This window comes from Oncorhynchus tshawytscha, unplaced genomic scaffold (genome assembly GCF_018296145.1).
Source record: "Oncorhynchus tshawytscha isolate Ot180627B unplaced genomic scaffold, Otsh_v2.0 Un_scaffold_1341_pilon_pilon, whole genome shotgun sequence".
NCBI classification, from domain to species: Eukaryota; Metazoa; Chordata; class Actinopteri; order Salmoniformes; family Salmonidae; genus Oncorhynchus; species Oncorhynchus tshawytscha.
This window is the reverse complement of record NW_024609828.1, coordinates 872,912-933,859: the sequence shown is the minus strand read 5'-3', so window position 1 is coordinate 933,859 and position 60,948 is coordinate 872,912. Positions and strand designations below refer to the sequence as shown.

Genomic DNA, 60,948 nt, shown 5'->3' with positions numbered 1-60,948 from the left:
ACATTTTTGTATTTGATTTTTCTAAATGGCATTGGAAGATTTCAATTCAACATACATATTGTGCAGATCGAATGAACCTGGTATAGGATACATATTTAGTCAACAAAGGTATGGTTTGCTCGTGGATGTAAATTATACAGTAATGGATTATCATTTCCATAGCTGCCTGTCTCTTGCAGCCCAACTCTGCTCCACACACACGGAGCGGGTACAAACCTCTGCCTTTCACCTCCCCCTCTTCGCTCTGACGTCATGTGCCTGGCTATTGCATGAAGTGTTCTTGCAGCCCCACTAGTGTGGACTGTGGATATCTTTCTGCTTACTGCCTTCGAGCCAGGACCCAGCGAGAGTGTGTGTGTGTGAGAGAGAGAGGAGAGGGCAAGAGAGCGACAGAGAGAGCGAGAAGGAGCGAGAGAGAGGAGTGGTGGAGGGATTACAGTTTGGTTTCTTATAACTGGAAAATTACCAAAGGAGAGAACGCACCGAGTGAACGAAGGCATCAACGTATTTCAACGTTCGTTCGCTTCAAACGGATTCAAGCCAGAATGGAGCTACCTGCCGCGGGAGAGCACGTCTTTGCGGTGGAGGGTATCGAAAAGAAGCGCATTCGGAAGGTAAAACTTCTCTCCAATGCACATTTCAATAGCGTTGAGCTCAATTAGAATGTTATCGGTTTTCTCACCAAATCTCTCTCTTTCTCCCTTCTCCTACAGGGCAAAATAGAATACCTGGTAAAGTGGAGAGGGTGGTCTCCCAAGTAAGTGTGAAACATTGTATTGCTCATATGATTTTAAATGCTCGGACACACGATAGTACCCATATGTGGATTTTGCAGACAGCAACCGATTTTGTTTTTCAACAAAAAAAATACTCGCTCGAAAGGCAGCTACGGGGACGCGCGCGCGAGCTAAATAGAGATAGAGGGGAGCGAGAAAGCCAGCGAGAAAGAGAGGGAGAGCGATACGGATGCCTTCACTAATTTATGCGAGGGAAGGGGGTAGGCACAGCCATGTAATCCCGTTTTAATTATTTCTGCACTGCCAGCGAATTTACGAGACAGTGGTGTTAAAATGGCCGACTGTAACTCGGTGCACAGTGCAAAGAGTATTGGTCTTATACCGTTCGCGTTTGGATAGAGCAGGGACCCTACCCTGTCTTTTGAATGGTGTACTGCTCTCTCTCTCGCGCAGCCTACTTGAGACATACCCAGGGTTATTTGCTATGGCAGGCATGATCCGCATTGGTTTTGGAATTGGCTTCCCTTGCCAGACATAGTGAATCATCCAAGAGATGAACCCATTAGTAGCCTATAACACATTTTTGGAACATGCTGGTGTATAGGCTACTTTACGCATGAAGACTATTGTAACGACGTTGTGGGCTAGAGTCAAGGACAGTATGTAATTCATAACCTATAATATATTGAGACAACCTTATTGTAAAAGGGAATAGCCTATGTTGTTTTTCTCAACATGAATTACATATTGTTTTCTGTTCTTCATACAGATACAACACATGGGAACCCGAGGAAAACATCCTTGACCCGCGCCTTCTCGTGGCGTTCCAAAACAGGTGAGAGACCTTGGATATGGCCTAGCAGCCTCGAGTTGAGTCATGACCTTATATGGTCACGAGAGGAGGGGGGCGGTGGGTAGCAGCGCATGTTATTCATACACCACACCGCCTCCCATGGGGGGATGTGTTTGAATGTTGGGAGAACTCCAAAGACACGTTTATGGATTGATTAGATACCCGCACGTGTGCATAGTTTTAGGATTAAATTCTGCATTTTGCATTTTAATAGCCTAGACTATTCCATGGGTTGTTGTCAAGGTCTGGGTCTCAATGAGTCCATGCTCCACGGCATGGCAGTTAATGTAGGCTAGTCCTATGCAAAGAACCTACAAAATAAAATAAAATTGAGAAAAATAAACGGAGGAAGATGTTGTAATTAGACATTCGGTGTGAGGTTGTCCATCAATAAACTGTGTAAATATATATATGAAGTCAATATCCTTCATTAGCAATCTTCCTATTGGCCTAATTTACCCTCTTACGGCCCTATTGTGTAGCCTATTACAATCGAAGACTTGGGCTGCTGTCAAAAGTGAGCCGGTTTTGGAGGAAATAACGGCGCTGGGATGCTATTGTGAATCATCGACGAATTTGCGCATATAGGCCTAATAGTATTTTGATAGTCTGGTCCCTGTGAGTCAATTCATGAATATGTCATTGTGAAAGTCCTTATAATGACAAAACCACTCTTGTGTAGTCCGAAACATGGGCTGATTTCAACAATTAGCTTTAAGACTCAGGCGACGAATGATTAGGCCTATCGTTTGGCTACATTCAAACGCAATGGGATATTTTAAACCACATTTTATTTCATAACTATTGATCGGAATACTCTTTGTATTAGCTAAAACCTTTGGAGTATCTATAAGAGTTGATTATAAGCAAGGCTGCATAAAAGTATCATGTCTGTGCGAAAGCCTATAGGGCTTAAACAATTTTGCGCCGCAAATTCACAAATAGCCTACATCACATGCAATGTCATGCATACTCGATTGCGTTGATGACCACATATCTCGCAATCATTTCACTCCAACAACGTATCACAACAGCATTGCGTGGTGCAGGCGGCTGGTCTCTCTCTCACCCACGGGATAACCTAGGCTACCCGCCCCAAAGGCCACCACCACCACTCCGTGCTTCACGGTGTGGGGACAGGGAGATGCATAGACGGCTGAAAGCCTTAAAGTACGGGGGATGGGTATCACATTTATGGAAACCGTAATTGACATCCACTGCTCTCCGGCATTTCCAGTTGGCGACCTCATATTCTCCAGTCCCCCGGCGGCCTTGTCTGTGTCGGCTGGACGGTCGGTCTCAGAGCGCTGCCTCTGCGCTGTGTGGGGAGGGAAGGAGCAGGCCTGTGTGTTCGGCTCGCTCTGCTCTGGTCCCGGGGGATGGGGGAGGGGAATCGACATGGGAGGTTGTAATTGCCAAATCTTCTATAAAGGGAGGTTACCCCGCTGGACGTCTCCGGTGTAAAATCACACCACGTTATTGCTTTATGATGCCGAAAGTTCACGGGGACTGGCCGTGTCATCACGGGTTTGCTCAGTGTTTTGCTTAAACATTCATACCGTAGCATAGAATACCTACTACATTAATGCTGTGTGTTAGCCACATTCGCTAATGCACAGCGGTGCGGGTGCGTCGAGTCCAGCTGCCATTGGGCTAGTGGGTCATATTTACGAGAATGTTATGACTTCAGGCCTCAACCAGGGAGCAATTATTTCATATGGACATGACTGTGCATATGATCATAACAGAATAATAACGTCCTGCACAGCTCTCTCTCTTCTTTTTGTGGGAAGAGTTTTGTCAACCCAAAGAAATATAATGTTATTCTTGGTAGGCTATAGTTCTCTGGAATCTAGTTATAAATTCATTTATTCAGTGAGTGTAATTTACTCGGGAATACAACCCAATATATTCAAATGTGCATAGTTAATAATAGTACCTTCAACCTTGTGTTCACAGCTACAATCCTCTGTATGCAGGGTACATGCTCTTGTGCTGTAAGTTATTTCATTTGTCAGTCTTTCTTAGATTTTGTGGAAACCCTATAATGTTATTCTTGGTAGGCAACCTTGTTATAAATTCATTTATTCAGTGAGTGTAATTTACTCGGGAATACAACCCAATATATTCAAATGTGCATAGTTAATAATAGACCATTGTGTTCACCTAATCCTTATGCAGGGTAGATGCTGTTGTGCAGCAGTTATTTCATTTTCAGTAAACCCTACTTCAACCTTGTATTTATTCAATTTCATACACACCTTGTCACCTAATCTTTATGCAGTGTAGATGCTGTTGTGCTGCAGTTATTTCATTTTCAGTAAACCCTACTTCAACCTTGTATTTATTCAATTTCATACACGCCATGTGACCCTAATTAGGATTTGACTGTGACAGAACCATAGGGAGGTGTAAGGACTGGCGGTGGGAGAGGATGTGGAAGAGAGGGGGAGATTCTCCCCCTACTGTAGAACTAATTGAATTCCTTCATTATAATGAGAATATGGAATGATGGGCATATTACTATGGAGAGAGTTATGCAAATACAGACAGACCAGAATGCTTTGCAGCATGTCACACACGGGTCTTCATTAGCCTTCAAAATCAGAATTCCGCTTTCGACCTTGAAGAGATTATTTCAAAAATAAATTGGTCTAGAGATGCTACGGAATTATTAATAAGACCAATAGAGGGATATATTTGCAAACTTAGTTTTGTTTGTGCACATCTGTCAATATGTACAGTTAATTAATATGTTGTAAAGCTACCAGTATGTCAATACGTCAAACATCTTTTGATGACACAAGATGATGTTTCCTGCCAACCTCCACCCTCATGGTAAATATATGTTTTTTTCATCATCTTTTACAGAGAGAGACAGGAACAGTTGATGGGATATCGTAAACGTGGACCAAAACCAAAACATCTCTTAGTCCAGGTAACGATCATCATCCCCGCCTTATTGTTTTTATGTTTAATAGTTCCATTTGTTTAAAAATACCAGGATTTTCAGTCAGCCATTCTGTTGCCATGCCACTGAACAGCAGAGAGAGAGAGAGAGAGAGAGAGAGAGAGAGAGAGAGAGAGAGAGAGAGAGAGAGAGAGCAGAAGTTCCTGTAACACACCAGTGTCAGGTGTTTTGGAGATCCCTGTCATTATATCTGTGGTTATTTTGAGTAGATTTGCATTAGGAAAGAGAGAGAGAGGTATGGGGCCCTCCAGCTGGTCTGACCTACACACTCATCATGAAACCCAGTTTGTTGCCTCAGGCTCTGGAAGTATTGCTTGAGCGCATTCATTTTATTTTATGCTAATAGCCACATGTGCAAATGGCTGTTTCCCTTTTAAGATTTTACAAGTGTTATTTTCTCCTCCCCAAATGAATAACTATGTTGCCTATGGGAAATGTGGTATGCCATTCCATTTTCACGCGAGCAATTTGTTAGCTCTAAAATGTGCCTTTTCTAGAATTATTCAAAGCAGAAGTGAAAGAATAACAGAACATAGTTCACAGTTCCCTGAGGTTGAGTATTTTGTAAGAACACACTTGGAGCCAGATTTAATTACAAACGGCTAGTGATTTAGTGCCACTGTGTTTATTACTATGAGTAGTCAAGCCCTGAAAAACCCACTTCATTTGAAAAACAACAAAATGGCAGCCCTGCCACTTAGTTTGCTACAAAGCTGACGGATAAGGCTGGAGAAATGTAACCACTCTCAAGTTCATAGATATGGATGCAAGGATAGACAATCCTCAAAAATGTCTGTACAAAGTGGGCCTTTAAGAGACACCACATTGCTACAACCACACGTGGTTTGACATCAAGGATCAAGCGTGACATGTCTAGTGGCACCTCAGTGACCCTGAGGTCACAGACATAGCGTCTTCCTCCCCTTTCTGAAATAGCATTCTCATGGCCTGGGGGGTGGGTCATGCATGGGAAGTGGAGAGGGAAAGAGGGGGGAGGGATCTGAGAAGATGGAGGAAGGAATCCCAGGAGGAGAGCACTGACTGGATGCTCTCCTCACACAAAGTTATAGATCGGTTGTCTGTGTCCTTTATGCCAGGTTAGCCAAGAATTAGAATGTAATGTTCCGATAACATCTGAATCCCAATGTACAAATGTAGCCATTAGCCAAGGCCTGTGTGTTGCATTTAAGCTTACAGTATGTGGATAATTTATGCAATGATATTGTATTCTTGTGCTCCGACAATGTCTTGAATTACCCTTGAGGGGATTTATAATGTCCTTTTGAATTGGATTGGATTGCTGGCTACGGCTAAGGACTAGTTATGAGAAGCAACATAGCATAAATGTAGACTTAGGATAGATTTCTGTTGGTTATCTTTTGCCTTTTCTATCTCCCTCATCAGTTAAACCCGAACAATAAAAGATGAAAGGAGTGCCTTCATTTTTCAGAATAATAACCTTCCATTGTCTTCCGACTTTTTCAGCTTCCCTCGTTTGCACGGAGATCCAGCATCCCTGCTGGATTTGAGGAGACGTCTCCGGAGGCCGAGAACCACCTCAGGTCAGACCCGATCCAGATGCACCGCTCCCAGCCCCAACAGTACCAGCTGAACAGCAAGAAGCACCATCAGTACCAGCCCAGCAAACAGGAAGTCTCAGCGGACCAGCTAGGCAACGGGAAGAAGAAGTTATTCTATCAGCTCAACAGCAAGAAACACCACCACTACCAGCCTGACCCTAATATGTACAACACCCAGTCCACCAGGCCCAAAGACATGGTCAAAGGTCAGGAACCCAGTCCGCCCACCAATCCCAACCCTGGGTGGAACCTGCCTCCGGCACTGCAGCAGAAATGGGTTCGCGACAAAAACACGGGCTGCCTGAGCAAAGTCAAAGACGTGACGGTGGTGGAGATGAAGAAAGCAGCGGTGCGTGTCAACGAGGCTGAGAGCGAATGCGCCCTGAAGCCCAGCCCAAAGGAGGCAGCCCTTCCCAGTGCTGTCAGCAGCAAGATGAAGATCATCAAGAACAAGAACAAGAATGGACGCATTGTCATCGTCATGAGCAAGTACATGGACGGCAACAAGGCTGGGGCGGCCAAGGGTAAACACTCTTCAGACTTGACTGGAGAAGAGAAACCTCAACACGCTGAGCAGTCAGACATGTCCAAGGTACAGGGAACCACCAATGTCCCTAAAGAGATCTGTAATGCCAGTTCCATGCCGGCCGCTGAGCATCCCAAGAAACACTCTCCAGAAGACGGACATTTCTCCAAACCATCGCCCAGCACAGCTGAGGAATACAACACAGAGGTTGCGAGGGGCCAGGCGGACTTACCGGATGATCACCCCCTACAGCTAACCACCAACCCAACCCCTTCCCCCTGGGCGATGGATACTAGCCTCCCCACCCCTAGCCCTATGGACCAGATCCGGACACTCCCCACCACAAATAACGACCGCAAACGCAAGCTCTCCCACCCCGAGGAGGACAGGGGCGCGTGTAAAAAGTTTCTGAGCTCCAGGAGCATCAGTGTCCCCAGTGCTGTGCCCACTCCGCCCCAGGACAAACCCATGGACCTCCACCTCATTGTCCCCCGCCGGAGCAGCAGTAGCGGGTATGGGTATGAGATTACGGACACTAGCACCAGTCAGGAAGAACCTATGGATCTTAGCTGTTCTAGAACCAGAAAGCAACCTGAACCTGAGCCAGTGCCAGAGCCAGAACCGGAGCATAAGGATCCAACTGCAGTGGTACAGGAGTCAGAGACAACAACAACGACAACAACAACAGCAACAGCAACAACAGAGGAGGCTAAAGAAGAGTCTGTCTTAATGTTATCTCCTTTTATGGGCAACATTGTCATCACTGACATCACCACGAACTGTCTCACGGTCACTTTTAAGGAATACGTTTCTGTTTAACAGTCCCTGGACCAATCGAAACAGAGGACTACTGATTTGACGGCCTTATCAATATGTGTATATGTAAAAAGAAACGTGAAGATTTGTACATATGGAGATTTATAATTTATAATTCAAAATCAATACATTTCTTATGATGTTTTATACTTCAACTCTTCGGTAATGTGGTTGCCAAGAAAGTGCCCTCATGGATTTCAGTGACTGCATTCAGGTGGATGTTAATTACTAGTGAAATGTCCATTATGAAATATCGAGTCATATAGAAAAGCTTTTGCTGTTGTGGCTTGATGGTATAGACCAAACATATACAATCTTAGAAAAAAGGGTTTGAAAAGTTGTTTTTGTCTGTCCCCATATGAGAACCCTTTCTGGTTCCAAGTAGAACCCTTTTGTGTTCCATGTAGAACCTACATCGAACCCAAAAGGGTTCTACCTAGTACCGAAAAGAGTCCTACAAAGGGTTCTCCTATGTAGACAGCCGAATGACCCTTTTAGGTTCTAGATAGCACCTTTTTTTCCTAAGAGTTTAGCCTGAGATGTAAGCCGTTTTATACATACAGTATGTTCTACTTAATAATGGCGGTTATTTTGGTCCATAAGTAGATGATGTTGAGTAACTATGGTGATCAACGATCCGTTTAAAAGCACTTCATTGCATTCACCTATGTGTGTATATTCATTTGTACTATGTACTGTATATGTATTCTCCATATGATTTATAGGTATTTCCATTGCTTTACAATCCCCTCCAGCCAGGTGTGCTCAGTCTGAGGCTACTGTGTCATATTTCACGTTGGTGACTTTTGTTATTGTTTGTGAGTGCAGGAGAAATGAATGGAAGAAGAAATGCAAATATGAATGTTGGGTGTGCCGGGCACCCACAGCAACATCATACAGACCCAGTTTCACCGAGGGGTGTACTCTGACATGAGATTGAAGCGAACTTCCGACAAATCCTCCAATGCTCTCGTTTGAAAACTAGAGTTACACACATTTATTTCACCTAACTGAACACCAGTTTCAGTAAACCCTGTCAATCTTAGCCATGAGCTGCTACATTGCATGTTTTCCTTTTGAGGAAACAAAGTGTATCATATAACTTGCACTATTGAATTGCATGGTGGCAGGAAGGCAAACCATTTAAGAAATTAGCTCTCAGAGGTGAGTAATGATGACCAGAGTTTTCATTTATCAACTGAGTCATTTTTCCTTTAAGATAAATTCTGATTAATTGACTTGTGACCCTAATTAGTTTGATGCATTGCATTGGTGAAGACCCCACAGATGGTCTACTAAGCCCATACAGCAGGTCTATGTAGGACTATTTGTGGCAGGTCTATGCAGAACTATTTGTGGCAGGTCTATGTAGGACTATTTTTGCATTTAAGTTGACCTTATGACAGGGTGACATTTTTCTCCAGAGGAGGCTGGTAGGAAAGGCTTATCGTAATGGCTGGAGTGGAATAAATGGATTGGAGTCAAACATATCAAACATATGGAAACCACATGTTTGACTCCGTTCCATTAATTCCATCCCATCCATTATAATGACTGTCCTCCTATAGCTCCTCCCACCAGCCTCCTCTGCATTTCACACATACACATACAGTAGGGGCATTCATCTTAATTTGTGATTGACGCTTGCTTTACAAAGGCCTGATAGATTGACATGTATAACTTCTTTGTCTTTAGCTTATCGAAGCTACCTGGGTTACAAGTCATAGATGTGTATTTTCAGTGTTTCCTAACACCCATCTCTGTGCAAAATATAAAAGCTAATTGTGAGTCGCTTATGTTTAGAGGCTGATATTTTGATCCTAACACACATGATCCAATGAGCACAAGCTCTGTTGATATTGCTGCTAAAGTGTATGTTAGAGTTGTTTCTTCTGTCGTTGAAACCTTGTTGGATGTAACCTACATTACAGTCTAAATTGCCTTCGATGCACACTGAATGCAAACCAAGAAAGAAGATGACAGATTATGGATTTACATATGATTGTTATGATGATAATGATTAAATAGATATTATTTATTATCATTATTATTTTGCTGTCCAAAACTAAGCTCACTTAGATGCCCTCTGCATTAGAGGTGGAACATCTTATACCTGTCTGTACAACATTTAGCACAACTTTGTAACTTTTTGAATCCTTTTGGTTACCATTGATTTGTTGGAGCCAGGTTACATTTCCCTGCACTTGTTGGTTCAAAGGCAAAATAATTGTTTTAAGGTGTGTTCCAATGGGGAGGGGCTGGAATTAGTACTGTTGGCACAGCTATGGTATGTTTTACAATAAAGCAAGAGAACTGACCTTTTTCTGACATTGTCTGACTTTGGCCTGCTATGGGGACATGCTGTGCATGACATTCAGTTCTTAAGGCAAATGAATTGAAGTATTATTTCAGTCAGTATGGGAAAAAATATTTTATTTTTAGACTGGCACATTGTAACAGGCATTATAATTGCCTTCAACTACCCCCAAAAATATTATATATATATATATTTTTTTTAAATAATGATTCACCTTATTCTACTTATATGCCATGTGATGTTCTTTATTTGGACACTAAAGTTAATATTTAGGCCTTGGCTACCGACCACGTTTTTTGTTTTCAACTTGACAAAAATGGCTAACTTTCCTTTAAAAAACATTAATGTTGGTAATAATGTGACCTCTGAATGGAACCACATATGAAGTTGCATAAGCACATATACAATCCAGAACAAAGGGCCTTCTATCTTAAATAACTGTTAAATAACTGTCAAATAACTACTGGGCACTTGTGTTATTACTACTTTACTGATGGGTTATTTTTCTGTTGGAGCGAGACAGCTTGACCCTTGGCAGGAATGTAATCAGAACTACCACATAGAGGGGGGGTGAGGGTCTTATGCAATATCACATTGTGATTGATTCCTCTTGTATCAAAATGTGAAAGGCTTTGTAGAATGGGAAGGAAGACCTCTATTAGACTTTCACTTCTATCAACCAAGTCTCACGTCTTTTACATTAACTTTGAATAAGACGCACAGCTGCACATTTGTAGGCTGTTTGATGTAGGTTACAACTGACGTATTCCCACACTCACTCCATTTTGTAAGAACACAACTGAGGCTTTTACAAACTCACGTGCCGTTTCAGCAATGTGTCTTGGTCTGACTACATACAAGATTTGTCCTTCAGGTAAGTTCTGTCATGGGGTGGTAGGCCTCGTCTTCGGTTGTTCTTTTCCCCACACACGCATAACCTTGGCCTATCCAGTAGGCTCGTCTAATGCGCATGCAGTCGATCTATTCATAATTCGGCCTATTTGGGCCGTGAGATGCGTCAGGTTGCCTTGTCTTTTGGTGGGAGACGTGCTGTGAGAGTTATACATTTGTCAACTGTATCTAGGGTTTCCATAATGACCATTTGAGATGTATGCTTAACTCTATTTAGATGTGCATGGTAGCCTACAGTAACTCCCAAAGCCCAATTGATTGACAACCCAAATTATGGATTCGAATGCAGTTGTAAAAAAGCGCACATACCTGGAATTTTGGCTCAAAATGTGTCAATGTATTGCTTCCTGGAACTTTCGAGTTTACAGGCGGGCGCGCTTCTCAATGATTCGGGCCCAGACCAGTCAAGTGTAACAAGGAAAGTAGAACTATCTATATTGGGAGGGAGTATGCATATACATAAACGTTGCATGAACACCAGAACATGTTGAATGGCTTGTTTAGACTTCATAATATGGGCCATGACCTTGTCTATAGACCTAATCTAAAACCAGTGTAACCATTACATTGTGAAAGACCTTGGACTGGACTGGAAAACATGTCGAGGTCTTTCATTGGGAGTTGCTTATCAAATAATGTTTTTCGGCACTGGGAGTGAGCCATTCAATTTTGGAACAGATAGATATGTCAAGATTGATGGGCCAATTTAACACATTTTGAGAAAAGTTTTAATCGGCTGGTAGCCTAGCGGTTAAGAGTGTTGGGCCAGTAATTGAAAGGTTGTTGGTTCTAATCCTAGACCCAACTAGGTTAAACAATCTGTCGATGTGCCCTTGAGCAAGGCAGTAAATGTTGCTCCTGTATTAAATGTAAATTGTGCGATGCACGCACATGGGGAGTGTCCGGTGATGTCCTTATTTGAAAGCATTTTTCGGGAAATAGCTGGTTCTATTAATCCTAAAAGCAGGGACAAATAAAATAATTTCAGCAATTCTCTTTTGGAATGCGTTCGCTTCTAAATTGAATTTCCTTTATTTGATCCATGCACAAAAGTCAAATTACACATTCAACTTTTTTGTAGCTTATCAAATGTTGTTTGATCTTTTTGCAGATAGCTCTCATACACAAAACCAAGCGGAGTTTTTGACAAGTCCTGCACATTCCTAGAAGCGCAGCGCGGTACCTCTGAATTGCTCTCTGGGCTATATCATGCCAATAAATGTTGAAATTGTCCATAGAATGGAAAACCGTTTCGCCATAGATTTGAGTCTGATCAGGTAGACTATATCGGTGTCATATATAGGCTCACTGACATCCCTTTCCCTATGCATTTGTTGCAAGTTTGAAATCTCACTTTGGGCTTAATCACTTTGGGCTTAATCACAACTTTAAGAATTCAAAGCTCTCAAGTTTGCACTGTCCATGTTCATGGCCACATATTTTAGACATTTTATTTTGTAGGTTAAAGTGTATAACTGTATTATAATCGTGTTAATATAGCCTATATAATTTTACAATCGTCAATGGTTCTTAATCGGATATCATTAGGCTAAGAGCAATAGAGAATGGGTCTATTTTACCTAGAATGGCGGTTCTTTGTTTGGTGAACCATATAGAAAAGTTTCAATTAATTGGTTTGCGTGGTTTCATCATGCATTTCAGGAATGAGGACTTTATCGATGTGTGAATGAAGGTGAATGAAGGCTACATTTCGTTTGTTGAGGCATCTACTTTCCAACTGTCCCCCAAGTAGCCTATGTGTTTGTTTTCCGTTTTCAGCGTTAAATGTTTAGATGTTTACAGCTGAAGTAACTTAACAAATGTTTATCATTAAACAATTCGGCACATAGCCAGCTTGTATCAGTCTCTATTTGATTTGCTCTGGAATCCGTTGTAGACGCAAGGGTTAGAGGATAGCTATATTGCATCTACGTTAATAAGTCTTCCTTTTTTAGGATAATATCTTGGCCCTATAGTCAAAGGTTCCATTATTCATACACAGCGTGTGTGACTTGCTTAAAATGAGACAGCCATTTTCTCTCGTCTATACCCGCTTCAAGCAGCGGATCGAATGTTCGCAGGGGCTTTGCGGTGTATGAAATGGTCGCTCGGCATAACGCGCTGAGAGTTGGAGGTGTAGCATAATAAACTACAGATTTGAGTTGTGCAATGGGCGTTCCATGTCAGTTTCAATACATAATCACATTCTGAATTTGCTTACTGACCGAAGAAGCACGACATTTTAGTTTATTACACAGTGTAACATAGGCAAATGCAACGTTGACGTAGGCACATTTCGAGAAATTGTATTTGATCTTAACGAAAGACAGAATCACTAGTAAGGGGAACGTACAACCTTAGTTTTGGACATATGCACTTGGATAGTAAACAACAGAAATGCTTCATCGAAATTCATCAACAAGTCTATTTTCAATCAAGGTGTTAGGTGTGGATAGCAAATTGCCAAAGGTGCACATAATACATATCGGAAAATAGGTTTAAATATATCTGGAGTTGGACATACTCTTGTAAAAATGGGCCCATAAATTGTTCTTCTGCTGTCTAAAGGATAACCTAATGTAGTTCCAGGCAGAACACTTTTTGGTTCCAGGTAAACCCCGTTCACCCAACAAATGAACCCTCAATGAATACTTTAAGAACCCTTTTGGTGAAAATGTTCTGTAACTTAAAGGGCTTCTATATTTGGGAGAGCCGAATAACCCTTTATGATTCAAGGTAGCCCATTTTTGCCCCATACACACAGTCATATAAGGCGAGGCCACTTGGCGGTCAATTTGAAGAATATATAATTAGGCTACAAGACTGGAACAAGAAAACACACACAGGACTATCTTTACAAGTGAAGGACATTAAAGAAATAGCCAACCTCAAGATCGCATAAGAGATCGCATGACTCTGAGATGGCTCAGCTTTCTGTAGTCAAACAGAAACCTCGTTGTACACGTTGGAGCATATAAATAGAACAAGTGCGACGTTTCACATTCCCCCTTTATCACCACACCACAACCTTCCAGTGCAGCCAGCCATTGCTGTATCATCTTACATTTACAGACGTAGCCTACTGCAAGGCGTATTTGCCATGAAGCTTAGGGCAAACAACAACTAATAACACCAATCAATTCGAATGACTGTTTTGTGTACATTTTATGAGATTTTTTAAAACACTTCTGATGGGGGCCAGTAGCATACGCCTATATGCCAGTCTAATTATAAAGGATTCACAAATATGTCAATTAAATGTAATTTGTGAAGATTACATTTATTTTGTGTTAAATCATGGCCAAACACTAATATAATCCGCCAAGATTTATTTGCAGCATCGTTGTTGAATAAACACGAGAGAGAGAGAGGCACAGTAAATTCAGTTTGCTTCGAGGCTGTGGTTCTTCTTCTCGAGCTGAAAACATACATGTATTTTATGTGTGTCTGTGGTTTTCCTCTTACTCAGGCTACGCGTTTTGCACAACAGATAATGTCCTCCATGAAAGTAGGACAGCGATCAGCACTTGCGAGTAGTGAGCTGAGTAACCGCGGTTGCCCAGAAACGAGCGAGCCAATAATATTTAACCAACTCGTACTGTGTATCCATGTATGGCTGTCGCCATTGCTGCACTGCAGTAAAGCTGAGACCAATCATCGAGACCACAAAATATGGAGTCCTGCAGTTAGGTGTTACCTAGGCGTAACGCGTTCCCTTAAAATGTAGTAGTTTTAATACCCACATAGCGCTGAAATGTCGGTACCATGGTTTGAGCGTATCAAAATGGTGGTGGCATATGATTTCCAATGAATCCCATGCATCTTTTGTCCGCTGTCCTTTGTCTCCTCGTCCGTAATAAGGCTACAGTGGCCATATCTACGTGTTATGTTGAACATGTGTTGTTGGGTAACAGTGTAGGGCGAAATAATCTGGCATCTGAAGGTCAAATACGGAACAAATCCGATGTACATTCTGCTCTCCCCTTCGCATAGGCTCTAGAGCCATTCCACCAAACGAACGAGCGTTTTCTTTCCAAACCCGAGGCATATTGTCGGTTTGATGAACCGCTAAGGCGTTATAAACACTATATTATCACACATTGTGCACACTGGCCATGCTTTGTATGCTATTCAGTAATAGACTGTAATTGTGTAACAGCAGGCTTTCCCTGTTTCTTTTGATATTGTGGAAACGCCTGAGTAATTTAGTCATATATCAAATCACATTGTTGACAGAAACGCTCCATAATTTCGTTGTCATACAAAGTTGTAAAATAGCTATAATGTAATGTTTAGTATGATATGTAAGTCTCTCTCGCGTTCTCTCTCTCCTTCTCCCTCTCTCTCTCTCTCTCTCTCTCTATCTAAATCAAATTCATACATATCTCGTTGTCTCATTATATTTTCATAACTCGTATGATTCCTTTTGGTAACTATGCCCCTTTTCTATAGATTATTCTCTTACTTGTACAACGTAGTTGTGTACAAAAAAAGGCAGGCTACAGTTGATTACTTGATTTTTCCCAATTTCCTTTTCTGAAAAAGTTTAACCTTTGATTTGGACTTGTATAACACTGTACTCTAATGACTTAGGCCTACTCTTAAATACATTCAAAAGATAACAAACATGGGTTTTCGCAGTTTGATCTTTATGTAATTCATAGCTCTGCCTTCATTACCCTTTATTTTTCACTAAAGAAAGGTTGTAGTTTGCATGGATCAAGGGACAGAACTCAAGGGGTTTATATTTTTATTAATTTGTTTAATAAGTTACCTAACGACGACTGATAGAGACATTTTGTCAAATACTATAGGTTTGAAATGAATGTAGGTTTCTGTAGGATATGTTTCAGATCTCAGAGTTATCTCTTTATTATAGGAAGCGTAAATCATATGATTCTTTGCTCATGTATAAAAATTCCGTATAAAAACAAAATCGTTATGAAAAACACAAAGCCTAAAAACTTTCGTAAGTAAGCCTAATTATTCAAAAATGTATAAGTTCATGAGGCAATTAAAGCAACCATGTCGTCTTGATAATAATAATAATAAACAATAACATTCGTTATAGTAAATACAAAAACTGGTATACATTTTTAACAAACCAACATAATTTATTTGAAGTAATTTGGTTATTTAGCAATGTATTAATATTGTTATCATTATTATTAGTAAGTATACACATCATTATTGTTATTACCTTGTGCTAGATTATGTTATATGTCATTATCATGTCATTCTTTTTTCCAGAGACCTGTTTATTCGTGTTAAGGCTATGTTATCATATGTTCACATTTCTATGGCTAAGTTGTGTTTGAAATATTTGATCGTTTTCAGTTGTGTTTACCTATTCATCTTCAGACAGTAAAACTTAAAATTGAACTCTTCTTAATTTGACTTTTAATTGTTTTCATAAATTCATAAATCTTCAACCGAATTAGTTTTTAAAAAACTATCGGAAGACCAGAGAGACCGGAGATTCAGCACCCCACAATAGAGTAAATTACCTATGAAAAACAAACAATATCTTCATGAAAATGATACAACTTGAAAGGTCCATTTTAATTGACCTTTGTAGAGTTTAGCCTCACGTAGTTGGACATTAATGAACAATAGCGCAAGATTATAAAATAACATACTTTCCCATCTCTAGGCTACACATAGCTATCCTATGCATTTGTATTTAGGTTGGTGCATGGGATTCCTGGCAACTAGCTTATCAGTTAGATTCGGTGGAAATACAATCGAGCCTCAAGGTCATGTTCTTATTGATTCTCACGTTGATATTTTCATATCAAATAAATGAATGCTCTTTTTTATATTTCTAAATGCCGATGACTGGCTATTTAAAATCTGTTCAAGGAAATAGTCACAATGCAAGGTAAGAGGTTGGGTAGACTATACAATGAATTTAAATGAACAAATGATTTTCAAATGGATAATACTTTGGTGTGCCATAGTCAGACGGTTATTTATTCGCTTATGCCAAAGACATTCCTGCGCACAAACCAGACAACCACCAAATCAGCGTCATTTCCTTAGACTCAATGGGAATTAACTCCTCCCCTTCACTTAGCAACCCAGAGCACGTAGCAACAGCTGAGCCAATGCGCTCTACCAGATACAGTCCCACCGACTGCGGTACTTGGCAACCCATATAAAACGTGATGACGTCTTCCTCACTGAGCGTATTATGGGATGTGTGGAATTAAACAGCGAGGGCAGTAGATAGAAGAAAAAAAAAATAGCTTATAAACGAGGTTGAAGTAAACATGGAGCTATCGGCTGTTGGAGAGCGTGTCTTCGCTGCCGAGTCCATCATCAAACAACGCATAAGAAGAGTACGCAGTTTATTTTCGTTACACCTCCGCGTTTCTAACAATAATGTATGCTAATCGTGTGTTTGTGCACCATCGCAATGACATTCTATCGACAATAAGTAGGCCTAATTCTCTCCCTATTTGTTGTTATATTGCAGGGTCGAATGGAATACCTTGTGAAATGGAAGGGCTGGTCTAAAAAGTGAGTAGGCTACACTCTGGTTTGGAAGCTGACAGCAGAGCTTCCAGCCTGTCGTGTTATCTCTCGAATGCTTGTTTTTATGTGCACCAATGTGTGCTCATGACATGTTAAGGCCATGTAACCGAGGCTTGTTGATTGCGTACAGGGCATGGTTTTGGTAACATTCGCGTACTTTGCTTAGGCTATTTTAACGCACAAGCACACGACAAGAGTGTTGCTAACATTAGCAGATTGCTACCTCCACATACGTCGCTGTCCGCAAAGGCAATGCCATAATGAAAGCAACGAGATTCTCAGCCGACATTGTTTCATTTGGTGAACGCTTTCGCCACATATGTGATACTCTTCTTACGCTACCGTATCGTTCTTTTGGATAGATATAGCACCTGGGAACCGGAGGAAAACATTCTAGATGCGCGCCTCTTCGCTGCGTTCGAAGAAAGGTAAGGTTTTGACAGCACAGCAGGCCTCTTCTGGCAGAGTGCGAATATGTCATCTTGTGCTATCCCCAACAGACGACACGCATTTAACAACTCAAATGTGACTCAATTATTTCGAGCGAGTTACGTTTCATACGAAAATTGTATGTATTTATTTCACAGGGAGCGTGAAAGGGAGTTATTTGGGCCTAAGAAGAGGGGACCGAAGCCGGAGACATTTCTGCTGAAGGTGGGGGAATTTAACAGTGACTGTCATGAGTTAGTTAGTCCATGTTTCAGTCATATTTCTTTTCTTACTCATCACCTATGTTTTCCGACAATTGAATCATGAGTCTTGTGGTCTGATAGAATGTCAGACTAGAAAACGTCTGATATTCAGCTAATAAATAGATGAAAGTGCAACATTGTCTGTTATCTTGCTCTTTAATTTTTTACCTCTGCTTTAATTTCCGTTGTGATGTTATTGTTCAAGCTCCAAGTTGAATAAAGTAACACACGTTTCCAAGTTAAAGTGGGAAATAAATGTATCGCAAAAGAGTGAATGCATGGGGCTTACTTTTGGTTCAAACATTGTCTTTACCAACCAAATTGGCATCATTGTAATGAGGATTTTGGTGTAGGGAAATGGCATGTGGATGAACAATGTCAAATAGGCTATAGGCCTATTTCATTGTTGGAAAATATCTGCAATGATACAGCTTATTAATAACAGGATTTAGCCTTCCAAGTACATGTTTATGAACCCCCATACTTATCTAACTTGACCACCTTTATACAGGCAAAGGCGAAAGCCACAGCAAAGCCTTATGAATGCAGAAGAGAAATGCCAAGGGGGATTCGTGTTTCATACCCTGTTCCGATGCCTATGATTACACCGAGAGCTCGAGAGGGACTACGGGCTGTCGTGCCCACAATCTTTCCCCCTAGCACGGTCAACCGAGGAGAGAGCGTGAGGGTCAGACTGCCAGAGACAGAGAGAAGGCCGCGACCGGCGCCTCCGCACCCATTCATGGCTGAGGAATTTGTCAACATCCCTAAAAAAAGGGGACCTAAACCCAAGTTGCGTTTACGATTCAACATGGAGCCAGACAGCTGTCCAACAGAGGAGCCCACAAAGAGGAGTCGGTTAGAGGAGCAGCAGGTCCCATACGGTCTGTCTAAAATGTCCAGACATTGTCATCATGAAGGCGAAACATCTAAGAGAAGTGTCATCCAGTTGACACGCAGGTTTCAAGAGGGAACGAGCATTGTGCCAAAATCAAACAAAGCTCAAAGACGGGTGGGGACTGTGTCCTATCCTGGCACCCATAGCCATGACGGTAGACTCCTCCATAAGGCTAGACTCGATCAACAGAGCCGCAGTACTTTAGAATGCCCTGGGGGCATGTCTGTCCCACACCCCAAACTGAAGCATGTGTCCAAAAACCATTTCTACAGAGCCAGTGACTCTTCTTCATCTATGCAACAGTCTAGGCCCATTGTTGTCGCCAAATCACCTGCATCGAGGAGTTCTATAGAGCAGTCAGCAGTGTCTTGGAGGCCTTGTCTGGATAATGTTGAGAAGGTGGTGGTAACCGATGTGACAACAAACTTTTTGACAGTCACCATCAAAGAGAGCAGCACCGACAAAGGTTTTTTCAAAGATAATAGATGAAATGAAGTCAGTATCTGCTTCACATAACATGACTAACAATGCAACAGCTATTTGTAAGAAGTTAGTACATTTTCTATAGGCCTAACTATATCCAGAGTTGTATGTTTAATATGTATTATGTCAAAGTATTTAATGTAATAATGACCAAATTAAACATGTCTATATAGTTTATTTGAATATAATTTTTTGGATAACTATTTCATATTTTCATTTAAACTTTTAAATACATTAAGAGTCTTAAATTTCCTCACCTTCTAATGGGGCTTTCAATTCAGCCTGGTTTAAATGTGGTAGGCTATAGAGGTATGTAATAGCTGTTATTTAATATAGCAATAAGGACTTTCCCTAATGTTTCATACCATTTTCTGTACACATTTAAAAATATATATTTAAAAAATATTTTCACATTTTGTATTAACATAATTGCATCCATGTAGACCTACCTAGTGTAAAGTAGGCCTAATGTTTAAAAATATTTGGAAAATACCTTCCATTATCCATAGCATATTATATGCAATAAATCGAGAATATTCGTGTGAAAATGTATGTCAGGTAAGGTTCAATGGACGACCTTGACCTGTAGTTAACAATTACCCTAATACACAACTCTGTGCTCCGGTGCAGCAGCCAGTGCAGTTGGAGCTCGGCGGTTGAAATGTTCCCTGGACTCCCTGATGTGTGTCAAATCAGTTCAGCACAGCTGGGACTGGGACTGGCGATATTTTAGTTATGACTTCCACTGAACTGCTTTAGAAAAATGCACGAGCAAAACACATCAGTTTCCGATGCTGAGTTAATTTGTTTTGGGATTTGAGGTAATCATTTGTAAAAATGTATTTTGTTGGCTTATTCAAATAGCCATTTGGGAATTGTTTTGCGCAATATTCAAAATAACCCGTCAGTGGATTTTCATGACACGACTAATTGTTTGCTTGAAGGAACCTTCGAACAAGATAATCATTGTCCCATTTAATTAACTGAGGTTTGGGGTTTCTTCAGGCAAACAATTAGTTGTGTCAAGAAAATTCGGTGTTTAAGGACCGGACTGGTCAGAGTGTAACTTTTTGACAGTGTCTAAATGGTAGGTTTACTTCAGTTAGGGTAGATAACAATTAATTACCGTTTAGCTCTGAAGCATTGGTCATGGTGCGAGCTAATGAGTTTTGATGATCTATTGCTCGTTAGACCAATTTTGTCTTTTCTAATTATTTGTTCACAATCTAGATGGATATTTGCATGGGGTCTTGTTTAGCAGACAAGGACGTGCATGTATGTAGTCAATATTTGATCACTTGACTTATTATTCTTAGGTCTATTGACAGACTGCCGAAAGAAATGGCACACATGGGGCCACAGACGGCTTCATCTTTTGGATCTTGAATTGGACCACAACCTTTTAATTAAATTAGTCGAACGCTCATTAAAAACAATTGAAAATATCGTGTCCAACTGCATCTTAAGTATTCCTACCTTTGATAATGCCAATATCTAATGGCTTCTGCGTTGTAGATTTTCTTAGTTATCTATAGCCTAATATAATACAGGTTTTTACATTCATGTCAACCTAACAATTGACGTTTCTATCTTTTGGAAAGTACGAAATATGACTCATCATCACACACCCTGATGACCCAAGCCTCCTTTTATAAACTGAGCTATATGACTCGCCTAGTTAAATAAGGGTTCAATATTAATACAGTAGGCCACACACCATTTATCTACTGCAATCAATTTCTCTCGCACGCTCGGGACTATAGGCCAACCCATGTGTATGTGCGTTATGTCTCCTAATTGTTTTAGGCCTAAGCCTTGTCTTTTGCGACAAGCAATGTATAGACGGTGCCAGACGCACGGCAGTGGGGTAAGCTATATTACAATGCAGGGACCAGAGGGCACGGGAGTCTCATTGCAGGTGGTTGCCGTCGGGGACCGTTTTAGCCAGCCATGGGTTGGTCCTGGGCAGGAGGGCCATGATCGTTCAAAAGGTGCAGATGAAACGCGGATGCTGCTGGATGTGTGTGATGATGGGACGTCTGTGTGGCATATTTGACTATTTTCATATGTGGTCGTGCCTCGATATGGGATGGGGTGCTTGCCCTTGCAGGTACGGCAGTAACCCTCAAGACCCGGGTGGAGTGTCACAGACTCAACTCTATGTTGCCATAAGCCTTTTATTTTATTATTCACGATTTTAATATATATTATTCAATAGGAGTTATAATACCACATTAAAGAAAATTTTTACTTTGGCCAATTAGCATAATGCGTCTTATGGACAGATGATGTAACAAAATGTAAATGACATGCCTGCAGGGAGACAGAAATATTACAGTGCTGGAGCTGAGCTAGAGGCTGACTGTGACCTTAAATCATCTCTGGCATTTCTAACACTCTGGCCCATTATTTTAATTGAGGACCCCCAAACGAGCCCATTTTATTGCTTGAGGCCCCCATTATTAGCCAGATAATTCTACTTTTGCGAAGAAAAAAACAAGTTATGCAGGCAAAAAATGGACCAGCCCTTCTGGCATTTGCCCGAAATGCCAGATGGCTAGTCTGCCCCTATGGGACACTGAACCACTAGCCTAGAATTCAGTCAGTCTGGGGGCTGAATGCCACTCGGACTAGAGGGTTATTCTCTCTCTTTTTGTAGAATAACAAAGTGTCCATTCATGTTGCTCTCCCCAGGGAACTGGGCTCTGGCCTCCGAACACGTGACTCAAACAGACCAACCTGAGAGCGCGTGTGAAAATGAACCTGGCTGTGACAACAGCGCGAGCCACTCAACTGCCATTGACATTTACAAGGTCTTCCCTTACAGCTGAATTCTGATAGACGATTGAAAATAATATCTATTCCTGGGTATATTTCGGAATACTTTTTATAGACTAAATTAAAATAGTGTAGGTTAAAAAATACATACATTATTAATGTTTAAAATGAATGAAAGGTGCCCTATTTTAGCTCTTTGCAATTTAAAAAATCTAGCCTATAAACTATGTTATTACTACACAGTAGGCCTATGTCTGTTAAATTTCCACCTGGTTGAGGAAAGGACATATCCCTTTCGTAAGCCTATACCCTAGCAGAGGACTTTCCCCGCAGCTGAGAAAACATCTGCCTAAATTCTCCATATGAGTGCAATTTACCAAACCACATTCCCATCAAAACGTATAAGCCTTTGATCTCGCACCACCGGAGGGGGCCAACCAAGTCGTGTGAACAACCAACAGTATTATACACATGTGGTTGCTGGAAAACCCCGCAAGATGTCGCCATGGTCTTGACTTGCACCTTTTGTTGCTTGGGCCCAGAAGGATTGCTATTTTGTTCACAGGTTTTAACCCTCATTAACGTTAAAACCGAGACGCGCATGACCTGCATTTTCCAGATGTGCATTACATGTACAAGGCCACTAGATAGAGCCCAAGTATCAAAAATACGTTATACCTTTTTCAGTTCTTGGCCTGGGCCTGTTCCTAGTTGGATGGATTTCGTCATCATTACCGTTATTCGCCCTCCCTATCTCCTTCACCCCCACTCACCACCCAAACTATACTATCTGTGGCCGTTAGGCCTACCATTCGTTTTTATAGAACCAAGCCTATCATTACAAAATGCGATTTAAATTATCTGCATATATATACAAACAACCTCGTATTATTTTGTTCATTTATTTTATGAGTCATTTACGTTTTATAGGTCAATGTTTAGGGGTTGAATGTGCAAATATAGTGTTCGGAAAATACGTATCAATACTAGCCTACATAAATAAAAGGCTTCTAAATAAGAAGTAATTGGCATTTTTTCGGCATTTATTTCCCAAAGTTTCACGAAGGCTCCAATTATCCAAGTGTGGAAAAGCTGTGAGTCGCGCAGTGCACTTGAAGGTAACAGATGGCTGGAGCCTGTACTGCGGATCGTCTTTTCACTGAACTAACCTAAAACAAAAGCTAAAAGAGATTGAACGCTTATTAAGTCGTGTGGGAACGTAGGCCTAAATAATGCGATTTAAAAAATGTAATTACGTTTTGGTCAACCTTTTTCGATTATTGGACCCACAGGCTATTCCGATTGATAGCCTGTACCTACAATTAGCCACAAATAGCCTGCATGTTGTTTTTTCCATTTTACACAACTTCTATCATTAAATGATGTCACGACAAAATAAAAAGTACCGCCTTTGAAACGGTTTCGATTTACAAATCTTTGGGCTTGGTAATTACGCAATTGATTGATTGATTTAATTTATTTGACAAGTTGTAAAATACATACATAAACGCGCTCCAGCCAGTGACGCCTCCACATACAATTTAAGAAAATCATCAAGGATAACACAATTAAGCTTATTAGCTTATGTCCATTGTGGTCCAACGGTAATGATGACGAAATCCATTCCCGGTTGTATCAACCATAATCATCCTCACACATACACATAGCGAGGACATCCATTTTCTACCAACGCTGTCAGGGGGCTAGGGTGCACGTGGCTAATCATACAACGCAGCCGCAGCGTCAGTCACAGGCGTCCACAGATGTTGCTAAGAGAGCATCTCAGTGAGCTAGCAGAAGGATTGGAGCGGAACATTGGTGATGTTTTCTCACCAAGTTGATTTTTGGATTCTATTTTTATTCCTATATTTGGTGCAATGTCGCCAACTCCAAGGCTGATTTTCATGTATGTACTGTTCCTCTGCTGGTTGTCTCCCTGCGCGGCAGACCTATGCAACTGGAGTGGAAGGTGAGGGATTCTGCTTTTTTTTAGTAGACAGAATTCCAAACTGGTAATTTACTTTGAGATTGCGTTTGCCGTTCTAAAAACTTTGTCTAAATATTTATGGTTATTATCTGTTTATACCAATATCCTCATCGTTTTCAGATAATTGTGTATTCTTATTGTTGCATATTATTGCAACAACAAACAATAATATGCAATAGCACTACTTGCAGTTATCCTATCAAAATGGGTTTTGCCAAAACAATAAATGTTTTAACACTTGGATTGAGTGGGGGGGGGGGTAATATACATATTCTCTGTGAGTATAGGCTAATCTCTCGTCGTATAATCTTTTCTGACCTGCGTTGTTTTCTGAGTGAGTGTGCCCATTTGAACCCTTCTCCTTGTTCTTGGATTGCAGTGGTTTGGCGCGTGAGGCTGAGGCTAACTCGCGGACTGTGCAGCAGGTGCGGCTGCGTTGCACAGAGGGTTCGGTGGAGTGGGTCTACCCGGGCCAGGCGCTTCGGGTCGTCCTGGAACCCAACCTGTCCTCTGCGCGCCACACAACGGTCTGCATCAAACCGTTCCGCAGCTTCAACGGTGCCAGCGTCTACATCGAGCGGGCTGGGGAACTTGACCTGTTGATGACGGATGGAGGGCGGCCGGAGCAGGTGTTCTGTTTCCCGGCGGACGGACCTCAGAAGCCAGCCATCTTCCTCCTGGCGAACCCGCAGAGGGATATCAGCCAACGCGCAGTAGGCTTCAGATATGAGTTGCTGGGCAATCGGACCACTGCGCCCAACCTCGGCCAAAGTGTGTTGCAGGGTGAGTATTTGACAGTTGTGGGAAAAATGACCCAATTGTCATAGTTGAGTAAAAGTAAAGATTCCTTAATATAAAATGACTTAAAAAAGGAAAAAGAGAGGAAGTCACCCAGTAAAATACTACTTGAGTAAAAGTCTAAAAGTATTTGGCTTTAAATGTACTTAAATATCAAAATTAAATGTAATCGCAAAACTATACTTAAGCATAAAAAGTAAAAGTATAAATAATAAAAAATTGCATATGTTAAGCAAACCAGACGGCACAAGCTTATTTATCGATAGCCAGGAGCACACTAACACGCAGACATCATTTACAAGCGAAGCATTTGTGTTTAGTTAGTTTGCTAGATCAGAGGCAGTAGGGATGAACAGGGATGTTCTCTTGATAAGTGCGTCAATTGGACCATTTTACTGTCCTGCTAACCATTCAAAATGTAACTATACTTTTGGGTGTCAGGGAAAATGTATGGAGTAAAAAGTACATTATTTTATTTAGGAATGTAGTGAAGTAAAAGTTGTCAAAAATATAAAGTGAAGTACAGATACCACAAAAAACGACCTAAGTAGTAGGCTACGTTAAATGATTCCAATGTAAGAACTTTGGACCACTGACATTTGGAGACGATACGAATTCTCTATTTGTATGACATGGTCATAAGATGTTCATTTGACACTTTTGTTGGAGTTACAATCCCAATTGTAAATAGACCTAATCATTTATTGATATAACAAAAATAATATATGTTTTGTCAGTTGTATTGGTGTCAAAAAAGAACATTGCAGTGAAGAATGAAAGTGATCAACACGTATCCTTAATGCAAATCATCATGCCTTCAGTTGTTTTTAAGTGTTTTTACTTTAGACTCATCTTCTTGACCATCATTTAACCATTTCCAAGCAAGTGCATGAATAATAAAACACTGATACATTCTAACTTAATCATAGAAGACAATAAACTCCTAGCATCACAGCACACGGCACAAGAGGTGGGCCCATTCACTGTGTGGGTGGAGCGGTGTGCTGGGGAGACTGAGGGACAGTTTGGGGCCCAAAGAAATTAGTCAATTATCCAATTAAAAACCAAATCTAATCTTGCCTGGTCTAGGAAGCAGCTGCTGACCGGTCTGTTTTGTCTGGTGGCCTCATTTCCACCGGAGGGACAAAGCTAGGGAGCAGGGGCCAGGGTGGCGGAGGGCCAATGGCCCCCGGGTATCTCAATGGAGACAGCAAATACTTGTTGGATTCTACAGATGCCTCATCTCTGTGTGGGCTTGTCTCAATGGGGTGACGTCATTCTCCTATCCTGGTGATGTCTGTCTGTCTGAGTCCTTCTCTCCCAATATTGACAGTGTGGAGGAGTTCAGTGGAGGATACCAGTGATTGAGGTCACCAGTCAGGTCATTCAATTAGACCGCTAAACAATAGAAGTCAAACATGGAGGTTGAGACTCATCAAGGCTTTTGATCTGTGTGGGTAGTGCTAGTATGGTGGAGGAGATGTGAATGGAGTAGAGACGCATGCCAGACATTCCTCCATCTGATCCCTTGGCTTGTTGTCTGGATGAACTGAGGAGCGATGGATGAATGGAGGGATGGAGCTGCTGGTATGTGTGTGTCAATGGAGTGGCAAGCTGTCTGTAATCCTCATCCATCAATCAGTTATCTCAAGCCCAGCCATCACAGTAGGGTGATGGGTGTGGTCTGAAGTGTTGAAAGTGGACCCTCACAGTAGGGCGTTGGGTGTGGTCTGAAGTGTTGAAAGTGGACCCTCACAGTAGGGTGATAGTGTCCAGTAAGATGATCACTATAAGAAGTGTAGATGATGATGGTTAATATGAGAGAAAGAGAGAAATGGGTGGTGATGCAGAGTATGGAGTGGGCAGAGTGAGAGAGAGAGAGAGATTGTGAAGCGAGAGAGAGAGAATGATTAGAGAGAGAGAGTTGTGAGAAGACAAGTGAAGTGAAAGGATGTGCATTGGTGCTCCACAGGGTGATGTGTGTCCCTTTCCTTTGCATAGACCAACACTATAAACTTCTCTCTCTCCTCCCACAGCTAGCTGCCGTCCCTGCAATGACACAGAGCTCCTCCTGGCCATCTGCAGCAGTGACTTTGGTATGTATTAATAGAACATAAATAATTCATTATTGTTCTTATTTACAAATCTAGATCCTATATCAAACATTTATAAAAACGGTAAACAACTATAGCTTTTGACTCGTTGTGTCCTATCTCCTTAGTTCTCCATAGATCCATGTAGCCCAATCTGTCCCCTCATCAGCTGGGTATCATCACTAATTTATTCTTCAAAGGTCTGGGGTGGAGTGAGTGAGTGGGTGTTGGAAAGGAGATTTTGTGTCTGTGTGGATGTGTTGGGGTGGGTGGGGGGTAGTGGGCCTGATCTGTTCCCAGCGAACAGCTTCTGTAGCTGGGCAGAGGGGCCTGACAGATGTGAGGGCTGAGGCTGCACAATGGGAGACCCATTGGCTTAAGGCTGCAACAGAGCAGAAGCAATAGTACCATTGAGTCCACTTCATTTATAGGCTGACTCCCGTGCCCTGATCTCACAAGTCGCCATCATCAACTTTTTGATGAGAGAAAATAGCTGGCTAATGAAAGTGTAAATGGCCACAGAGAGTGAAAGGAGGGAATGGAGGGATTTCTGTGGAGTGAGTGGGGGATGCGGAGACTGAGAGGAGGGAGAGTGAGAGGGGGATGTGGAGACTGAGAGGAGGGAGAGTGAGTGGGGATGAGGAGGGAGACTGAGAGGAGGGAGAGTGAGTGGGGGACGTGGAGACTGAGAGGAGGGAGAGTGAGTGGGGGATGTGGAGAGACTGAGAGGAGGGAGGGAGTGAGTGGGGGAGGGAGCGTGAGTGGGGGACGTGGAGACTGAGAGGAGGGAGAGTGAGTGGGGGATGTGGAGACTGAGAGGAGAGTGAGTGGGACTGAGATGGGGGATGGAGACTGTGATGTGGAGGGATGTGGGGGGGAGACTGAGAGGAGGGAGCGTGAGTGGGGGATGTGGAGACAGAGAGAGTGTGAGTGAGTGGGGGATGTGGAGACTGGGAGTGAAGTTTCTGGAGGGAAGATTTGAATCCTTTTTCCACTCATACTCACACAGCAAGATCCTGTTAACTTTTTAATTTCCCTCTTGTCCGCTTAGCCTAGGCAGGGTAGCCTAGTGGTTAGAGCATTGGACTAGGAACCGCAAGGTTGCAAGTTCATATCCCCGAGCTGACAAGGTACAAACCTGTCGTTCTGCCCCTGAACAGGCAGTTAACCTGTTCTTAACTGATTTGCCTAGTTAAATAAAGGTAAAATAAAATAAAAAAACACATTATTGAAATGCACATAACAATTTAGATCAGCTGAATCATACTGTATTGGTGGCTGTTTAATTGATACATATCTCATCTTTCTGTTCATATTAATTGGTTTTCATTACAATAAAACATAACCATAAATGATTGAGATGACTGAAAACAGTCTCTAATGTTAGTCCCCTCCTCTGCCCCTCCAGTGGTTCGCGGCTCCATCAGGAACGTATCCCACAATGCTGAGCGGCAGACATCGTTGGTGGAGGTCTCAGAGGGGAGGGTGTACCGGCAGCGTAGCGGGGTGTTCGAGCGCCACACTGGCACCATAGGGGTTCCCGGTTCCAGTTCCTCATGGCACGGTCACATCCACACACTGTTACAGTGTCACGTAAAGCCTGGGGGCGGAGAGTTCCTATTCACAGGGACAGAACACTTTGGGGAGGCCTGGCTGGGTTGTGCCCCCCGCTATAAAGACTTCATGTCCCTCTACCAATCAGCTTGGGCGGCTCGTCAGAACCCCTGTGAGTTCCCTCTGGACTGAGGGTGTGTCCCAGTTCCTAGTGGCGATCCATGAGCCCTGTGACCTATATGTAGGGTTTATTTTCTTAAATGGAACACATTGAGTCTCTTCTTTCTACCCCAGTTGGCATGGTAGAGATTATGTCGCCGTGGCAGCAAGCGAGCGAGATGAGTTCCTCACGACCACAGCGGTTTGAGAGATGTTGTCCCTTCTACTCCTCATGAATCTATACCGCTCACAACACCAGCAGGGACAAATCTGTTGGAGCACTTGTAGAGCACAAGGAGTACAAGGCCCAGGGCAGGGGCCCACAGGGGACCCATCCAGCCAGCACTAGAGGGGCCACCCCAGCCCCTGCCGGCCCCAGCGGGGAAAGGCTTAGAGAGCCTGGCCCTTTGTCTGTCTCTCTTCTCAACGCCCACAGCTCCCAGAGACTAAAAACGGTTTGACTGCTGCTTCACTCTTTGTCTCTCCCCACACCAACTGCTGCTTCACTCTTTGTCTCTCCCCACACCAACTGCTGCTTCACTCTTTGTCTCTCCCCACACCAACTGCTGCTTCACTCTTTGTCTCTCCCCACACCAACTGCTGCTTCACTCTTGCTGCTTCACTCTTTGTCTCCCCACACCAACTGCTGCTTCACTCTTTGTCTCTCCCCACACCAACTGCTGCTTCACTCTTTGTCTCTCCCCACACCAACTGCTGCTTCACTCTTTGTCTCTCCCCACACCAACTGCTGCTTCACTCTTTGTCTCTCCCCACACCAACTGCTGCTTCACTCTTTGTCTCTCCCCACACCAACTGCTGCTTCACTCTTTGTCTCTCCCCACACCAACTGCTGCTTCACTCTTTGTCTCTCCCCACACCAACTGCTGCTTCACGCTTTGTCTCTCCCCACACCAACTGCTGCTTCACTCTTTGTCTCTCCCCACACCAACTGCTGCTTCACTCTTTGTCTCTCCCCACACCAACTGCTGCTTCACTCTTTGTCTCTCCCCACACCAACTGCTGCTTCACTCTTTGTCTCTCCCCAACTGCTGCTTCACACCAACTGCTGCTTCACGCTTTGTCTCTCCCCACCAACTGCTGCTTCACTCTTTGTCTCTCCCCACACCAACTGCTGCTTCACGCTTTGTCTCTCCCCACACCAACTGCTGCTTCACTCTTTGTCTCTCCCCACACCAACTGCTGCTTCACTCTTTGTCTCTCCCCACACCAACTGCTGCTTCACTCTTTGTCTCTCCCCACCACTGCTGCTTCACTGCTGCTTCACTCTTTGTCTCTCCCCACACCAACTGCTGCTTCACGCTTTGTCTCTCCCCACACTTTGTCTCTTTGTCTCTCCCCACACCAACTGCTGCTTCACTCTTTGTCTCTCCCCACACCAACTGCTGCTTCACTCTTTGTCTCTCCCCACACCAACTGCTGCTTCACGCTTTGTCTCTCCCCACACCAACTGCTGCTTCACTCTTTGTCTCTCCCCACACCAACTGCTGCTTCACTCTTTGTCTCTCCCCACACCAACTGCTGCTTCACTCTTTGTCTCTCCCCACACCAACTGCTGCTCTCTTCAGGGTCTCGGTGTGAGAGGTGTCCTCTGAACTACTGTGGCAGGAAATCATATGAATTTAATGTCTGATTGTTAGGTTTTATGTGGTCTTGTTTATTCCTTTGTACAATAGGTTTTGAAATATTTTATTGTAATGTAAATGAAGTGTTTTGTAAATTCACAAGGATTTGCTTATTTACATATTGATTGTATCATTTTGGTTTTATTACAGGGTATGGATGATGCTACAGTGTAGGTGCAAACCTTCAGTTTGATTACCATTTATTGCCAAAATATATAAGCAATGCTTGTGGGGATTTCTTGTGTACTTTTTTGATTGACTTGCAATGCACTTTCAAGCAATTACTTAAACTTTTGACAAGAGATTTATTTTATTCTTCATAACATTCTTTATTATGGTTCTTGAGCATTATGGGAAAATATTTGTTGAAAATAGCTCCTCCTGTAGGAAATAAGGATCATGAATGTTTGCATTACAATTTTCTGCAACACATTTAAATGACAAAAACATCTATTGCACTATTGTATCTATTGTCTATTAAAATAATACTGTTAAATGTGGTACAGATGTATTTTCATTTCACTCATTGAGCTTTTGGCATTAAGCGTTAGACAACCCTAAGCATTAGAGGGAGAGTTTGAAAGATGAGGGGATGTCAAACCCAAACCCCCTCACCTCTGCCCCCCAATCACCAGGCCTCCCCTCAGTGTTAGCCTGGGCGTGGCAGCCCCTCCTGCTCTATTGTGGGTAGTCAGTGGACTGAGTGACGCAGACAGAGTGGGGTTTTACAGAGCTGCTGGGATCGTGAATGAAGAAGACCATTTTTCTTCAGCTTTAAGATTGATTATATGTCTCAGACCCTCTGTCCTTCATCAGCCACATTCAACAGACCTGGGCTTTAGCTGGAAGCAGTGGGATTTAAACTCATGTCTCAGAAGAGGCTGGAGCCAAAACTCAAGGCACTATAAAATATTGTATCACATTAGTATTGCCAGTCTTGCTAGCTCAGCAAACTGTGGACCAGACGGACAGAGAGAAAGCTGAGGTGATGAAGGTAGATAGTTTGGGCTCTTTCTCTTAGCAATCTCAGCAGTGTTGACGGTGGATTTTTTTAGATAAGAGTTAATAAATACTTAATAGATAGTTAATGGCTAATGTTCAAGGAGATTATTAATATGGCCTCAAATAACCCTCGTGATAGAAAACGGTCCATTTAAAATCTCACTGCTCACAGGTGGAGTGGTTGCTCTAACCAACAATGAGATTTTTCAAAAATCTGAATTTGAAAAGTATTACAACCTGCGTCTGAATGCAAATGATTCATATAGATTTGTATTTAGTCTATCCAGTCCATCTAGCTGTGGTCTATAGAGTGTTTCACAACAGAGACATGAACAGTCAAGTCCAGAGACATGAGCCCCTCCTAAAGACCAGCATGTAAAAGCACACAGCTTTTGTGTCTTTTGATATATCTGGTATGGAATAGTCTTAAATGGGATGTTATACCCCCATCCATATGCAACACAGTGCATCATCTCTGTTTTATAGGGGAATGGGAGTTTAGAGCCAACTGTCCAACACGTTTCTACTTTGGCCCTTTTCCACTGCATCCTATACCGGCCTCATTATAAGCAGTGCTAATGTTAATGGAATAACTCAGCGTAAAATGAGATACAAATGGCTAAGATGGGGGACAGAAAATGAGTTGGCTGAATCAGTCTATTCTTTTGGGGCTGTTGCTCCCCGATCACAGCCTGGGAAACAGAGTGAGCAGAGGTGGGAGGGGGACTTTTCGGCCCCCAAAAATCTAAGGCCCCACCCCCAAAAAGATGGAACAATTCATTGACTTTTAAAGCGACTCCTTTTAATGCCTATTCCACACGTCTACTTGGCTGAGCAGGATTCACAAATTGCTGTGTTGAAGGTTTTATTAGGACTAAATAGCTGCCAATGAAAGTGTAAATGACCGTGGGCTGAATGGGGCCCCCACAATGGGCCCACGGTGACAAGGCCCCGACAGACATAATGATCATTGTCACAGACGCTGTTAGCCAGGAACCACTGGGCCTCATGAATCCAAGGGGGCAATTTCAAGCCATTAGACCGGTCACTTTATCCACCAAGATCAACTCTATCTTTTAACCCCTTTTCTTTCTTTCTTTCTTTCTTTCTTTCTTTCTTTCTTTCTTTCTTTCTTTCTTTCTTTCTTTCTTTCTTTCTTTCTTTCTTTCTTTATATCTCTGTTCTCTTTCTATCTCCTCTTAATATCTCTGTTCTCTTTCTATCTCTGTTCTCTTTCTATCTCTGTTCTCTTTCTATCTCTCTCCTCTTTCTATCTCTCTCCTCTTTCTATCTCTTTTCTCTTTCTATCTATCTCTTTCTCTCTATCTCCTCTTTCTATCTCTCTCCTCTTTCTATCGTTCTCCTCTTTCTATCTTCTCTTTCTATCTCTCCTCTTTCTATCTTCTCTTTCTATCTCTCTCCTCTTTCTATCTTCTCTTTCTATCTCTCCTCTTTCTATCTTCTCTTTCTATCTCTCTCCTCTTTCTATCTTCTCTTTCTATCTCTCCTCTTTCTATCTTCTCTTTCTATCTCTCCTCTTTCTATCTTCTCTTTCTATCTTCTCTTTCTATCTCTCTCCTCTTTCTATCTTCTCTTTCTCTTTCTATCTCTTTCTATCTGTTCTCTTTCTCTTCTCTTTCTATCTGTTCTCTTTCTGTCTTCTCTTTCTATCTCTCTCCTCTTTCTATCTCTTTTCTCTTTCTATCGCTGTTCTCTTTCTCTTCTCTTTCCATCTCTGTTCTCTTTCTATCTCTCTTCTCTTTCTCTTTCTATCTCTGTTCTCTTTCTCTTCTCTTTCTATCTCTCTCCTCTTTCTATCTCTCTCTCTTTCTATCTGTTCTCTTTTCTTCTCTTCTCTTTCCATCTCTGTCCTCTTTCTATCTGTTCTCTTTCTCTTCTCTTTCTATCTGTTCTCTTTCTGTCTTCTCTTTCTATCTCTCTCCTCTTTCTATCTCTTTTCTCTTTCTATCTCTGTTCTCTTTCTCTTCTCTTTCCATCTCTGTTCTCTTTCTATCTCTCTTCTCTTTCTCTTTCTATCTCTGTTCTCTTTCTCTTCTCTTTCTATCTCTGTTCGCTTTCTCTTCTCTTTCTATCTCCTCTTTCTCTCTCTTCACTTTCTATCTTTCTTCTCTTTCTATCTCTCCTCTTTCTTTCTATCCATTTTCTCTTTCTATCTCTCTTCTATTTCTTTCTGTCTCTTCTCTTATCCTTTCGGTTCGTCCGGTTATTGTCAAACTTAGTTTCTTGATGAGGTTTTGATCATAATAACTCCTGATGCTAATATCCACTAGGCTTCATCTCTTCACTATTTTTTGTTTCTCTCACTTTCCTCTTTCTTCTCCTCCCACTTGATGAGGTTAAGGTTAAACCTATAAGATCAAACTGCTAAAATCCACTATGTTTGCTGTTCGCCAACTCAGGCAGGACATTTTTCTTAGAAAAGCACCCTTGAAAAATCCTAAATGGCATAACATTTTAACCAACATTTTAAATACTATTAAATACAAAACTGAGGTGTGAAAAAATTATGAACCCCTTTCAACTCTAACTTATATCTCCTAAAGTCTCCAAAAAAGTATATTTTCAAACCCAGATCTCCCTCACCAAGTCACCATTGTCCTCCTGAGGGGCGTACCATACCAAATTTCCGAGCTGAATATTGTCTACTCTCCGGGGCTTTTGAGGTCACACAATTCCCATCTTTGGGAATTCTCCAGACGGAATCTGAGGGAACGACATCCCGGGGGTTTCCAGGAGCGCCTGGAAGCGGGAGGCCGGGAGCCCCTCGGATGGTGTGCCGGCAGGAGTCCCCTCCATCTGGGGGTAATTGGTTTATCCCGCCGCCTGGCCAGCTTTCCCATGTGGACCACTGCTGTGGGGAGGCCCGGGGTACAATGTGGAAACAGCATGAGACCCTCCAGGCCAGCCTTTGACTGGGTCTCCTTTACAGGCTATAGGACCAGGAGCATGGGAGCACAACGCTCATGCCAGAGATGGACCCTGTGGTTTTGAAAAGGTCCTTCATTATTTTGCCGTCTGTTGTTTGCGTTTGAACTGAGTGTTTTGGTAATTGACTTATGGGGAAAGATAATTTGTTTTTGTTTTTTTATATCCCCACTGATTTATAAGGTAATGAGATGGAGAGTTGGGCCAAAGATTTACAAATTGGTGAAGCCCTCCCATACACAAAACACCTGGTTGGAAATGGGCTTTTCCACATTCTTTTCTACATAATGTTCTGCATTTGGGCATTCTTTTGTTGGTCTTCTAAAAGGGAATGCTGAAATTGAGTATCAGTATCTGACAGAGTGTTGAACACATTTCTACTATTCCTGGGTGTTTGCAATAGTCAGACCTCAACACAAACTGTTCCGTGCTGATAATAACTTCACTGATATACGCTGAGTGTACAAAACATTAAGAACACCTTTCTAACATTGAGCCCCCCCCCCCCTTGTTCTCAGAACTGCCTCAATTTGTCAGGGCATGGACTCTACAAGGTGTTGAAAGTGTTCCACAGGGATGCTGGCCCATGTTGACTCCAATGCTTCCCACAGTTGAGTCAAGTTGGCTGGATGTCCTTTGGGTGGTGGACCGTTCTTGATACACATGGGAAACTGTTGAGCACGAAAAACTCAGCAGCATTGCAGTTATTGACACAAACTGGTTCGCCTGGCACCTATTACCATACCCCGTTCAGAGGCACTTAAAACCTTTGTCTCAATTGTCTCAAGGCTTTAAAATCCTTCTTTAACCCATCTCCTCCCCTTCATCTACATTGATTGAAGTGGATTTAACAAGTGACATCAATAAGGGATCATATCTTTCACCTGGATTCACCTGGTCAGTCTATGTCATGGAAATAGCAGTGTCTTTTAAATATTTTGTACACTAAGTGTATGTTAAAAATACATGGTTGACAATAGCTTGTCACTTTGTTTATAAAAAGCTTTTAATCTCAAATAGTCACAGGAAAATAGTGTCCCCAAAATATACTGGGAACACAAAAAAGGTGAAAATATAACAATAATGGTGATAATATATTCAACAACAATGGTGATAATATAACAGTAATGGTGATAATATAACAACAACAATGGTGATAATATAACAATTATGGTGATAATATATTCAACAACAATGGTGATAATATAGCAATAATGATTATATAATAACAACAATGGTGATAATATAACAATAATGGTGATAATATACAGTACCAGTAAAATGTTTAGACACACCTACTCATTTAAGAATTTCTCTTTATTTGTACTATTTTCTACATTGTATAATAATAGTGAAGACATCAAAACTATGAAATAACACATATGGAATCATGTAGTAACCAAAAACGTGTTAAACAAATCAAAATATATTTTATATTTGAGATTTTTCAAAGTAGCCACCGTTTGCCTTGATGACAGCTTTGCACACTCTTGGCATTCTCTAAACCAGCTTCATGAGGTAGTCACCTGGAATGCATTTCAATTAACAGGTGTGCCTTGTTAAACATTCATTTGTGGAATTTCTTTCCTTCTTAATGCGTTTGAGCCAATCAGTTGTGTTGTGACATGATAGGGTTGGTATACAGAAGATAGCCCTATTTGGTAAAAGACCAAGTCCATATTATGGCAAGAACAGCTCAAATAAGCAAAGAGAAAGGACTGTCTATCATTACTTTAAGACATGAAGGTCAGTCAATCCGTAAATTTCAAGAACTGTGAAAGTTTCTTCAAGTGCAGGATGAAAAAACCATCAAGCGCTAAGATGAAACTGGCTCTCATGAGGACCGCTACAGGAAAGGAAGACCCAGAGTTACCTCTGCTGCAGAGGATGAATTCATTAGAGTTACCAGCCTCAGATTGCAGCCCAACTAAATGCTTCACAGAGTTCAAGTAACAGACACATCTCAACATCAACTGTTCAGAGGAGACAGTGTGAATCAGGCCTTCATGGTCAAATTTCTGTAAAGAAACCACTACTGATGGACACCAATAATAAGAAGAAACTTTCATGGGCCAAGAAATATGAGCAATGGACATAAGACCGGTTGAAATCTGTCCTTTGGTCTGATGAGTCCAAATGTGAGATTTTTGGTTCCAACTGCTATGTCTTTGTGAGACACAGAGTAGGTGAATGAATGATCTCTGCATGTGTGGCTCCCACCGTAAATCACGTAGGAGGTTTGATGGTGTGGGGGTGCTTTGCTGGTGACACTGTCAATGATTTATTTAGATTTCAAGGCACACTTAACCAGCAGACCTACCACAGCATTCTGCAGTTATTCACCATCCCATCTGGTTTGTGCTTAGTGGGACTATCATTTGTTTTTCAACAGGACCAAGAAGGAGAGTGATGGAGTGCTGCATCAGATGACCTGGCATCCACAGTCCTCCGACCTCAACCCAATTGAGATGGTTTGGGAAGAGTTGGACCGCAGAGTGAAGGAAAAACAGCCAACAAGTGCTCAGCATATGTGGGAAAAGCATTCCAGGTGAAGCTGGTTGGGAGAATACCAAGAGTGTGGAAAGGGTGGCTATTTTGAAGAATCTAAAATCTAAAATATATTTTGATTTGTTTAACACTTTTTTGGCTATGACATGATTCCATATGTGTTATTTCATAGTTTAGATGTCTTCACTATTATTCTACAAAGTAGAAAATAGTAAAAATAAAGACAAACCCTTGAATGAGTAGGTGTGTCCAAACTTTTGACTGGTACTGTATGGAACAACAATGGTAATCTCAGACCTGTCAACTCGATATGTGGTATTACTTCATGAGAATACGTGTCTTCCGGTCTCCAAGCAGTAGTCTGAAAAAAACAGATAGCATAAGAGGTTCTGAAGATGATGCTTTATTGTGACATTATAAATCTTCATTCAGTATGCTCGCTTTCACATCAGTAATAATAAGACTACACATTGAGGAACATGAGAAAACACATACAGTGAAATGGTGTCCGTGCATCGTCCTGTACAATCTCAAACACATTCTTACAGTATAGCTGCTGAACCAGACTATTCTGTCTGGGACGTAGCCTCATAGAATTATATATTAGAAGTCATTTAGTAGGATCTCTGTGTAGTCTATCCTCACCTAACCAGTGCAGCAGCCACCAGTCCACCAGTGATAGGTCCTACCCAGTAAACCCAGTGGTAGGTCCAGTAGTTGGCCACTATAGCAGGACCCAGGGCTCTGGCCGGGTTCAGACAGGTTCCAGACACATCTCCACTGAAGAAATAATAACGACAAAGAGTTTCAGAACTATGATAGTATTAAACATGATTATCTCCAGGTATGCAGCAGAATCATGTCCATCAAAACAACCGTATGTTGTATCTCTACCCATGATGCTATGAAACTAAATGTTGAGATAACAAGTATTTCATGTTTTGCCATGATCATGGTGTCGTGTGGGAACAGTAAATACGTTACTTAGAAATGCCCAGAAGGTCATAATTGCAATGTAATGAGCGTGTTATCTGAACTACCTATCTAAGATGTTTATCTAATCTTTATGTCACAATAATGCACATTTTAGCAATGGCTGTTCCATATCTTCAGTTGTGGATGTAATCGTTGATGACAACTCTACTTGAACGTTTGTTTATCTTCCATTATTTCTTTGTTCATTATTAGTTAACATTTCATAAATCAGTATATAATTTGTTTAAACAGTGTATAATAATGTTATATCCATGTAAATCATTTATAACAAACTCTATTTAATAGGTAACAAATGATATAATAGTGGTTTATAAATAGTTCATAAACAAACCTTCAAACAAACTTTTCCCAAACCTTATCTATCCAGGCTAATTATTAAGAGAACAAAGTATTTTTGGAGAATTACTTGTACCAGGCCCAGGAAAACCTCTAGGCCCTAGTAACCCTATAGCAAGAACTGACCAGGTAGCCAGGAAAACCTCTAGGCCCTAGTAACCCTATAGCAAGAACTGACCAGGTAGCCAGGAAAACCTCTAGGCCCTAGTAACCCTATAGCAAGAACTGACCAGGTAGCCAGGAAAACCTTGAGGCCCTAGTAACCCTATAGCAAGAACTGACCAGGTCAAGTAGCCAGGAAAACCTCGAGGCCCTAATAACCCTATAGCAAGAACTGACCAGGTAGCCAGGAAAACCTGAGGCCCTAATAACCCTATAGCAAGAACTGACCAGGTCAAGTAGCCAGGAAAACCTCGAGGCCCTAATAACCCTATAGCAAGAACTGACCTGGTCAGGGAAAACCTCGAGGCCCTAATAACCCTATAGCAAGAACTGACCAGGTCAAGTAGCCAGGAAAACCTTGAGGCCCTAATAACCCTATAGCAAGAACTGACCAGGTCAAGTAGCCAGGAAAACCTTGAGGCCCTAATAACCCTATAGCAGGAACTGACCAGGTCAAGTAGCCAGGAAAGACGTTGGGCCTAGTTACAGTACAAGTGATAAATTCCACTCTTGGCCCTCTCAGTATCTCACCCAGCCAGGATGTTGATGATGACAGTACAGCCCACCATGAAGGGAACCATGGGGCTGCTACTCTTGGCGTTGACCGCCCCCAGCAGCACCACCATGGTGACCAGGCAGGTCATGGCTATCTCTCCAAACAGAGCCCCCCACAGCTGATCTTGTGATTGCAGCAGGGCAAACGCTGCCCCCTGGGCCTTGGAGTAGTTCTCTGTTGTGGTCATCAGCTGAGGAACAATAGATTCAGGTTCATTTACTAGCAGTGATGTCATTATACTACTACAAAACCCAATGCATTGTCTGACGAGCTAAACTGGGGTCATGACAGTTGTCTGCATATCTAATCACTGTAGTTGTGAATATTCATTTTATAGTTTTGATTTGATTTTATTCAATCCAACTGATATTTTTTTTCTGCATTTCAAATCATTTCAAGGTGCAAGACAAAATTCTACCTCCTCAGATACTGTTAGTCATAGATGTGCATTGAATGACCACTGACATCAGGTTTAACCCTCACCTTTGACATGGAAGCACCTAGCACACCCCCTATGAGCTGACTGATGAGATAGGGCCCCACCATATTCAGCTTCATGCCTCCACACAGGTAGATAGCAATGGTAAACGGTGGGTTAAAATGGGAGCCGCTGTGGAGGTCAGAGAGAAATAGGAGAATGGTCAGATAGCCCCGGAGGGTTGGGTTTTACACAGTATATTTCACAGTTTAACATTACTCACCTTCACACTTTCACCTTTGTATCAGTTCAAGGAGATTGGCTTTAGATATTGATTAGACATTGTTAATATGTTCACTCAATTATTAGGTATAACAATATGAATGGGGTCACAGTTGCTTTATAAACTTGGGATATGTATGTGTCAGGTGCATCTGTGAAATCATAACACATTACACCATAATGGCCACTGTTAATAAGTTGAATGACACCCACTGGAATGAGAATGGTTTTACAACCTTAGGTCTGTGACCTTTATCTGTGAAAGACTGTTTTTGAACTCTGCACATGACGAAGAAACACATAATCACCACAAAAAGAACAAGGGACTTATGGGTTTCCACTCCGTGTGTGTTCAGTATTTTGACCCCAAAATTGTAGCAATATAGAATGTTGTAGAAATATAGAACATTGCAAATCTAATGGAATAATGGGTCATATGCATTACACTCAAATACATTCACTCATATTAAAGCACACAACATACTGTTCATGCAAAATATAGATGCTCTATTGAAAACAAATGACTAACGTTAATCTCAAAAGGAGACCAAAGTACAACACTGTAATGATGTAATATGAGACATTTTACAGACACTTATCCAAAACAGCACAGTACAGTGAGACAGTTTATCAACACACTGTATATAAACACACAGACCTGATCTCTGCCATGCACGCCACCATGACTGCCACAGCCAGACCATGGACCAGAGCTGGCTGCAGCCTCCCTGCTGCCTCCACGTTCTCTATGACCGACACACAGCCGATGAACACAAAGAACATGGTCCCCACCAGCTCAGCCAGACACGGCTGGACCAGGCGCTCAAACTTGTTGGGAGGCTGGACCGGTGCTTTCTTAGAGTCTGATGCCATCAGGGATGTCCCCATGTCACCCAGTTCCATTGGCCCTTCTGTCATAGTGGAAAGGAGTTTGGAGAGATAGAGTGAGAATAGAGGAGAGAGAGAATGGAGGAGTTTGGAGGGAAAATAGATGAGAGAGAGGAGTCTTTGTATATAGAGATACAGTGCAGCACTGGCGATAATGTCCGCAGGTGTGTGTCCAAATATCTACCTGCGTTGCTAATCACTTGAACTTTGGTAAGTTCAAAGGACGAAAGGGCAAGATAGAGAGTGGAGAGAGAGAAAGAGTGCGAGAGAGAGAGCATAAAATTGAATTGCTCCATTGACCAACGATGGACTCTTGGACACTGATATCCATGTTATGATTAATCCAAGTCAGTTTACTCTAGTGAACACAGTACAACAGACAACCAGTTTACAGTTTAAAAGTATAGTAATTGTCCAGCAGACAGATATTTTGTTGGCACTGATTTGAAAACAACATTTTCAGGGTAGAGCATATGTCAATATGACTATGGTATGTTTTTACTATTTAAATCAACTAAATGTTTTGTTAGTTTGTTAATACAGCAGCCTACTACTAGACATAATGTTCTAGATTTCCAGGCCAAACAAAAAGTTTAATCTTGGTTAACCTGCTTGTATTAATCATGCATAGATCATTGATGTTAGCCAGTCCCAGCTAGATAAGATAAAGCATTAAAACTAGACAGTTTGACGAAGTCTCTGCACCTGTGCAAAGTCTGCTCCTGTTATTCTCTGAAGGGAGGAAAAGACAATCCAGTGAAACATAAAACTGGCTTTTTACACTTTAGTGTAATATCTTATTATTGGTCCTAAATGGTAGACACATCCATCAGCAAATAACAGGTGATAAATAAATTGACATTGTAAATGATAAATTGACATTGTAAATGTGTAGAATGTGGCAAAATCAGACTGTTACTGTGCATACAGGCATCATGTACAGTATGTACTTATTCTTGAGGGGGCACTAATGGAATTCATGAATTCATTTAATAATTCATTTGTATTAATTGCGTATGAAAGAAACAGTATCTTCTATATTTCCAACGTACAAATCAATAAATGGACATGACGACAACTCCTCTGCTGTACACATTTATACTTCATTTCTTGAATCTTCACTGCAACATTTTTTGAATGTTCACATACTACTGTCTCAAATGAGTGTCTGCCATAGAAATATAATTACTAGAAGAGAGGTCCCCGTTCAAGTCAATGAGTCCATAATGGGAGGACCGGTTGTCTGAGGGGCTATGTCCTTTCTAGTAATTATATTTCTATGGCTGAGACTTTCAGTCAAGATAGCAATTACAGTGTCAAATTCAATGTTATCTAATGTGGCTAGTTTTTGGATGTCTGTGTGCAGATAATCAGTGAAAAGGCATGACGCATATGCAAGGTTGTATCACAGGACAGTGAGAGTCAGAACAATGCAAGGCTGTAGTTCACCACACAACCAAAAGGTGGTGGTATAAAACACAGACTATGGGCCAGAAGTCACTTCTACTATGTCAAAAGGGATCAATCATAGAAAGAAATATACAATGCAATATTTAATGCACAAAAATTCGTTTATACAAATGGCATTGAATAAAATAGATTGCATTTATGGACAATAAATAATCTATATATACCGGTATAGAATAAAGTTACATTGGTAAGATTATTTTAAACTAAGAGACATGGAAATAGTAACACAAAAATACTGTTAGAATTTATGTGGATTTTGGAAATGGACTTTTTTATGGACTTGAACTGGAAACCTACATCTGTATCATATCAAGAGAACTCTGGTTTTCTCATCCCCAAGCAGTAATCTGAAAGTAGAAAAAACACACCATCAAAATAGTACAGAATTGTTGAATGTAACATCACTCGACAAGTTGTTGCTTCCACACATTGTTTCTTTAGTTATTTTTTAACATAAATGTAAATAATTCCCCAAAATATGTCTTAGACAACACAAGACTTTAACAAGGGAAATCAAGATAAAAAGGTGTTAAATCCACACATTGTCAAAACTAGGTTAATGACTCTCCCAGACTTAAGAATTGTATAAAAGCACCCATTGTAGGAGTAACTTTCCATCACATAGCTAGCCATTGATTTTAGAGGGACAGTTCTTGTTTATCAAGTTGAGGACAAACAGCCCTGTCTAACAGCCATGTTACGATACAGTGCTTTATCGCACAAGACAACACATCCCAATATGGAGGTGGTAGATTCCCTTGCTGATTTGCAAGAATTTATGGGCAGACAAGGCTTCTAATCCCACACTTGCAGCTAGTGGAGGCAACTTCCATTCAATAGTAAATATATTCCATTCTAATCTATGGAGCTCCAGTTGGGTCATTATTTTAGTATTAATGGTCATTTCAAGGACAAAGATTAAGGTTGCTTTCCCAACCAAAGTGTTTCAATAGTAGCTTGGGCTCCAGTCTGTTTCTGTTTAAAACCAAACAGGACAATGATGTAAACAGCCAGGTATCCAGGCCCCAGAATATCAGAGCTGTACAGTACCGTATGAAGCTGGCGGTTAGCAGGGCTCCAGACATGGGTCCCACCCAGTAGATCCAGTGATAGCTCCAGTAGTCGGCCACCACGGCCGGGCCAAAGGCACGAGCTGGGTTCATACATGCCCCAGACACTGCTCCCCTGTAGAGGACGTGATATAAAAGCGATGCATGAATGAATGATAGAGCATGTGGTGTCTTACGGTACACAGTAAGGAGTGTATTGTGGTGTACATTGTGTTTTATTGGTAGTGTACAGGTATTTATCTCAGTAGTAGTTAACTACACTGTACAAAGGTAGGCCATTACATCAAACATCAAGACAAAGGAGATGATTGTGGACAACAGAAAAAAGAGGACTGAGCACGCCCCCATTCTCATCGACGAGGCTGCAGTGGAGCAGGTTGAGAGCTTCAAGTTTCTTGGTGTCCACTTCACCAACAAACGAACATGGTCCAAGCACACCAAGACAGTCGTGAAGAGGTCACAACAAAACCTATTCCCCCTTAGGAGACTGAAAAGATTTGTCATGGGTCCTCAGATCCTCAAAAGGTTCTACAGCTGCACCATCAAGAGCATCCTGACTTGTTGCATCACTGCCTGGTATGGCAACTGCTCGGCATCCGACACTACAGAGGGTAGTGCGAACATCCCAGTACATCACTGGGACCAAGCTTCCTGCCATCCATGAACTCTATACCAGGCGGTGTCAGAGGAAGGCCCTAAAAATGGTCAAAGACTCCAGCCACCCTAGTCATCTAGTCATAGACTGTTCTCTCTGCTACCACACGGCTTGAGCGCTCTTGTTCTTGTTCCAAGAGGCTTCTAAACAGCTTTTACCCTCAAGCCATAAGACTCCTGAACATCTAGTTAAATGGCTACCCAGACTATTTGCAGTGCCCCCCCCCCTCTTTACACCACTGCTATTCTCTGTTGTCATCTATGCATAGTCACTTTAATAACTCTACCTACATGTACATACTACCTCAAATAACCGGTGCCCCGGCACACGGACTCTGTATCAGTACCCCCCTGTATATAGTCTCGCTATTGTTATTTTACTGCTGCTCTTTAATTGCTTCTTACTTTTATCTCTTATTCTTATAATTTAAAAAAAACTTCATTGTTGGTTAGGGGCTCGTAAGTAAGCATTTCACTGTAAGGTGTAAGGTGTAAGGTTCACTGGTGTTTTCGGTAGATGTGACTAATAACATTTGATTTGATTTGTTTGTATCTGAAAAGTTGTTCTGCAGAATGTACAGTACAGTCTTTCTCCAGGCTAATTTCTCAAACCTTTCCAGCCCTCCTCCCATCCTATCCCTTACCCACACACCTTACATCAATCCACTCCACGACCACCCCACCCACCGCTCTTACACCACACCTTCTACCCCATGGGTCCTCACCCAGCCAGGATGTCTGCGGTCACGGTCAGCCCGATGCAGAGAGGGGCCAACAGGCTGCGCGTGCGTCCATTCACGGCCCCCATACACACCACCATCGTCAGGAACAGAGTCATGATCACCTCTGCCACCGTGGCTGGTACTATCTGGGTGTCGGCCTGCACTGTGTCGAATGCTGCCCCTGAAACTTTGGCATAGTTCATGGATGGGGAAATCACCTGGAGAAGGAGATATTACTGATATGAATATAGGATATGTAGGGAGAAAAGTATAGGTCCAGATACAGAAGAACATTATTTAACATTTGCTTATCGACTGCTACTTTCCACTGGTCATATTCTACATCTGTTCAGAGTTTGTCTTTTCAAGTGTAATAAAAAAGAATATACAGTACGAGCCAAAAGTTTGGACACACCTACTCATTCAAGGGTTTGTCTTTATTTTTTACTATTTTCTACGTTGTAGAATAGTGAAGACAATCAAACTATGAAATAACACATGGCATCGTGCACTAATCAAAAAAGTGTTAAACAAATCAAAATACATTTGATATTTTATCTTCTTCAAAGTAGCCACCCTTTGCCTTGATGACAGCTATGCACACTCTTGGCATTCTCTCAAACAGCTTCACCTGGAATGCTTTTCCAACAGTCTTGAAGGAGTTCCCACATATGCTGAGAACTTGCTGGCTGCTTTTCCTTCACTCAGCGGTCCAACTCATCCCAAACCATCTCAATTGGGTTGAGGTCGTGTGATTGTGGAGGCCAGGTCATCTGATGCAGCACTCCAGCACTCTCCTTCTTGGTCAAATAGCCCTTACACAGCCTGGAGGTGTGTTGAGTCATTGTCCTGTTGAAAAACAAATGATAGTCCCACTAAGCGCAAATCACCAGAAAAGTGGCCCCACACCATCACACCTCCTCCTCCATGCTTCACAGTGGGTACCACACATGCAGGTCATCCGTTCACCTACTCTGCGTCTCACAAGGACACAGCGGTTGGAACCAAAAATCTCAAATTTGGACTCATCAGACCAAAGGACAGATTTCCACCAATCTAATGTCCATTGCTCGTGTTTCTTGGTCCAAGCAAGTCTCTTCTTCTTATAAGTGTCCTTTAGTAGTGGTTTATTTGCAGAAATTTGACCATGAAGGCCTGATTCACACCGTCTCCTCTGAACAGTTGATGTTGAGATGTGTTACTTGAACTCTGTGAAGCATTTATTTGGGCTGCAATCTGAGGCTGGTAACTCTAATGAACTTATCCTCTGCAGCAGAGGTAACACTGGGTCTTCCTTTCCTGTAGCGGTCCTCATGGGAGCCAGTTTCATCTAAGCCCTCAATGGTTTTTACGACAGCACTTGAAGAAACTGTTAAAGTTCTTGAACTGTTTTGGATTGACTGACCTTCATGTCTTAAAGTAATGATGGACTGTCATTTCTCTTTGCTTATTTGAGCTGTTCTTGCCATAATATCAACTTGGTACTTACCAAATAGGGATATCTTCTGTATGCCAACCCTATCATGTCACAACACAACTGATTGGCTCAAACGCATTAAGAAGGAAAGGAATTCCACAAATTAACTTTAAACAAGGCACACCAGTTAATTTAAATGCATTCCAGGTGACTAGCTCATGAAGCTGGTTGAGAGAATCCCTCATTTTCAAATCTCTCATCAAGGCAAAGGGTGGCTACTTTGAAAAATATAAAATGTTAAATATATTTTGATTTGAACATATACACTACTGTTCAAAAGTTTTGGGTCAAAAAAGAAAGAAAAGCCCATTTTTTGTCCATTAAAATAACATCAAATTGATCAGAAATACAGTGTAGACATTGTTCATGTTGTCAATGACTACTGTCGCTGGAAACAACAGATTTTTTTATGGAATATCTACAGTACATAGGTGTGCAGAGCCCCATTATCAGCAACCATCACTCCAGTGTTCCAATGACACGTTGTGTTAGCTAATTCAAGTTTATAATTTTAAAAGGCTAATTGATCATTAGAAAAACCTTTTGCAATTATGTTAGCACAGCTGAAAACTGTTGTTCTGATTAAAAAGCAATACAACTGGCCTTCTTTAGACTAGTATCTGAGTATCTGGAGCATAAGCATTTGTGGGTTCGATTACAGGCTCAAAATGGCCAAAAACAAAGCATTTTCTTCTGAAACTCGTCAGTCTATTCTTGTTCTGAGAAATGAAGGCTCTTCCAGGTGAGAAATTGCCAAGAAACTGAAGATCTCGCACAACACTGTGTTATCCCTTCAAAGAACAGCACAAACTGGCTCTAACCTGAATAGGAAGAGGAGTGTGAGGCTCCAGTGCACAATGGAGCAAGAGGACAAGTACATTAGAGTATCTAGTTTGAGAAACAGATTCCTCACAAGTCCTCAATTGGCAGCTTCATTAAATAGTACCTGCAAAACACCAGTCTCAACGTCAACAGTGAAGAGGCAACTCCAGGATGTTGGCCTTCTAGGCAGAGTTGCAAAGAAAAAGACATATCTCAGACTGGCCAATAAAAATAAAATATTAAGATAGGCAAAAGAACACAGACACTGGACAGAGGAACTCTGCCTGGAAGGCCAGCATCCCGGAGTCACCTCTTCACTGTTGACGTTGAGACTGGTGTTTTGCGGGTACTATTTAATGAAGCTGCCAGTTGAGGACTTGTGAGGCGTCTGAAAATATTTTTGGGAACCATAGTAAAACATCCTCAGTACCTCCCTGAAACCTAAAAATTAACATTCCCAGAACAAATGAAATTAAATCTAATTGTATTTGTCACATGCACCGAATACAACAGATATAGATCGTACAGTGAAATGCTTACTTACAAGCCCTTAACCAACAAAGCAGTTTAAAAAAAATGTATGTTCTCAGAACGTTTAAAAAACATACAATTTTACCGGTCAGGAAACATATGGCTTCGTTCCCAGAACCAATGGGAAACCAAAAACCTATGTTCCCACAACTTCCAAGGAACCAAATGTGCTTGCAGGGTAATGGCCAATGAGCTCTTGACTTTACAAGGTGGTGAAACACAGACTCAACTAATCTTGTTCAGCTCTAAGGACACTGTACTGTACATGTAAATGACTGCCAATAGAGTAGAGTGGGTGACTGCCTGGTCACTCAACCCTCATGGACGTCAATTGCTTTATCGTTTTACTGTCCTGATAGCAGCCAAGAGAAGAGCAGGGTAGATGCAGAAAGAGATTATTGTCATGATCCATATCTGAAGTGTTGACAGGATGAGGATGATCATACTGTTAGGATAAGTGCAGATTGTACAAGTGTTGTGTATTATGGGACGATCAAACCTCTGAAAGTGTGAAAGATCTAGCTGATATTTTCCTGATGTTTACATAGTCTTTAGTGACAGTAGGCCTACCCATGTGGTGCCAGGTAGTTACCAAATGCTGTATATTGAATTCTTGAATGTTCGTACTAGAAAGTACATATTGTTACCAAATAATTAAGGTAAATAAATGTACATGTCTTCAATGTCAATAAATAAGAACAATTATAATTAAAATCCTATTAAATACCAAGTTAGTACTAGTAGAAGTGCAACCCACCTTTTAGTTGGCTACAGAGTACCCACCTTGGCTAGTCCTGCCCCTATCATCCCTCCACACATCTGAGCCAGTATGTAGGGGACCAGCAGTGTGATGTTGAGACCCCCGATCAGAAACACAGACACAGACACTGCTGGGTTGAAGTGGCCCCCACTGCAGAGAGAGACATGGAACAATTGAATTACCCTAATACATTTTAATTAAGTTATTTTATTTTAAACAGTTCACAATAGTTTTTTATATGAGGCACATCCTTTAGAAAACAAAACAAACTATTTGAAATATAGAGGCAAGTAGCAACAATAAAACCATATTAAGAAAAAATGCTAACGTAGATTGCCTCGTCAAAATGATACAAGTGTGATTTTAAAATCCTGTTGTGCATTTTAATGATCTATTGTAGGCTACTTTCAAAGCACAGTCATAAAACTTCAAGTCAATGCTGATCAACAGATCCATTACAAGTCTTCATTTTTGCAATGCTTTTATACAATCTGTTATGCATCAACATGCTGCATGTTGAAAGCCTAGGAACAGACTCTTCTGTTGCTCTGCTAACATTTGAAAACCTGAGCATCAACTTCCCAGCCTAGTCCCAAAACCTATACCATGTCATGGCCAGAAAAGTTGTCTATACAGCACAAACAGATCTAGGACCAGGTTATCACCTTCCAGCCTCTCACCACCCACCCCCAGAGGGGCCCCCAGCCTTACCTGATCTCCCCAGCACGGCGATAACGATGCCCAGGGCCAGGCCGTGTGCCAGGGCCGGCTGCAGCCTTCCGGTGCCCTCTGTGTTCTCGATCACAGACAGACACCCCACAAAGATAAACAGAGATGAACCCAGCAGCTCTGCCAGACAGGGCTGGATATAACGTTGGAACGCATCCCTGAACGGCTCGGTACTGCTGTTTCCATCTGTGGCTGGATCTGGACCTTTCCCCTCTGGCTGGATCACATTGATGTCCAGGTCCCAGAGCTCGGTCTTAGACTCATAGAGAGCCATGGTGTTGGGTTAGACTGTATAAGACTGGAAACAGCCCATGGGTTGTTAGTGCTCTTAAGTCTAGAGGTTACGCAAGAGTGCTGATAAGGAATAAGAAGGGAGGAGGAGGGGTGAGGTGGATGAGGAGGAGGGAGGTGGAGGAATGGGAGGAGGTGGAGGACCGAAGACAAGGAGGGAAGTGGAGGTGAGGGGCGGAGGTGGGGTGAAGATAGCGGAGGGGGAAGTTGATAAGTAATTTTCTTGGAATGGTCCAGATAGCTAGGCAGAAAAATGCTACCAGATCATCAAACAATGAGACAAAATGCAAGAAATGTTCAGATGTCGTTCGCTTAAGTAATTACCGTTAAATGCAATACTTTTGGTTTAACTTCAAACATACTTGTCAGGACTTTGTATGGATAAAGAAATGCAATTAATCAATCAAAATGATTTCCCCATGACTGTTATTATGAATAGTATTATGAATACTAGTTGTGAAATGAATAGCTTACATTTCAATATACATTATGCAGTTAGAATACAGGGACAGAAACCCTGCTTCTGCAGATAGAGCTATTGCCTAAAATACAATAGAAGTACAGCATAGAGGCTCTGTGTCACGTCTTAAATGTACAGTGCCTTGCGAAAGTATTCGGCCCCCTTGAACTTTGCGACATTTTGCACATTTCAGGCTTCAAACATAAAGATATAAAACTGTATTTTTTTGTGAGGAATCAACAACAAGTGGGACACAATCATGAAGTGGAACGACATTTATTGGATCTTTCAAACTTTTTTAACAAATCAAAAACTGAAAAATTGGGCGTGCAAAATTATTCAGCCCCTTTACTTTCAGTGCAGCAAACTCTCTCCAGAAGTTCAGTGAGGATCTCTGAATGATCCAATGTTGACCTAAATGACTAATGATGATAAATACAATCCACCTGTGTGTAATCAAGTCTCCGTATAAATGCACCTGCACTGTGATAGTCTCAGAGGTCCGTTAAAAGCACAGAGAGCATCATGAAGAACAAGGAACACACCAGGCAGGTCCGAGATACTGTTGTGAAGAAGTTTAAAGCCGGATTTGGATACAAAAAGATTTCCCAAGCTTTAAACATCCCAAGGAGCACTGTGCAAGCGATAATATTGAAATGGAAGGAGTATCAGACCACTGCAAATCTACCAAGACCTGGCCGTCCCTCTAAACTTTCAGCTCATACAAGGAGAAGACTGATCAGAGATGCAGCCAAGAGGCCCATGATCATTCTGGATGAACTGCAGAGATCTACAGCTGAGGTGGGAGACTCTGTCCATAGGACAACAATCAGTCGTATATTGCACAAATCTGGCCTTTATGGAAGAGTGGCAAGAAGAAAGCCATTTCTTAAAGATATCCATAAAAAGTGTTGTTTAAAGTTTGCCACAAGCCACCTGGGAGACACACCAAACCTGTGGAAGAAGGTGCTCTGGTCAGATGTAACCAAAATTGAACGTTTTGGCAACAATGCAAAACGTTATGTTTGGCGTAAAAGCAACACAGCTCAACACCCTGAACACACCATCCCCACTGTCAAACATGGTGGTGGCAGCATCATGGTTTGGGCCTGCTTTTCTTCAGCAGGGACAGGGAAGATGGTTAAAATTGATGGGAAGATGGATGGAGCCAAATACAGGACCATTCTGGAAGAAAACCTGATGGAGTCTGCAAAAGACCTGAGACTGGGATGGAGATTTGTCTTCCAACAAGACAATGATCCAAAACATAAAGCAAAATCTACAATGGAATGGTTCAAAAATTAACATATCCAGGTGTTAGAATGGCCAAGTCAAAGTCCAGACCTGAATCCAATCGAGAATCTGTGGAAAGAACTGAAAACTGCTGTTCATAAATGCTCTCCATCCAACCTCACTGAGCTCGAGCTGTTTTGCAAGGAGGAATGGGAAAAAATTTCAGTCTCTCGATGTGCAAAACGGATAGAGACATACCCCAAGCGACTTACAGCTGTAGTCGCAGCAAAAGGTGGCGCTACAAAGTATTAACTTAAGGGGGCTGAATAATTTTGCACGCCCAATTTTTCAGTTTTTGATTTGTTAAAAAAGTTTGAAAGATCCAATAAATGTCGTTCCACTTCATGATTGTGTCCCACTTGTTGTTGATTCTTCACAAAAAAATACAGTTTTATATCTTTATGTTTGAAGCCTGAAATGTGGCAAAAGGTCGCAAAGTTCAAGGGGGCCGAATACTTTCGCAAGGCACTGTATGTAGTTCTGTCCTTGTGCTGTTCTTGTCTATTCATGTTCTGTATTATGTCATGGTTCATGTTTTGTGTGGACCCCAGGAAGTGTAGCTGCTGCTATCGCAACAGCTAATGGGGATCCTAGTAAAATACCAAAATGATGAGTGTGTTATAGAACACATGGACAAGCCGCCTCATTATCTGACTGTCTATATAAGTTGTCATTCTACATAACTACTGAATTACCATCAATCCACTTGTATATCAGTGTAGGCTGCTGAGGGGGGGACGGCTCATAATAATGGTTGGAACGGCGCAAATGGAATGGCATCAAACACATGGAAACCATGTGTTCGATGTGTTTCATACAATTCCACTTATTCCGCTCCATCCATTACCACGAGCCCATCCTCCCCAATTAAGGTACCACCAACCTGTGTTGTATATGTAATGTGACTGAAACATATCTACATAATAATCAGAATAACATATTACGATAACAATCTTTTACATATACAGTGCCTTGCAAAAGCATTCATCCCCCTTGGTGTTTTTCGTATTTTGTTGGTAAAAATGTATTTTTATTTGGATTTCATGTAATGGACATACACAAAACAGTCCAAATTGGTGAAGTGAAATGAAAATGAGACTAAAATTGAGCTTTTTGGCCATCAAGGAAAATGCTATGTCTGTGTTAGGTGTGTATAAGGGAGGCGAAGTCAGGTGCAGGAGAGCAGAGTGAAATAAATAGGCGCACTTTAATTCAGTTCCACAAATGACATACATGAAAAATCAACCTGCCAAAATACCACAGAAACAATTATAAAGTATAGCACCAGACAAAACACCATCTAACAATAAACAATTACACACAAAGACAAGTAGGGGAACAGAGGACTAAATACATTCAGTATGATTAGGGAATGAAAACCAGGTGTGTAAGGAACAAGACAAAACAAAGGGAAAGATGAAAAATGGAATGGCAATGACAAGAAAACCGGTGACGTCGATCGCTGAACGCCGCCCGAACAAGGAGAGGAGCCGACTTCGGTGGAAGTCGTGACAGTCTGGCACAAACCCAACACCTCTCATCACCCCAAGAACACCATCCCCACAATGAAGCATGGTGGTGGCAGCATCATGCTGTGGGGATGTTTTTCATTGGCAGGGACTGGGAAACTGGTCTGAATTGAAGGAATGATGGATGGTACTAAATACAGGGAAATTCTTGAGGAAAACCTGTTTCAGTCTTCCAGAGATTTCAGACTGGGACGGAGGTTCAGCTTCCAGCAGGTCAATGACACTAAGCATACTGCTAAAGCAACACTTGAGTGGTTTACAGGGAACGTTTTTAATATCTTGGAAAGGCGTAGTCAAAGTCCAGACCTCAATCCAATTGAGAATCTGTGGTATGACTTAAACATTGCTGTACACCAGTGGAACCCATCTAACTTGAAGGAGCTGTAGCAGGTTTGCCTTGAAGAATGGGCAAACATCCCAGTGGCTAGATGTGCCAAGCCTCTAGAGACATACCCCAAGAGACTTGCAGCTGTAATTGCTGCAAAAGGTGACTCTACAAAGTATTGACTTGGGGGGTGAATAGTTATGCACGCTCAAGTTTTCTGTTTTTTTGTTGCCTTATTTCTTGTATGTTTCACAAGAAAAAATATTATACATCTTCAAAGTGATAGTTGTTGTGTAAATCAAATGATACAAACCCCCAAAAAAATCTATTTTAATTCCAGGTTGTAAGGCAACAAAATAATAAAAATGCCAAGAGGGGTGAATACTTTCGTAAGCCACTGTACTTTAAGGTTATAGGTTTCATATAGAGCTATGAGTTTTCCTGACCACCTTATGTATAAATAGAATCTGGAGGTTTTCCTGGTCATGTCACCGGGTTAGGAAAAACTCCTGGACCTGTTCATATGCCATCAAATAATGTTCATCCTACTTTTGAATACAAGGTCAGAAAATATAAACCTCTAAATTTTACCACCACATACCATAAATTATAATATTATGCCTTAATAAAATAAAGGTCAGGTGAGAAACATAATTTTCTGGGAAACAGCAAGGACCAAAACAATGGATGTAGTGTTGGCTCAATGTTAAATGGTCTAATCATTTGACATTGATATTAACCTCATAACTTGTTGATCTTTCCTGATACTTGTTTGTCTTTCCGTCTTGGTGGGGGAGTTATAGTGTATTGAATGTAATGACGAAATATGTAATCTTAGGCACAAATATTTCACTTCCTAGAAGGGAGAATTTCACGTGATAGGATGAACGTTTTCCACCACACATCAAGAATGTGACTTGAGTCTGAGGAGTCTTTTCATTCCTGAAGTATATTTTGTCCTCCAGTAAGACTGTAAGACTGGAAACAGCTTTCATTTAAAAAATAGCATTTAATTTAAAAGTCACATTATTCAACCAAATTTCTATGAAACTGTGGACACGTCTTCAAAGATCCATTTCAACAACTCAAAAAACAAAGGTATGTAAACAAATATCATTATGTAACATCTCTGAACTTTCCCTTTTAAAATAAACCATCCCATTGAAGGAAGACATTCAATTACAAATAAGTAACTTCAAACTCTTCACTTTTTGAACCAGAGTTGAATTTTCTGATTCATACTTAAATGACCAGTTTCATTGATTTATCTGACAGTTAATCTTTAATAAAGTTGACAGGTAAGTTGATTGATAAAAATGTGGTTGTTATAGCTTTACCGAGCAGCACCTGTGGAGTGTGCCTCTTGTATAGTAACAGTACTTATCGACTACTATAAGGCTGAAGAGCCCCACCACTTGGACATGACCCCTGCTCAGAAACACCACGAGCCTGTCTGACAGGGGAACGTTGATAGTTAAACTGGCACTTTGGGCTCCATTGGAAATGAATAGTCTAGCTCTGTTATTATGGCGTTATCACGTAATTGAGCAAATGAAAACCCATATCCAAACAGTAAAGAAGAGTGATGTTTTGTATTTCTCTGGACATTTCTAGGTATTTTCCGTCAATCTGAAGTAGACCGACGGTTGCCTAGAAGACCAAGAAGCCAACTGTTCCACTAGCTGTCCTTCAACACCACCAAAGGGTGGAGCTCTGTTCTGTAGTCTTAGACTAGAGCTTTTAGTAGGCTATACCCTCTTTATTAGAGCCAAGTACCACATCATATTTCCACGTTTGTCTTATGTGCGAACCACCCTCTTCATTGACTGAACTGTTCATTGTTTTTTATGCATCAACCTAAACTACTGTTTCTGTTTTCTAAATGGGTTTCATCAGCCAAGTAGGCCCAGGCTTACACATCAAATGACCATCTAATTATAGAGCTGAGGCAAAAACAGCAATCATGTGTCAGACTAAACCAGACAATTACACATCTGATTTTGTTCAAACAATCTTGAAAGGGAATGCAAATCAAATAGATGATGGACTGTCAGTGGATTATCCGTGCTAGCTGTTTCAATCTGTAGGTTGTTTCACTAGATAAGGTTGTGGATGAGATACACCACACGCCCACACCACATCATGAAGAGAGGAGTGGGGGGAGGACCACATAGGGACAGGATGAGATACGCCACACGCCCACACCACATCATGAAGAGAGGAGTGGGGGAGGACCACATAGGGACAGGATGAGATACGCCACACGCCCACACCACATCATGAAGAGAGGAGTGGGGGAGGACCACATAGGGACAGGATGAGATACACCACACGCCCACACCACATCATGAAGAGAGGAGTGGGGGAGGACCACATAGGGACAGGATGAGATACACCACACGCCCACACCACATCATGAAGAGAGGAGTGGGGGAGGACCACATAGGGACAGGATGAGATACACCACACGCCCACACCACATCATGAAGAGAGGAGTGGGGGAGGACCACATAGGGACAGGATGAGATACGCCACACGCCCACACCACATCATGAAGAGAGGAGTGGGGGAGGACCACATAGGGACAGGATGAGATACACCACACGCCCACACCACATCATGAAGAGAGGAGTGGGGGGGACCACATAGGGACAGGATGAGATACACCACACGCCCACACCACATCATGAAGAGAGGAGTGGGGGAGGACCACATAGGGACAGGATGAGATACACCACACGCCCACACCACATCATGAAGAGAGGAGTGGGGGAGGACCACATAGGGACAGGATGAGATACGCCACACGCCCACACCACATCATGAAGAGAGGAGTGGGGGAGGACCACATAGGGACAGGATGAGATACACCACACGCCCACACCACATCATGAAGAGAGGAGTGGGGGAGGACCACATAGGGACAGGATGAGATACACCACACGCCCACACCACATCATGAAGAGAGGAGTGGGGGAGGACCACATAGGGACAGGATGAGATACACCACACGCCCACACCACATCATGAAGAGAGGAGTGGGGGGAGGACCACATAGGGACAGGATGAGATACACCACACGCCCACACCACATCATGAAGAGAGGAGTGGGGGAGGACCACATAGGGACAGGATGAGATACACCACACGCCCACACCACATCATGAAGAGGGAGTGGGGGAGAGGACCACATAGGGACAGGATGAGATACGCCACACGCCCACACCACATCATGAAGAGAGGAGTGGGGGAGGACCACATAGGGACAGGATGAGATACACCACACGCCCACACCACATCATGAAGAGAGGAGTGGGGGAGGACCACATAGGGACAGGATGAGATACACCACACGCCCACACCACATCATGAAGAGAGGAGTGGGGGAGGACCACATAGGGACAGGATGAGATACACCACACGCCCACACCACATCATGAAGAGAGGAGTGGGGGAGGACCACATAGGGACAGGATGAGATACACCACACGCCCACACCACATCATGAAGAGAGGAGTGGGGGAGGACCACATAGGGACAGGATGAGATACACCACACGCCCACACCACATCATGAAGAGAGGAGTGGGGGAGGACCACATAGGGACAGGATGAGATACACCACACGCCCACACCACATCATGAAGAGAGGAGTGGGGGAGGACCACATAGGGACAGGATGAGATACACCACACGCCCACACCACATCATGAAGAGAGGAGTGGGGGGGGGAGGACCACATAGGGACAGGATGAGATACACCACACGCCCACACCACATCATGAAGAGAGGAGTGGGGGAGGACCACATAGGGACAGGATGAGATACACCACACGCCCACACCACATCATGAAGAGAGGAGTGGGGGAGGACCACATAGGGACAGGATGAGATACACCACACGCCCACACCACATCATGAAGAGAGGAGTGGGGGAGGACCACATAGGGACAGGATGAGATACACCACACGCCCACACCACATCATGAAGAGAGGAGTGGGGGAGGACCACATAGGGACAGGATGAGATACACCACACGCCCACACCACATCATGAAGAGAGGAGTGGGGGAGGACCACATAGGGACAGGATGAGATACACCACACGCCCACACCACATCATGAAGAGAGGAGTGGGGGGGAGGACCACATAGGGACAGGATGAGATACACCACACGCCCACACCACATCATGAAGAGAGGAGTGGGGGAGGACCACATAGGGACAGGATGAGATACGCCACACGCCCACACCACATCATGAAGAGAGGAGTGGGGGAGGACCACATAGGGACAGGATGAGATACACCACACGCCCACACCACATCATGAAGAGAGGAGTGGGGGAGGACCACATAGGGACAGGATGAGATACACCACACGCCCACACCACATCATGAAGAGAGGAGTGGGGGAGGACCACATAGGGACAGGATGAGATACACCACACGCCCACACCACATCATGAAGAGAGGAGTGGGGGAGGACCACATAGGGACAGGATGAGATACACCACACGCCCACACCACATCATGAAGAGAGGAGTGGGGGAGGACCACATAGGGACAGGATGAGATACGCCACACGCCCACACCACATCATGAAGAGAGGAGTGGGGGAGGACCACATAGGGACAGGATGAGATACGCCACACGCCCACACCACATCATGAAGAGAGGAGTGGGGGAGGACCACATAGGGACAGGATGAGATACGCCACACGCCCACACCACATCATGAAGAGAGGAGTGGGGGAGGACCACATAGGGACAGGATGAGATACGCCACACGCCCACACCACATCATGAAGAGAGGAGTGGGGGAGGACCACATAGGGACAGGATGAGATACGCCACACGCCCACACCACATCATGAAGAGAGGAGTGGGGGAGGACCACATAGGGACAGGATGAGATACGCCACACGCCCACACCACATCATGAAGAGAGGAGTGGGGGAGGACCACATAGGGACAGGATGAGATACACCACACGCCCACACCACATCATGAAGAGAGGAGTGGGGGAGGACCACATAGGGACAGGATGAGATACACCACACGCCCACACCACATCATGAAGAGAGGAGTGGGGGAGGACCACATAGGGACAGGATGAGATACACCACACGCCCACACCACATCATGAAGAGAGGAGTGGGGGAGGACCACATAGGGACAGGATGAGATACACCACACGCCCACACCACATCATGAAGAGAGGAGTGGGGGAGGACCACATAGGGACAGGATGAGATACACCACACGCCCACACCACATCATGAAGAGAGGAGTGGGGGAGGACCACATAGGGACAGGATGAGATACACCACACGCCCACACCACATCATGAAGAGAGGAGTGGGGGAGGACCACATAGGGACAGGATGAGATACACCACACGCCCACACCACATCATGAAGAGAGGAGTGGGGGAGGACCACATAGGGACAGGATGAGATACACCACACGCCCACACCACATCATGAAGAGAGGAGTGGGGGAGGACCACATAGGGACAGGATGAGATACACCACACGCCCACACCACATCATGAAGAGAGGAGTGGGGGAGGACCACATAGGGACAGGATGAGATACACCACACGCCCACACCACATCATGAAGAGAGGAGTGGGGGAGGACCACATAGGGACAGGATGAGATACACCACACGCCCACACCACATCATGAAGAGAGGAGTGGGGGAGGACCACATAGGGACAGGATGAGATACACCACACGCCCACACCACATCATGAAGAGAGGAGTGGGGGAGGACCACATAGGGACAGGATGAGATACGCCACACGCCCACACCACATCATGAAGAGAGGAGTGGGGGAGGACCACATAGGGACAGGATGAGATACGCCACACGCCCACACCACATCATGAAGAGAGGAGTGGGGGAGGACCACATAGGGACAGGATGAGATACGCCACACGCCCACACCACATCATGAAGAGAGGAGTGGGGGAGGACCACATAGGGACAGGATGAGATACACCACACGCCCACACCACATCATGAAGAGAGGAGTGGGGGAGGACCACATAGGGACAGGATGAGATACACACACGCCCACACCACATCATGAAGAGAGGAGTGGGGGAGGACCACATAGGGACAGGATGAGATACACCACACGCCCACACCACATCATGAAGAGAGGAGTGGGGGAGGACCACATAGGGACAGGATGAGATACACCACACGCCCACACCACATCATGAAGAGAGGAGTGGGGGAGGACCACATAGGGACAGGATGAGATACACCACACGCCCACACCACATCATGAAGAGAGGAGTGGGGGAGGACCACATAGGGACAGGATGAGATACACCACACGCCCACACCACATCATGAAGAGAGGAGTGGGGGAGGACCACATAGGGACAGGATGAGATACACCACACGCCCACACCACATCATGAAGAGAGGAGTGGGGGAGGACCACATAGGGACAGGATGAGATACACCACACGCCCACACCACATCATGAAGAGAGGAGTGGGGGAGGACCACATAGGGACAGGATGAGATACGCCACACGCCCACACCACATCATGAAGAGAGGAGTGGGGGAGGACCACATAGGGACAGGATGAGATACACCACACGCCCACACCACATCATGAAGAGAGGAGTGGGGGAGGACCACATAGGGACAGGATGAGATACACCACACGCCCACACCACATCATGAAGAGAGGAGTGGGGGAGGACCACATAGGGACAGGATGAGATACACCACACGCCCACACCACATCATGAAGAGAGGAGTGGGGGAGGACCACATAGGGACAGGATGAGATACACCACACGCCCACACCACATCATGAAGAGAGGAGTGGGGGAGGACCACATAGGGACAGGATGAGATACGCCACACGCCCACACCACATCATGAAGAGAGGAGTGGGGGAGGACCACATAGGGACAGGATGAGATACCCACACGCCCACACCACATCATGAAGAGAGGAGTGGGGGGGAGGACCACATAGGGACAGGATGAGATACACCACACGCCCACACCACATCATGAAGAGAGGAGTGGGGGAGGACCACATAGGGACAGGATGAGATACGCCACACGCCCACACCACATCATGAAGAGAGGAGTGGGGGAGGACCACATAGGGACAGGATGAGATACACCACACGCCCACACCACATCATGAAGAGAGGAGTGGGGGAGGACCACATAGGGACAGGATGAGATACACCACACGCCCACACCACATCATGAAGAGAGGAGTGGGGGAGGACCACATAGGGACAGGATGAGATACACCACACGCCCACACCACATCATGAAGAGAGGAGTGGGGGAGGACCACATAGGGACAGGATGAGATACGCCACACGCCCACACCACATCATGAAGAGAGGAGTGGGGGAGGACCACATAGGGACAGGATGAGATACGCCACACGCCCACACCACATCATGAAGAGAGGAGTGGGGGAGGACCACATAGGGACAGGATGAGATACGCCACACGCCCACACCACATCATGAAGAGAGGAGTGGGGGAGGACCACATAGGGACAGGATGAGATACGCCACACGCCCACACCACATCATGAAGAGAGGAGTGGGGGAGGACCACATAGGGACAGGATGAGATACGCCACACGCCCACACCACATCATGAAGAGAGGAGTGGGGGAGGACCACATAGGGACAGGATGAGATACACCACACGCCCACACCACATCATGAAGAGAGGAGTGGGGGAGGACCACATAGGGACAGGATGAGATACACCACACGCCCACACCACATCATGAAGAGAGGAGTGGGGGAGGACCACATAGGGACAGGATGAGATACACCACACGCCCACACCACATCATGAAGAGAGGAGTGGGGGAGGACCACATAGGGACAGGATGAGATACACCACACGCCCACACCACATCATGAAGAGAGGAGTGGGGGAGGACCACATAGGGACAGGATGAGATACCACACGCCCACACCACATCATGAAGAGAGGAGTGGGGGAGGACCACATAGGGACAGGATGAGATACGCCACACGCCCACACCACATCATGAAGAGAGGAGTGGGGGAGGACCACACAGGATGAGATACCCACACACCACATCATGAAGAGAGGAGTGGGGGAGGACCACATAGGGACAGGATGAGATACGCCACACGCCCACACCACATCATGAAGAGAGGAGTGGGGGAGGACCACATAGGGACAGGATGAGATACGCCACACGCCCACACCACATCATGAAGAGAGGAGTGGGGGAGGACCACATAGGGACAGGATGAGATACACCACACGCCCACACCACATCATGAAGAGAGGAGTGGGGGAGGACCACATAGGGACAGGATGAGATACGCCACACGCCCACACCA

At 43.1% G+C, this 60,948-nt stretch overlaps 5 protein-coding genes across 5 annotated transcripts; 3 read left to right on the top strand and 2 right to left on the bottom strand.

The window, feature by feature from the left end:
- The first annotated feature begins 263 nt into the window (after window positions 1-263).
- On the top strand, window positions 264-9,800 carry cbx4 (chromobox homolog 4 (Pc class homolog, Drosophila)). The gene is made up of 5 exons (XM_042319203.1): window positions 264-614; window positions 714-757; window positions 1,507-1,572; window positions 4,462-4,528; window positions 6,047-9,800. The coding sequence occupies exons 1-5, from the start codon at window positions 270-272 to the stop codon at window positions 7,484-7,486; spliced, it is 1,962 nt and encodes a 653-aa protein (XP_042175137.1). The 5' UTR covers window positions 264-269; the 3' UTR covers window positions 7,487-9,800.
- A 7,043-nt stretch (window positions 9,801-16,843) lies between these two features.
- cbx8a (chromobox homolog 8a (Pc class homolog, Drosophila)) lies at window positions 16,844-19,497 on the top strand. The gene is made up of 5 exons (XM_024390626.2): window positions 16,844-17,053; window positions 17,191-17,234; window positions 17,612-17,677; window positions 17,837-17,903; window positions 18,453-19,497. The coding sequence occupies exons 1-5, from the start codon at window positions 16,985-16,987 to the stop codon at window positions 19,326-19,328; spliced, it is 1,122 nt and encodes a 373-aa protein (XP_024246394.1). The 5' UTR covers window positions 16,844-16,984; the 3' UTR covers window positions 19,329-19,497.
- Window positions 19,498-19,592: 95 nt separating this feature from the next.
- LOC112226252 (meteorin-like protein) lies at window positions 19,593-29,730 on the top strand. The gene is made up of 4 exons (XM_024390627.2): window positions 19,593-24,069; window positions 24,467-24,870; window positions 26,922-26,981; window positions 28,387-29,730. The coding sequence occupies exons 1-4, from the start codon at window positions 23,978-23,980 to the stop codon at window positions 28,722-28,724; spliced, it is 894 nt and encodes a 297-aa protein (XP_024246395.2). The 5' UTR covers window positions 19,593-23,977; the 3' UTR covers window positions 28,725-29,730.
- A 7,261-nt stretch (window positions 29,731-36,991) lies between these two features.
- On the bottom strand, window positions 36,992-40,568 carry aqp8b (aquaporin 8b). Its single transcript, XM_042319231.1, has 5 exons — window positions 40,199-40,568; window positions 39,324-39,450; window positions 38,816-39,030; window positions 37,436-37,570; window positions 36,992-37,151 (listed from the first exon to the last, which is right to left on the bottom strand). The coding sequence occupies exons 1-5, from the start codon at window positions 40,456-40,458 to the stop codon at window positions 37,109-37,111; spliced, it is 780 nt and encodes a 259-aa protein (XP_042175165.1). The 5' UTR covers window positions 40,459-40,568; the 3' UTR covers window positions 36,992-37,108.
- Window positions 40,569-40,713: 145 nt separating this feature from the next.
- Window positions 40,714-48,951, bottom strand: LOC112225773 (aquaporin-8-like). The gene is made up of 5 exons (XM_042319232.1): window positions 48,651-48,951; window positions 47,958-48,090; window positions 44,348-44,562; window positions 42,949-43,083; window positions 40,714-42,245 (listed from the first exon to the last, which is right to left on the bottom strand). Exons 1-5 carry the CDS (start codon window positions 48,935-48,937, stop codon window positions 42,203-42,205), a joined length of 813 nt encoding a protein of 270 aa, XP_042175166.1. The 5' UTR covers window positions 48,938-48,951; the 3' UTR covers window positions 40,714-42,202.
- Window positions 48,952-60,948: the final 11,997 nt, after the last annotated feature.

Bases quoted from the DNA above. Each gene is read 5' to 3' on its own strand.
- cbx4 (XM_042319203.1), top strand. From the start codon at position 270: ATGAAGTGTTCTTGCAGCCCCACTAGTGTGGACTGTGGATATCTTTCT. The intron at 758-1,506 runs GTAAGTGTGAAA...TTCTTCATACAG, and splicing joins TGGAGAGGGTGGTCTCCCAA to ATACAACACATGGGAACCCG. The intron at 4,529-6,046 runs GTAACGATCATC...CGACTTTTTCAG, and splicing joins CAAAACATCTCTTAGTCCAG to CTTCCCTCGTTTGCACGGAG.
- cbx8a (XM_024390626.2), top strand. From the start codon at position 16,985: ATGGAGCTATCGGCTGTTGGAGAGCGTGTCTTCGCTGCCGAGTCCATC. The intron at 17,054-17,190 runs GTACGCAGTTTA...GTTATATTGCAG, and splicing joins TCAAACAACGCATAAGAAGA to GGTCGAATGGAATACCTTGT. The intron at 17,235-17,611 runs GTGAGTAGGCTA...TCTTTTGGATAG, and splicing joins TGGAAGGGCTGGTCTAAAAA to ATATAGCACCTGGGAACCGG.
- LOC112226252 (XM_024390627.2), top strand. From the start codon at position 23,978: ATGTCGCCAACTCCAAGGCTGATTTTCATGTATGTACTGTTCCTCTGC. The intron at 24,070-24,466 runs GTGAGGGATTCT...CTTGGATTGCAG, and splicing joins CTATGCAACTGGAGTGGAAG to TGGTTTGGCGCGTGAGGCTG. The intron at 26,982-28,386 runs GTATGTATTAAT...CTGCCCCTCCAG, and splicing joins CATCTGCAGCAGTGACTTTG to TGGTTCGCGGCTCCATCAGG.
- aqp8b (XM_042319231.1), bottom strand. From the start codon at position 40,458: ATGACAGAAGGGCCAATGGAACTGGGTGACATGGGGACATCCCTGATG. The intron at 39,451-40,198 runs GTCTGTGTGTTT...TGACCTCCACAG, and splicing joins GCGTGCATGGCAGAGATCAG to CGGCTCCCATTTTAACCCAC. The intron at 39,031-39,323 runs GTGAGGGTTAAA...ATTGTTCCTCAG, and splicing joins TAGGTGCTTCCATGTCAAAG to CTGATGACCACAACAGAGAA.
- LOC112225773 (XM_042319232.1), bottom strand. From the start codon at position 48,937: ATGGCTCTCTATGAGTCTAAGACCGAGCTCTGGGACCTGGACATCAAT. The intron at 43,084-44,347 runs GTGAGGACCCAT...CGTCCTCTACAG, and splicing joins ACCGCAGACATCCTGGCTGG to GGGAGCAGTGTCTGGGGCAT. The intron at 42,246-42,948 runs GTACTGTACAGC...TTCTACTTTCAG, and splicing joins CTAACCGCCAGCTTCATACG to ATTACTGCTTGGGGATGAGA.